Source organism: Pteropus medius, unplaced genomic scaffold, assembly GCF_902729225.1.
Source record: "Pteropus medius unplaced genomic scaffold, Ma_sr-lr_union100, whole genome shotgun sequence".
Taxonomy (NCBI): Eukaryota; Metazoa; Chordata; class Mammalia; order Chiroptera; family Pteropodidae; genus Pteropus; species Pteropus medius.
The window spans coordinates 1,669,845-1,734,531 of record NW_024340851.1 but is presented as its reverse complement, the minus strand read 5'-3'; the positions used below and the strand labels follow the sequence as shown (position 1 = coordinate 1,734,531).

At 35.9% G+C, this 64,687-nt stretch overlaps 1 protein-coding gene and 1 pseudogene across 2 annotated transcripts; both read left to right on the top strand.

Annotated features, from left to right (window-relative positions):
• The first annotated feature begins 17,374 nt into the window (after positions 1–17,374).
• On the top strand, positions 17,375–23,872 carry ITM2A (integral membrane protein 2A). 2 transcript variants are annotated; one of them, XM_039849589.1, is made up of 6 exons: positions 17,375–17,725; positions 21,141–21,272; positions 21,549–21,746; positions 21,977–22,087; positions 22,330–22,480; positions 22,633–23,863. In XM_039849589.1, exons 1-6 carry the CDS (start codon positions 17,615–17,617, stop codon positions 22,719–22,721), a joined length of 792 nt encoding a protein of 263 aa, XP_039705523.1. In that variant the 5' UTR covers positions 17,375–17,614; the 3' UTR covers positions 22,722–23,863. The 2 variants fall into 2 exon arrangements, with proteins under 2 accessions (XP_039705523.1, XP_039705517.1); XM_039849583.1 differs by having other exon boundaries at positions 17,447–17,728; positions 22,633–23,872.
• An 18,077-nt stretch (positions 23,873–41,949) lies between these two features.
• Positions 41,950–42,068, top strand: LOC120592071 (uncharacterized; annotated as a pseudogene).
• The last annotated feature ends 22,619 nt before the right edge of the window (positions 42,069–64,687 follow it).

The window sequence follows — 64,687 nt, the reverse complement described above, 5'->3', positions numbered from 1 at the left end:
CCTTCCGTCCTTCCTTCTTTCCTTTCTTTCTTCTTCCTTCTTTTCTCTTTTTCTTTTTCCTTTTTCTTTAAAACAATCTATTTTTTAAAAAAGATTGATATGGCAGAGATAAAGATGAGCAGTAACAGGCAGAAAGAACACTTAAGAGCCTTTCAAAGTAAACTAAGAGTGACATGGTAAGAAGCTGCAGTGAAGATGGCAGTGCTGCAAATGGAAATGAACAGATGTAAGAAATATTGTCTGAGAAGGCTTGGCAGAATACGATAAGTGATCTGAAACAGGGGTGAGGAAGAGGGAAAGCATTGTTAATTTCTTAACACGACTTCTCACAAATCCACACAAGTGCTGAATGTTGTTGGCTCCTACTTCCAGTCTAAATGATTTTGAGTAGATCTTGTTCTTTTTTAACCCTCCCAAGCATTTCACAATGCCTTCTGAGATAGAGACCCACTAGGGTGTGGCCAAACCAGTCACCATACTAATCAAAAGATTATTGCTTCCAGCCCCCTAGTTAATGTCTACCAACTTTAAGCTAAACTCCAGAGTCTGAAGCAGTTACAGACTTTTGCATCAAGTTATAAAAAATAAAATTATACCACAGAAATATAGATTTATAGGTTTATCTTATCTTTTTGCAGTGGATACAACTGAGGCCCCGAGAGGGCCTGGAGAGTTTGCTGCCTAAATTTGTCCTTAGTATACTTTGTTTGGCAAAACTCATTTTTCACAACAGTATTTTCCTCTAAAACTTCCAGGTAGTCCAGCTCTGATTAAGAGTGACAATCTGCATTGTGATTAGAGAGTGACAGTTTTCTTAACACACAGCATGGAACTTAGCCAATGAGTGCCTTTTATTATAAATGAGGTCCTAGTTTTTACTAGAAACATTACCACATAATATATCAGTTTTATGTCAAATGTTCTAAAGTTTTTATAGTTTTTCCATTCAATGTGATGGGGCTCCTTGTCACAAGGTCTTTTTAAAATATGACCACTTGGCATTTAAAGAGGTGACATAATGATTTCTAAAACCTCCTTCATGGATCAGATATAAAAACCAAAAACATGTAAACCAAAAACATTTACTTCTGTGAAAATTGTTGTTACAACTCAGTAATAAATAGGTGCACAGTCAGTGAATGAACACTCAAAGAACAGCTTTGAATTCATATGCTTAATTTATAAGATCAATCAGTGTCACAGTAATGAAGCTTTGGAACACACCCTCAGTCCAACGTTAACATGATCTGGGCTGCTTCATGCAGCCAGGATGTTCTAACTTAGACAGGGAGGCAGCAGGCTCTGTAGGGGTAAAGCAGAAGGGGTGTTGAAGGGTGAATGGAGGGAACCCAGCAGGAGGTGAGGGGAAAAACAGATGTTTTCTAATGAAAATTGTAGACGTATTAATATTAAATGTATATTGGATGATCACTGCAGCACCTGTGCTTATTGTGACCCAGAGTAAATCATCACAATGTGATATTGGATCTGCCTGAAGGCCAGCCTGCAGATTCCAATGACATTTCCTCACACCTGTTCATTTCTTGTCACCAGTCATCTTCTGGGCAACTCTGTATGTGTGCGATTGTGTGTGTGTTTGTCCAGCTATGTGTATCAGTTATGCTGAACCAAATGCTAATAAGAATAAAACAAAAATCATTTCACACAGATAGAATTCAGTGGTCCCAAATTCTGATGGAATAAATAAAATAAGTAACCAACGATAAAGTCTGTACCAAGAGAAATTTCCTGGAAAGAAAAACTGGTTACAGAAAGAAGAAATGACATAGCTTTGGCAAAGACATTAAGTTTTTTTCCTCTGAAAAGGGTTTTTATGGAGGAGAGATATAAGTTTAATCACCAGCAACAGCTGTATCAGAGGACACAATAAACCCAGGAGGTGGCAGACTATAGAAGAAAGAGTTGAGCAAATGTGGGCTTCCAGTCCACCTCTCTTGATAATTGACTGTGAACTTTGAGCAAGTCGCCTCTTTACTGGGCAGCCAGAGAGCAGAAGTTAAACCAAGCTTTCAAGGTCCCTTCCAGATCCAGTATTTTGTGATTCTATGAGGTCTCATTCTTTTTCTGCTTGTTTTCAAAAGAACAAATCTTTCAAACATAGCTATTTTGAAAGTGCCTTTCCTAAGGATCCCAATGAGAAGGCACAAGTATATTTGTAACAATAATCTTGCCATTATTGTTATTTCTCTGGTGTGGGTTCTTCTTTTGTGCAATTGAGAGCTGATAGAACTTGTAATTTACACTTTTAATCCAAATATTTTTCTTCCATACCCAACATACACCTTATTTTAAAAAGATTATATTGATGAATATCAGGCAGCTAGCAAGCAGCAGGAGGGTGGTGGAGAAGAAGAAGCATCTGCTCACAGATTTTTTAAAAGAAAGTACATACTAAAAAAACTGAAAATTCCTCATTGCTAAGCAAATACACTTTTTACAGGTTTAGGGCCATAAAACTGTGAGCAGATTTACTTGCTGACTCTCGCTATAATGGAAAGAGCAGCATATAAAGACTAGAGGGCTCAGGCCTGTCATTCAACATCACAGTCTATATTCAGAGAGAACAACCATCAGGCATAAGTCACACAAGCAAATACAGAGGCCTGTAGTTCTGAAGGAGAGCTCTTCATCACAACTGCCAAACCTGCTTAAAATGCAAATGGAGACTGGAAGGAGGCCTGGAATCCTGTTAGGGCCCTCAGTGATTTAAATGAGGCTTCTGTACACATAAAGAAAGACTACTCTATGTACTCACCAAGCAGGCAGTGTGGAGGGGGGAAAAGCCAAGGAGAAGCAAGCCTGGAAAGAAAAGGGGGCTCAGGATCTTTCATCCTTAAGATATGCCTAGAAAAAGAAGAAGGAAAAAAGAGAAACTGGGATTTCATTATGCCTTGAGGCCAACTATTTTCCCCCCAGAGACATGACTCTAATTGTCTAATGAATGTCAGTGAATAATCAGGATTTACTAGGTTGGGTGTAGGGGAAGCGTGGGAGGGTGTATCTAATGGGAAATATGTATAAAGGGGAAAAGATACCAATTTTCTGATAAAAGCATTATTTACTAAATGAGTTACAAAAAAGTAGATTCATTTTTGCATTTGGCATGGAGGCTTCAAAGTCAAAAGTAAAACAAGGGTGTTGTGGTTTAATGGGATAAAACTTAATGAATTAACAAGTTCCTTAGTTTCTCAGTTCCTCAATTAAAGAACCTGTAGTCTACCAGGAAGTTTTAGTTAGTTCTCTGAAGTTTTAAAGATCAATTTAGTAGCAAGAATCTAGTGAAACAGCATCAAGGCAGGCTTATTGTTAGCCTTGCTCTGATCTTGTTCTTCAGTTCTTATATCTCTTACATCCCAGAATTGGGTCCCTTTCTAATGATAATGATCCTCTTATCATTATAAATACTCTAGTTCTTCATATTTGGGGGTATTGACATGACAATGTAAAATGTAACATATAAAGATTAAGAGGCCAAGGCCTATTATTCAATATTCCAGTTGATGTACAGATTAAAATAAAAAAAAAACAAAACAAAAACAAAACAAAACGTAAGTTACACAAGTAGCTAGTCCTCATGAACTGCTCTCAGACTTCACTGATGCTGACCTCCAATTCCTATTGTTTTAGTTCTCTGACGTTTTACTTACATGTTCTCACTTCCATTGTCTACATTAGAATCTTCCTAAATCCACTGTCCTGTTCAAACAAATTTGTCCATTTAAGAGAAGATTCTGAAAATACTATAAGATACTTTCCCTCCAATTATAGGTAAGATATCACAGGAGTAATCTATCATTTATCCCATAATCTTATTACCAATCTTGAATATTGGCCTGTACAAAGTCATAAAAGCCATACTAAAAGGATAATATCTGCTTTCTGAAAAAACATCCTTCAATCTGGACTTTCGGTAATATCTGGGCTCCTATTAGCAGGTCTCAGCTATTTGCTTCCAAATTGAAGTCTATCAACTTGTAAAAAGATCTAATTTTAATACTAATGTAGTTAAATTTTTACTCAAAAAGACTGTCTCAGCCTTGACACCACATATTTTGGGTAGAAATGCTCTTGTGCCAAGCTGTATTATCTGTTTTAGAGAAAGCATTCTGAGTCTTTAAGCGCTTTGGTCCCCACCCTTACTCCTTGTCACTCAACCTGTTTTCCTACTTTACCCCCCTTAGAGTCAAGGGAGGAGGTCTCACATTAAGCTATATAATTTGAACTACTAACAAGTACAAACTTATCATTTCTGGTTAAAAAATTAAACACAAATAGAAGCTGTCACCAATGCTATCTGTAGATAGTTGAAATGTTGCCATTTTTAGAAATAAAATTGATACTTTTTGAATTAAAACCAAATTGAGCATTTTTGATTTTAAGTATAGTCGTAATAAAGCCTAGTTCTTCTTTCAAGAAAAAAAAAAACAAAGAAAATCTTGATAAAAATATCATGCTATTAAAAGTTTTTATAAAATAATTTAAGAAAATAATATATTTTAAAAAATGGAAACTCCAAAGTGCAGATTTCATTTAAGTAAAATTGTTGAAAATTTGTTTGGATATTTTTTTCTGAAGCCCAACACACCTGTATTTCCTCAATCCTCAACATAAACTTGTATTTTTTGTAGCTGTATTTATAGGCAAAAAAGTGCCAAAGACCTATAAATTGAAGAACCAAAGCATTTTAGGTCAGTCAAAATAAATGTTATTACAATGAGAGTAGTTTATGTACAAAAAGGAATGATCTAAAACTGATGTCTAAAAGAAATGTTTCTGAATAGTTTCTTTGCTTTGAAAAGTCCCAAAGTTGCAATAATTTACTGATAAGATTTCACTGATGATAATATTTATACTTTTTTTTTTCTGGAAAGAACAATGGAATTATTATTGGTTGCCTAGTTTATAATGATTCCCTCTTCTTCATAGTTACATAAAATCCATTTGTGTTTACCCTACAAAACCTGGTTTCCCCTTAGACCAGAGTAAGTATTGAATAGACTAAGCCTATCATGGGAATTCCATTCATTGTCTTTGCCAATAATTGATTTAGGAATGAGTATATCATGCAATCTGGGCAATGAGATATCATGGAAAGTCTGCTGAGAAACCTCTGGGAAAGATTCCACAATTTTTGCTTATAACCCTTACTCTAGACTGCCTCAAAGATTAGAATAGAGATGAGGAGCATTGAATGGGCCCTCATTCTAAGATATGACTGGTTTTACATTTGATAATCCAGTAAGGCCAAAGTCGTCTCCCTTTACTTAAACCAAGGAACATTGTCTTGGGTAATGATGGTATGCATATCTATGTTTTAAAGAAAAGTAGTGTTCTCATGAACATATGTGAATTTTCTCTTAGAAATCTTTCTCATGGTCTGCTTTAGAAATTTTCACGGTATTGATATTGGTTTACATAAAATCCCTTGGTGAGGTGGAGGCCTCAAATGGCAAACAGTAGAGGTCATATTTTCAAACTGCTACTGATGATACATGATACTGGTGGTGAAAGGCAGGGGACATCTGTTGCACCCAGAAGCAGCATGGTGTGGTGAATAGAAAACTAAACTTGGAGTTATGAGACCCATGTTCCAACCCAAGATCTGACACATTTTGATTTTGTGACTGTAAGCAATCCTTCAGAACCTCGGCTTTTTTCATTGTTCAGAAGGAGGTAAGAGAATGCCCAGTTTCACCACTTTTATTAAACATAGTATTGGAAGTCTTAGCCAGAGAAATTAAGCAAAATACATGAAAAAATAAAAGGCATCCAAATTGTAAATGAAGAAGTAAAACTGTCACTTTTTGCAGATGACTTGATATATAGAAGACACCCAAAACTCCACAAAAAACTGGAAGAACTAATAAATTCAGTAAATTCGCAAATAAAAAATCGATATACTGAAAGCTGTTATATTTCTGTATACTAATGATGAACTATCAGTAAGATAAATTAAGAAAACAATCCAATTTACAAGCGTATAAAAAAATATATATCTAGGAATAAATTTAACCAAGGAGGAAAAAAGCCTGCACACTGAGACTATAAGAAATTGATAAAATAAATTAAAGAAGATGCAAATATATAAAAAGAGACTTTGATTCTGTGCTCAAGAATTGGAAGAACAGTATTAAAATGACCTTACTATTCAAAGAAATCTACAGAGTCAATACAATCCATGTCAAAATTCCAGTGGTATGTTTTACAGAAATGTAACAAATAATGCTAAAATTTATAAGGAACCGCAAAAGACACTAAATGGCCAAAGCAATCTTGAGAAAGAAGAACAAAGACTTCAAACTATATTACAAAGCTATAGTAATCAAAATACTATGGTTCTGGAATTAAACGTTATCACACACACACACATACACACATGCACACACACACACACACACACACACAGATCAGTGGAACAGAATGAAGAGCCCAGAAATAAAACCGCGTTTATATGGTCAATTAATTTATGACAAATGACCTAAGAATAAATAATGAGGAAAGGACAGTCTTTTCAATAAACGGTGTTGGGAAAATTAGACTGCCACATGCAAAATAATGAAATTGGACAACTCTCTTACACCATACACAAAAATTAACTCAAAGTGGACTAAAGAGTTGAATGTAAGACTTGAAATCATAAAACACTTAGAAAAAGAAAACACGTAGGCAGTAAGTTTGTTGACATCAGTCTTGGTGACAGTTTTGGGGGGCTTGAAATAAAAAAGGCACCAAAAACAAAAATAAGCAAGTGGAACCAAATCAAATTAAAAAGCTCTGTACAGCAAAGGAAACCATCAATAAAATGAAAAAAAAACAACCTATTAAATGATAGAAAATATTTGTAAATCATATATCTGATAAGAGGTTAATATCAAAATATATAAAGAATTCATACAACTCAATGACAAATAAACAATCTGATTTTAAAAATGGAGAGAGAATTTGATTAAGACATTATTCCGAAGAATATATAAGATGGCCAACAGTTACATGAAAAGATGCTCGTCATCACTCAATACCAGAGAAATGAGAATTAAAACCACAATTATATATCACATTACACCTGTTAGAATGGCTATTATCAAAAAAACAAGAGATAACAAATGATGGAGAAAAGGGAATCTTTGTGCTTTCTCATTGGGAATGTAAATTGGTATAGCCACAACAAAAAACAGTATGGAGGTTCCTCAAAAATTTACAACTAGAATGATCATGTGATCCAGCAATTCTGCCTCTCAATATTTATCCTTAAGAAAATGAAAACACTAACTTGAAAAAATACATGCATCTCCATGTTCATTTCAGTATTATATACAATAGTAAAAATATGGAAACAACCTAAGTGCCTATTAACAGATGAGTGAATAAAGAAAATGTGATATACATACATACATATATATATATGAATATTACATTTATATAATGAAATGTTACTCTGCCATAAAAAAGAATGATATCTTGCCATTTGTGACAACATGGATGGACATCGATAAGTGAAATAAGTTAGAAAGACAAATACTGTATCATATTATCTTACATGTGGAATCTAAAACACATACACATACACAATCTCATAGATATAGAGAACATATTGGTGGTTTCTAGAGTTGTGGGGTAAGGGGTAGGAGACATGGATGAAGGAGATCAAAAGGTACAAAGTTCCAGTTTTAAAATAAATAAGTCATGGAGATGTAATGTACGGTCTGCCGACTATAATTAATATTGCATATTTGAAAGTTAGTGAGTAGGTCATAAAAATCCTTATCATGGGAAAAATATCTATAACTATGTGTGATGACAGATGTTAACTAGCCTTATTGCTGTGATCATTTCACAACATATACAAATATCGGTACACATGAAACTAATATTATGCTGTATGTAAAGTATAGCTCTATGAAAGAAAATTTAAAATAAACAATGAGATAGGTATTAGAGGTCAACAATTATTTCCCAGTGCTGCTTTCTCCATTTAGAGAGGCAGAATTGCCTGGAAAAGAATTCTCTGCCTTTCACCCTGCCCCACCCCTATTTCCTCCTTCCTATGGAAGCAGAAAGATTCACTTCTACTGGTGAATCTAGGAATAATGCATTTCTTCCTCCTTAAATCTCAGAGGCATAGCTAGAGTGCATTCTTTCTGGTCTGGAAGAGGTGTACCCTATGGAAGAGACCTGCCAGGGGCTCAATTCAATTTAGGAGGAGGAGTATAGAAACAAATCCATTTGGTCCACTAAAATCATTCATATTTTTGAACAGCTTATTGTTTGTTAAAAAAAAGTTGAAAATTGACAATTTCTGTCATGGTAAATATAAAAGTTTTGTAGGCTCAAATGAAGTAAAGAGTGTGAAACTGATGTCATTCTATACTAATAAAATCTATCACTTTTCTATTGCAGAAGACTTTAAACATCTTTATAGAAGATAGCATTCTTTATATTTCTATATTTTCTACATAGCATAGAGTTGGTCACATAAAAAGATCAGTGAAGATTTGTTAATCAGTAGATTGAAGGCATGAGACCATAAAAGCAGTATAATTCCTCCTTAATTTTCCACTTACTTGCACTCTTTTGTTTCCCAAAGAGAAGCAGTTTTCAACAACTTACACAATCTGTGAGTCTGGATGAACCCTGACTAGGTATTTGTTCAGACTCTTAATAGACATTGTGGAGATATAAAGCATCAGAGTCAGTCCTGTTCTTTAGGAATACATAGTCTATTTAGGAAGATGAAATACAGTCATATACAATGACATGAGACAGCAGAAGAAAGAGTTTATATGAAGTTAGTGTTGATGGAGGTCAAAGAATGGGAGAACTGTTCTCCAGGAAAAGACCATGTAGGAAATGAGAGTTAAGGGTAAATAGATTTTTGCTATGTATTTATCTCTAAGGAGATGGTTCTGTTTAAGATTTTCAAAAGGTGCTGCATAGTTCCAAGGCAAGGTACACTATATATCATGCACTGTCTCACCAAGTTTTAAAAATACAACATACAGATGAAAGCACATGCATATCAATACAAACTATCTCTGTAGGAGGAATGTCCATGTGGGAATCCTAAGGAGTATATGGACTGAGGCAGAGCTGGTCCCATCTACTTTGTTGAATGATGTTTACAATTTGGCTGCTTGTCTATGGACTTCAGGTTCAGTTCAACAATTTTATTGAGCCTCATTTTTGTAATAGGCAGAAGAATAAACACCGACAAACGATTCAAATGTGAGTTAGAGGCTGAAAGAAGTAAAAAGGCAGATATATGTATGGAATTAACAATAGAACAAGACAAAGACACTATTTATAATAGTATAACATACAAACCTACTTCATTCTTTCAGGTGACATTCTTGAAAGAGGACATGACTTTTGAGTCCAAAAGTGAGTCCCAGATTTACTATCCATCAGTGAAGAAGCATATGGACTTGATTTGTACCTTAGAATTAGTTCTGCCCTTCTTCTACCAGGCAGGCAAGTCAGAAGTACAATGTCAATATTGTTATAGTTTAAGGTGCAGTGTGTGATGGGAAGAACTTTACTATCATACGTTGTATACCATTAATATACAAAGCATAATAGATGTGTTTTGGAGAGTTCCAGTTAAAACTTCCTTGGATGCTTAAGGTGGTAGTGTGATTTAGAGAAACTAGTCTCAAGAGAATATGTTAATTAAAACACACACAAGCAAAAAACCACAAAAACAAATTATGTGTTTAGTTGATTTGTTGAAAGATTTGGGGGCTTTTTAAAATTTTCTATGTAAACGATTATAGTTATATTTAATCTGAATTGCTGAGAAGAGATTTCTGACTGTATTTGGGATGCAGATTTGAACTTCAAATATTTTTTCTTGCAGAATTGTCTTTGAAAGAAATTGCTGTGCAGATGGCAGAATCAAATTCTGCCCATAGTCTCAGCACATTCATCATAGTATTTGTTGGATATTATTGTTAATCAATCATCATGTCCTCTTCCCACACTTACCCAGGTTCATAATACCATACGATATACTCCTGATTGAACTGACTTCCTGTGTCACTTCTAAATATACATGCATTTTTCTTTTTTGGTCATGTTTCATTGCTGTTCAATAACAATTATTGTCATTGATTGAGAATTAATTTATTCTCAAGCTCCTTATAAATAAACTACCAAATAAGATATCAATGTCACTGTGCTAAAAGTTTCAACCCCAAAAGTGTGCTGAAAGTGTTCGATTGCTGAAACAAAAATATTACAATTCTTAGAAGATAATTTCTCTAACTTGAAAGTCAGGAATATAATCGATGTGTTGATGAAAAACAGTACAGAATCTGTAGCATACTACAGTGTTCCCTTATGCAAGAATTCTCTTTTGCACTAGCATAGAAACATGACAACCACACTAAAATATAAGCAGCACTTTCAATGGATCTTGAGTTTGGGTTAGGAGATTGTCAACCAGGATTTTCCAATCATGATAGACTTAATTTGTTGGGACTGATTATGTCATTGACCTGACAACAAACTAACTTAGAGCATTCCTTGTTGTGTAAGCTCTTTTGGCCTCAATATTTACAATATGCCATCATGTTTTGAAATAAACACTTTGAAATATGAATACATTAGAGTTAATCTAAAAGTAATGAAATAAAAATTAAAAACAATATTGCATTTCGAAACCAATCAAGTTGATTTATGTGTCACAAAACAACTTGAGATTGTGTGTTCTTTAAGACTAAACTAGGAACAGAATATGTTGAGGCACCAAAAAAGCTAAACATGTGAGTAAAAATAATATCTGATTTAACATTTATTAATGAAAATGCAAATCTTTCATTGAATGGGAACATAACTTTAAAGTCAAAAAGACACCTTAGTATCTACTTGGTAATATATTATGAAGCAAGTGAACCAACTGGACAGTCTCAAAAGCACTCCTGGAGCTAGACTTGAACTTTTACTTGTATTACTCAGGACTGGAACTTTCTGTAAAGTTTTATCAGAAAAGACATGTTCATATATTGATTCATAACTCTATTTTAAAAATCCCCCAGATTGCAACAAGATAAAATTTTTTACTTAGCTTAGAAAAGATGCCTTGAAAGTGCAAATAATTTCACTAGATTTTGAAGTTGCTCCAAATGACAAAAAAAAAGTGATTTTTATAAATTAGAGTGGGGCAAAACTTCCTCTTAACCTTGAAGATATGACTGCATCATTGTGAAGAGATGATGAAATCTATTCTTATATTTAATTAATTATTGCATCCTCCTACTATACCTTGCAGCCTAAAAGAAAACCTTAAATCGGATCGAGGCAAGAAACAAGAATCTATTCCAGAAAGTGAGGGTTCTCCATTACTTTGTATGAGGAGTCCTAGCTATGCTCCTGTGGCTGAGCTACATATGCAGGGAAATAGTGGACTTAAAAATGGCCTGGCTCTTTAAAGATTAAAATCAAACTCCTGGAATTATACCAGAAGCAGATGGCTGGCCAGCTCTCCCTGTCTGTTTCTCTACTGACAAAAGCAACTGTACAACTTTGGAGAAATAGACTTTAAGATTAGTAGCCTATAGCCATGTACCCATTGCCAGCAAAGTTTTAAAAGTGTGTCAAATGTTTTTAGTTCTGAACAAAATCCTAGGCTGGAATCTGCAATAAGGGCAGGGAATCATGCTTCATTTCCCTAGAGAATATGCTGATTATTTCTCCTGTGTTTAAGCTAGTCTCTTCTTGATTTTTGCATTTCTTTTAGTGGCAGCCAGACAATACAGTGATTAATAGTATGAACACTAGAATCAGATCACCTAGGTTAGCATTTGACCTTGGGCAAATCGTCTAACCTATTGGAACTTCAGTTTCTTCCTCAATGGAATTGGTAATATAATAATACCTCACAGGGTAGTAGTAAAGATTAAATGGCATAACCAATTTAATGGGCTCAGCACAGAAATCTAGCATATGACGTGTTTGACAAATGTTTAGTATTGTTATCTAGGACACCACCATTTTCCCAATTTTCATTCTCAGTCATTCAAAACAGCAATATTTTTTCTATTTTTTTTCCTTCATATGATTGATTTATTCTAGCACCAGACCTTGTAAAGTATGGCTCCTAAATATCTCTGGAAGGTGTGCCTTTATTTTAAATATTGCAATCATCAATGTATTCTACCACCTCCCACCTAGAATATGGGAGTTGTTCCTAACTGGTTTCCTAATCCAACTTGCTGTCAGACTAATCTTCCTAAACAGAATGCTGAGTGTGAAGCCGTTGTAGGTGAGCTAGAAATTTAAACATTTCTAGTATCACCAGCTGTGGGTGGAACTACTCAGCTGCTTCATAAAATTACTATATCCCATTCCATAGCACGAGACCAATGCAAAAACTGGAGAACTTGTGTCAAACATGTCATTGCCATGGATGTAGTACTGACATGCTGTATGTGTCTGCTTTGCTCACCACTGTATTCCCATGACAAATCATAGCACAAGGAAGTAGACTCTCAGTAATATTTGATGAATGAGTTAATGAAAAAAATGAGTTAATGAATGAATGGCCACTAGTAGCCTAATTTTTGTGTGATTGCATTTTTGCCACTAGTAGCCTAATTTTTGTGTGATTGCATTTTTGGTAATTTCAGATCATCAAAGAGAGTTTACATCATTGCTCAGCATCCAATCATATGCCATGTTCCATTCAGCCCAAGTTGTGATAATTTAGTCATTATCTGACGTGTGAGAACAGAGAAGTCATTTATGAACTTGAACGGTGAGCATTCAGACATGATGAACAATGTTAGCTAAAATCGATATGGCAGGCAGATCCCCACAGTTTCCAAATACAAGAAAGGGAGAGAAGTTGATTATAAGAAACAAGAAGCTGTTACTGGGAAGGGAAGAGTACACGAAAGAGCTTAGCCAATGAGAGCCTTTTTTTTTTGTTGTTGTTTTAGTAGATGGAAATATGTTCACTACTAGTTCCAGCCCAATGAGTAAGTGGTAGATTATATTTTGAAATTCAAAGAACATTCAGGAACTATTTGTCCTTCCTGAAATGGACACTAACAATGGGTGTTGTTGCTTCTCTGTGATTCTAATACAAGTATTACTTATATTGAGAAGGTAGCAGTATCTGCTACCTTACGTCCTGCATCGCATATATCCAACAGCAGCAAAGGTACTTAGGGAGATGTTGGTGACATTCCTGAAAGAGGACATGACATAAACTAACAGGAGATGGCCAAATTTTTCAAAATCCAACAAAAAAGTTAGATGTCGATTTATGTGACTATCTCAGAGGTCTGATCTTTTCCAAGACAACTTATATTCAGGTACTATCTTAAGCTGCTCTAGAAGCTAAAAAATAGTTGAAGGATAAAAAAAAAATAGATCATCTTTTTTTTTATTAGTTTCAAGTATACAGTACATTAAGTAAACATTTATATAGTTTATAAGACAATCTCCCTAATTATTCCTTTTCTCCTCTGGCTTTCCACCTAGCAAATATATTAATGTTAACTGCATTCTCTATGCTGTGCTCCCCATCCCCGTGATCATCTCTCAACTACTAATTTGTACTTCTGTAACCCTTTGCCTCTTTCTCCTAGCCCCCAAAACCCCCTTCTCTCTGGCTGTCACCAGGTTGTCCTCTATATTTGTGAGTTAGTTTTTGATTAGTTTGTTCTTTTTGTCCCTTAGATTCCACATATAAATGAAATCATATGGTATTTATCTTTCTTTGCCTGACTTATTTCACTCAGCATAATAACCTCTAGGTCCATCTATGTCATTCTAAGTGGTAGGATTTCATTTTTTTTAAAGGCTGAGTAATATTCCATTGTATATATGAACCATAACTTCTTTAGCCAATCATCTGTTGATGAGCATTTAGGTGGCTTCCATATCTTGGCTACTGTAAATTGTGCTGCAATGAATATTGGGGTGCATAGATCTTTACAAATTATTATTTTGGTTTTCTTTGGAGAAATACTTAGAAGTACAACTGCTAGGTCAAGATGTATGCCATTTTAAATTTTTCGAGAAGCCTCCATACTGTTTTCAATAGTGGCTGTACCAATTTGCAATCCCATCAACAATGTATGAGGGTTCCCTTTTCTCGGCATCCTTGCTAACACCTGTTCTTTGATTTATTGATGATAGCCATTCTGGCAGGTATCAGGTGATATCTCACTGTGGTTTTAATTTGCATTTCTCTGATGATTAGTGACCTTGAACATCTTTTCATATGTCTATTGGTCATCTGTATTTCCTCTTGGGAGAAATATGCTTATTTTTTTGATTGGATTGTTTGTGGTATTTTTTTGTTGTTGTTGTTGAATTGTATGAGTTCTTTATATATTTTGGATATTAACTTTTTATCAGATGTATGATAAGCGAATATCTTCTCCCAATCAGTAGATTGTCTTGTTTTTGTTTTAGTTTTTTCTGATGGCTTCCTTTGTCGTACAAAATCTTTTTAGTTTGATGTAGTCCCATTTGTTTATTGTTTCTTTTGTTTCCCTTGGCCAGGGGATTGTATCCGAAAAGAAACTGTTATTAGTAATATCAGAGATTTTACTGCCAATGTTTTCTTCTAGAAGTTTTATGGTTTTGGGTCTTACGTCTTTAATCCATTTTGAGTCTATTCTTGTATATGGTATAATAAGGTGGTCCATTTTTTTTGTTTTTGTTTTGTTTTATTTTGCATATATCTGTCCAATTTTCCCAGCATCATTTATTAAAGAGACTGTCTTTACCCCATTGTATATTCTTGTGTCCTTTGTCATATATTAAGTGAGTATATAGGCATGGATTTATTTCTGGGCTCTTTATTCTGTTCCATTGATCAATGTATCTGTGTTTATGCCAATATCATGCTGTTTCGATTACTGTAGCCTTGTAGTGTAGTTTGATACCAGGCAGTATGATATCTCAAACCTTGTTCTGCTTTCTCAAGATTGCTGTGGCTATTTGGGGTCTTTTATGGTTCCATATAAATTTTAGGATTATTTGTCCTAGCTCTCTGAAAAATGCCATTGTTATTTTGATAGGGATTGCAATGAATCTACAGATTGCTTTGGATTATACGGCCATTTTAATGATATTGATTCTTCTACCCATGAGCACAGTTTATGGTTCCATTTATTTGTATCTTCTTCAGTTTCTTTTTTCAATGACATAATTTTCTGAGAACAGGTCTTTTACCTCCTTGGCTAATATGATTCCTAGGTATTTTGTACTTTTTGATGTGATTGTAAATGGGATTGTTTTCTTAATTTCTCTTTCTGAAAGTTCATCATTGGTGTATAAGACTATCACTGACTTCTGAATATTTCATATTCTGCTACTTTACTGAATTCATTGATCAGTTCTAACAGTTTGTGTGTGTGTGTGTGTGTGTGTGTGTGTGTGTGATGACAGTAACATGAAATATTTAGGGTTATCTACATATAGTATCGTGTCATCAGCAAATAATGAGTGTTTTACTTCAAAAATAGATCATTTTATAATCTTGAAACATGTGTATATTACAGACTAAAATAAGAATCCTAGCATAACCAACCATTTCATTCTCTTATCCTTTTTTATAATTGAAAAGGTGCTTGCTCCTTCATTATCCTAAATGATCCTCACAGAAACAGAATGAAAATATTGCACCATTCTACCGAGGAAGAAACTGAGGTTCAGAATGATGAGATGACTTACTCAATGTCACATCCCCAGCAATTAATCATATACTCCTTTGGTTGTTACCAGAGTTTGAGTCTATTCATCTGAAAAATGGAACTAATCCCACCCTTCTGCCTAACCACATTTCAGGGAAGACACATCAAGACAATACTTTACCATCCCAATTAGCACCTTATGCTTGATAGGTAAATGTATAGGAGCAACAATTTGTTCAGCTATCTGTGTGTTGTGTATCACAGAGTCAGACTAGCACAGACTCTGAGCTGAATAGTCACAAAGGTGGTGGAAAATGGAAGGTAAATGTAATGAGAAACATCCTAGAAAGTTGAGATTTCCTCAGTCTACACTAAAGGTTGCCTGATAAATGTTAAATTATAATGCCAAGACTTGAGCAAAGACTAAATGAAAGAACATAAGATGCCAATATCTCCAAACGAACTCAAATATCTGGCCCTGTATAAGGCACAGGCTCCCCCACTGTATCCCTCCATTTACCTTCCCATCTGTGGCCTACCCAAGAAAATAATCTGTCTTCACAAAGCTCCCACAGTGGAGACAAGTGATGGGCTTCAGAGTCAAGGAAACCTCAATGGGAAAAACTCCAACCTGGAATTCCTTGAACAAATGGGTGGGTGACTCTTATATTCAAGTCCCTTTAATAAATATATGAGTAGATGAGGGATTCTCTAGCACAGACTGGATTTTTTTTTTATTAAATGTTACTGCTTTCACATAACAGACTACTCTACTGCCTTTGCAGCAGGACTATTTATAAACTCTTTGTCACTACCCTAGTCATCAACCTCCATAGCACAAATTTCACATGGAGAGGTTCTCTATCAGTGTCACCAATAAGGGAGAACTGATTGTAAAGAAATAGCATAACATTGGCTGCACATTTAAATGTTCCAATAATGATATCCAATTTAGCCCCTTTGAGTTAATTGTTTCCCACTACAGCTGGCTTAGCATCTAGCTAAATTTCGTATCCTCCACCCACAGTTCTACACCCCTAAAAACATAGGTGCACTCATACCCCTGCTTTTTACTTGAAGATTTTACAGCTGGTGGCTGAAGAGAAACAAGCTCTGGGGTGAGTCCTTACTCTGGTTTCCCTGACCTGGGAGAGTGAAAGGATCTGGATTATTTCATGAATTCGATATGAACTTTCCATCCTCCTCTGTGTCTCATCATTTCTTGCCTGCGAAATGGCGAGTGGAGGAGGCAGGAGTCTTGTATTTCTGATTTAGCATTGCTCTAGGTTGGGAAATTAAAATTACAAAACAAACTCCAAGAAAGAAAAACAATGTTGAGAGAATGAACTGAAGTAACTATAAACGGGCTTCTGAGTATTCTTTCAAGGGAAGGCATCATTCTAAAGAAACAGAACAGTCACGAAACTGTGCTTTGGGGACCTGGGAGGGTGCAAAGCTGAGGAAGCGTGGGTTTCTGCCAAATTACAGTTCCCGGCCCCTCAGGGTCCAGGCCCAAGTTTGGGAAAACAGAAGCAAAGATCAGGGGCTATTGTGGCATGGACAGAGACAGAAAGACAAAACAGACAGGCTTCCTTCTTGTCTTGCTCTTATCTGAGGGTGCAGAGACTGGGTGGGAACATGCCTAGAGTGCAGGTGAGGCTGTCCAGCCCCATCCAGCTCTTCTCTTCCTCACCCAGCCAGCCCCTCCCCATCCAGCGCTTGAGCTTCCTCCCACACTCTTCCCTCCGCCCCTCCCTCGGCCCGCCCACGGTCTCCCACCCCGTTTGGGACTGCGTCATAAGTATCCCTAGACCTGGGCTTGCAGCAGCATAAGGCAAACGAGAGAGAAAGTAAGTGCTGCTAGGGCTAGCGCGATCTTCTCTTCCAACCTGCAGCCCAGGACGCTGATTCGAGCGGCGCCTTACCGCGCAGCCCGAAGATTCACCATGGTGAAAATCGCCTTCAACACACCCACCGCGGTGCAAAAAGAGGAGGCACGGCAAGACGTGGAGGCTCTTGTAAGCCGCACGGTCCGAGCTCAGATTCTGACCGGCAAGGTAGTGGTCCCCACTCCACTCCTGACTTCCTGCTTGGGTCGGGAAGGTGGGGAATGTGTCTTTGGGGGTGGGGGCGGAGGAAGAAAGGGAGAAAGTGATAGAGGACAAAATGAAAGCTGCTACGCAACCCCTCTTTTCCTGGGCGGTCTCCTCTGCGCTGTCCGTCAGGTTTGCCCAGTCGCCCCTGATCTGTCTAGTCGCGCCACCTTCCGTTTGCTGTGCCCCACGCCCCTTAGCATCCCCTCAAGTTGCGCCACGTTCTGTTGGTTTCAACCCACGCTGTACATCTAGGAGGAATGTTAGAGTTTGAGGAGAACCTTTGGGACCCGATGTCACCTTCTCCTGGGAGACATGTGGGCGTCTGGGAATCAGTGAGAGGCATGCTGCCCACTCCCCAGCTCCACAGGGGCTGAGCTGACACTCAGAGTGATCAAGGGCAAGAGATTTAACTCTTTCTTTCTTTTTGACGTGTATGAAATTCTATTTATCTAAGTCTTTTAGGATAGCTCAGTGTTTGGGGGAGGGGCAAAAGGCAGCTTTGACTCAAAGCGATATGGGTTGGGGCCAAGTGCGTTTGTGCCCGCCAGTGTTTATTTTCAATTTCTCCCTGGTGGCGTTAAGCATTCAGTGAAGGATCTGTCAAACTTGAGGTTGGTCGTAATTAGAATTTGAGATGTTCATTGTGCCCTCTTATTGAAAGATCCTTGTGTGTTTTCAGAGCGGCACTGCCTAAAGAAAACACTCTTCCGTAAAACGAAAATTTGAGTTTTTTCTATTTTTTTTCAGTACTTCATTTTTCAGCGATATCCCATCTACATCTCCTCCACCATAGAGAGATCTGAAGCCAGTCTAGCCTTGTAATTTAAACTTTTAACATTGCCAGGAACTGAGGGAGTTTTTCTCCTCAAAATGTTAGCCGTTATTTATTTAGTACAATTTCTACTTCCTTTAAACGTCTAATATGTTTTCAGTGTTTGTAAACTATTCCTCATTTTCCTCAGTAAAATCTCAATGTTAAAAGGCACAATTGTATTTTCTTTTTGTTCTACAAAGTCTATGCAGTGTTGAAGTGTGCAGATCTGTGCTAACTTGTTCTTTCCTTAAAGTTTTTACTTTCGTGTTTAGAGTGGAGATTTGATAGTGTTTTAAGTGAGAATTAATGTGGTAAAACTGATTATGCACACAATTTGAAATGCTAATGCGCTTATGGAGAATTTTTATCATAGAAACTTTTAGTATTTAACCCAGCAATCAAACTAGCTTTTGTGTATTATACATTTCAGAACTTAAAAGTTACACCTCCTTGCATTGTTGAGGTTTTAATTAAGTGACAGAAAGTCAAATATGTAATTGTTCTACTTACTTTGTAAGTGAAACATGGTCAGATTTTTGGGAAGTCTAATTAGATGCCAGCAGTTAAATATGGCCACACATTAATCTTTTTTTTATTCTTCACCACCAAAAACTTCATGACTTGTAGTTAGATTTAGTTAGTATGCAAGTAATACTTTTGCCAGGCCTGTGGTGTGATGAAGACTAAATAAAAATTAGTATTTACACTATGATTATATTTCTTTGTTAGGTGTTGGTGAAGCTCCCACAAAATTCTGACCTGGCCACTATAGGACACTGATTTAATAATACTTGACACATTATGTTGTGATGTATTAGTCAGCTTGTCAGAGATTGAGCACAACAGAGTAGTATGTCAGAAGTTGTGTACAATGTCTTTAAAATACAGTTCAGAGAAAAATTAGCTATGGTGACAGCCCCTACCACGCTGAAGTCCATATATATATATATATATATATATATATATATATATATATATATATATATTCCTAGTATGGTGGTAAATTTTATGAAATTAAGACTTTAATACTTAGACCTTGCTTAAAAATAAATTCTATGAATTATTGGAAGGAGAAATGAAATTGAAGTGTAAATTGTTCTTATATCTCGACAACAAGAAAAAAAGGAATTTATTTCTTGAGAATTTCAAATTAAGACATTTTGTGGCATAAGTAAGTCATTTCGTCTTTCTGGACCTCTATTTATTCATCTAAAATATAATTTCTAAGCTTCTAGCTCTAGATTACAGTGTTTTACAATTATAATTTATAATTCTGTCTTTGTAATGTTAAGCATAGGTTAGGTTTTCTTAAATAAAAATAATTTAAATTTCTGAAAATTATTGGGACAAGGAAAAGCTTTTAAGTTTTATAGAGAATTAATGGAAAATTTAACTTTCAAATATATTTAGCTAAGAAAATCTGAATACCAAATTTCTTTGAATTTTAAAGAAAAATCATTTTTTTGGCAAACCCTTTACCAATTTATTGCCTCTCCTTAGAATCCATGCATTTTTTTTCCACCAAATTAAATGAAGGTTAAATAAGCCTCATAAACATTATAGTAGTTATTATGGTAAAGAGCTAATGGCCTGAAAAACCGAAACAATTCTGTTTATATATAAGTCTGAATGATTTACCAGAAACTAGATTTGCTGACTTTATTTATTCTACCCTTGAATAATAATGCTGCATAGGGCATATTGTGACATATAAGAATGAGGTTGGCTGGCCCCTTGGTCCACTGCCCTGGGAAAATTACAGAGATAATTGGTTACTTATTTGTTTTGGATCTTTCTTGTTCCAATTGCTAAACAAATTATCAATTTAACAGAATTTTACAGTCACTATTAAACACACAGCCCTTGTGCCGCACTATGGCAAATGCTATACTTTAAAATCTAGTGTTTTGTCCAGAACTTGGAAAACAGTATTTCATTCATACAACACACAGCTATAGAACATTGGATGACATTAAGAAGCCTATTTTCTTATTAAAATTAGATATATTATGAAATATGCCTTGCCTCCAGTGTTTTAATTTCTAAAATAGGGGAAAACATCATATACCTGCTTTGTAGAATTCTTCCTATAAAACTTAAATAAATAAACAGATTTCTGAAAATGAGTTAATAAATCAAAGGATATTAATTTACCTTTAAGTTGGACAACAAGTTGATTTATAAAAAATAATAACGAAACATAATTGTATGCCAGAAAGTTAGTGATTATATCATGGTTCAGGTCCAAAAAGTAATGGCTCCCATTTATTTAAAGAGAGTAACTTATTGCATAAATGAATGGTTATTTTCAGCTGATTCTACAAGTATGTGTTTTGGAATAATTTAATATTTATGTTTGCCAGGAAGAAGGTTAATGTAATTAGAGACTTTCATATCTATTAAACATCAGAAAATGTCTAGAAATGAATTTAGGCTAGGATGACTTAATAACACCTTTTAAAAATATATCTTGGGATTCAAGAGAGGTTAATTGTACACAAAAGCAACTATATGTCTAAAGTACAATCTGTTTTTTTGTTTTTCTTGTTTTTTAATTAACAGGAGCTCCGAGTTGCTACCCAGGAAAATGAGGACTCCTCTGGAAGATGCATGCTTACTCTCTTAGGCCTTTCATTCATCTTGGCAGGACTTATTGTTGGTGGAGCCTGCATTTACAAGTACTTCATGCCCAAGGTAATAACAGTTACAATTCTTATAATTTGGATTACTAATTGCTATACATTTTGTAGCAATTTAAATAATTCTGTGTTCCTCACCAGAGAAATGAAGATTTAGTGAAAGTTTCCAAATTACTTAGTTTATCGAATTGATTAGTCTTCATGATGATAACTGTAATCAACAGTCCCCAGTTTGACAAACAATAAAACAAATTGATATGAGCATAAGAAATATTCAAATGTCATTGTGATGCATATTAGAAGGTTTTAATTCTTACTTTTTGTCTTTTAGAGTACCATCTACCGTGGAGAAATGTGCTTCGTTGATTCTGAGGACCCCGCAAATTCCCTTCAAAGGGGAGAGCCCTACTTCCTGCCTGTGATGGAGGAGGCTGACATTCGTGAGAATGACAACGTTGCAATCATTGATGTGCCTGTCCCCAGTTTCTCTGATAGTGATCCTGCAGCAATTATTCATGACTTCGAAAAGGTGGGATTCTGAATTTTCTGAATTTTCTTTTTTATTCTTTTTATTCTTAGTTCATTGGAAATATTAAATCTGTTCATAAATTGACATTTTTTGCAACAGAGACTTTTTCCTTCTTTTGCTATTGAATATACATTAGTTGATTTAGAACTGCTTGTTCTTATGGTATTTGGGAAATCTAAAGTGTTGATACTCTCTAGATAATAACTATCTTTTTCCCTCCTCCCCAATAGGGCATGACTGCTTACTTGGACTTACTGCTGGGGAACTGCTATCTGATGCCTCTCAATACCTCTATTGTAATGCCTCCAAAGAATCTAGTGGAGCTCTTTGGCAAACTGGCTGTATGTATTTTGGATATCAAATTTTTATATAAGCATTTCCAAATAATTTTGCTTCCTCATTAAAAAAATAATGATTTCAGCCAAACATGTTCCATTTTATTGAAATAATTTTCAAATAATAGTATACTGTGAACCTAAAACTGCTCTAAAAATAGTTTATTTCAAGAAGTATATCTGCTATTGGTAAGGATTTAAATAATGTTTTTAAGAATTTCTCATTTCAATCTTTAAAAAAATTTTAGAGTGGAAAATACCTACCTCGCACTTATGTCGTTCGTGAAGACCTGGTTGCTGTGGAAGAGATTCGTGATGTTAGTAACCTTGGCATCTTTATTTACCAACTTTGTAACAACCGCAAGTCCTTCCGTCTTCGTAGAAGAGACCTCTTGCTGGGTAGGCAATTTATTCCTCCCTTCACCCTGTGTTATTGGGGCATTGAAGGAGAGTGAGAGTGGAGTGCAGGGAAAAGTCGGGGGGAAATCTAGATATGTTTTCATTTACACAAAAAATTAAACAGCTACTTTTTTGTGTGCATTTCCTCACAGGTTTCAACAAACGTGCCATTGATAAATGCTGGAAGATTAGACACTTCCCCAACGAATTTATTGTTGAGACCAAGATCTGTCAAGAGTGAGAACATAAAGAGTATTCTTAGCAAAAAGAAGTCAGAGATTTACAATATAACTTCAGCATTAAAGTGTGTGGTATACTCAAGATATTTACTCATGCATTTACTCTATTCCTTATACTGAAAAAGAGAGGGGGGACCCTACTAACTACTGCAAGCTCTTGTCAATTTAGTTTAATTGGCATTGCTTGTTGTTTGAAAATGAAATTAAATATTTTTTATGTTTTTCTTTTGAATTTATAGGGCTTAGATTTCTGAAAGCAGCATGAATATGTCAGTTAACATCCTGACAATAAATTCCAAACTTTGTGTTGTTTTTTAAAGTAAGCTCTTCACTCAGTCATATAGTAGAGCATGGTTTACATTTAAATGTTTAAAATTGTTTTTGATCTTTTTTGTGTAATGCATGTCAAATCTCTTAACATTGTTAAGTTTTGTTTGTTTTTCATTTCTGCTACTTTCCTGAATTTAAAAATTACATTTTTGCATTTCTGTTGGGTGCTCTCTAATATATATGACATATGTGAAAATTTTTCATAAAGAAGTCATTTTCACTAATGCAGTGATTCTTCTTCACTAATATCTGTATTGTGAAATCCACAAAACTGTACAAGTGCTGAATGCCATAAGGAATTTAGGTTGTATGAATTCTACAACCATATAATAAATTTTGCCATATTCAACTGCTGTTTATTACTTGAGGTATACTTAATACAAACAATTAACAATATTTATTTAGCTTTGGTGTACCTGCAATAATGCAATAAATCTAAAATATGAGCTTAGCTCTGCCCTTACACCACAAGTTTGTATTTTATAATACAATTTACATTTTTTGATATCATGCCAGTTACTCTTTTTTTTTTAAATATCTCGTAATTGGTTTACATGTAAATGCAACTATGTATAATATCCTTCAGGACCATAGCAATTTCAAACTTTTTAATGTGATTCTTCATATATATATATATATAAACAACCATATATGGCTATAATAGGTCACTAAGAACTTTGGATAAGATGTTAATGACTTTTAATAACTTCACATGCTGTGATCTTTACTCACTTATCTAAGAATATACACTCCATAGAAGCAGAACCAATATCTTTGACTATTTCTATGGAATCTAAAGAACAAAATAAACAAACAAAAAAAATGAAATGGACTCATAGATACAGAGAACAAACTGGGGATTGCCAGATGGGAGGGGTGTTAGAGGTCTGGGTAAAAAAGGTGAAGGGATTAAGAAGTACAAACTGGTAGTTACAAAATAGTCACAGGGATGTGAAGTACAGCATAGGGAATATAATCAATGATATTGTGATAACTATGTATAGTGCCAGGTGAGTACTAGACTAATTGAGGGGATCACTTCATAAATTATATACATGTCTTAACCACTCTGTTGTATGCCTGAAATTAATATAAAATAATATTGAATGTCAACTGTTATTGAAAAATAAAAATTAAAAAAGAATTATTCTTGATATCACTGACTACCTGCTGGTAGTGACTATTGATCAATTTCAGTAGACAAAACTGTACTCAGTCAAATCTGTAGCCCTAAATATTCTCTTGTTTTTTCTTTAGAAAAGGAAATATATTAACTAAATATTTAAGATTTTATAAATAAAACAACAATACAAACCTTAAAAATGAGAAAAAAAGATGTGATAATTAGAAAATAATCACAGTAGCTGAGGAAACTTAAAAGCAACAAACAAACAGGACAAACAAACAGAGATTCATGGACATAGACTATAGACTAGTGGTTACAGTTACCAGAGGGTAGAGGAGAAGAGAGGGGAGGGGCAAGATAGATGGGATGAAAGGGGTTAAATATGTGGTGACAGAAAACTATAGGTGGTGAACACACAATGAAATATATATATATGCCTTACAGTTGGATTGTACACCTGAAACTTACTGGATTTTGTTAACCAATGTCTCCACAACGAAAAATAAAAAGCAGTACAAAAGTAATAGTAAAGTGAGTATTAAAGTTATATATGTAACTGATTCTATAATAATTCCAGAGACAATGGAATCAACTTTTACTATCTACTTTTATTTTTTCTATCATCGTATAGACATAATCTATTTTTGCACTTGTAAAATTTATTACAAAAATCAAGAGAAATAAAACTCTGAAGATATGTCAAAAAAAAAAGGAACTGGTTCTTTATAAAGAGAATATTTAGAAGGGACATTTAGAAGGAATTTGATAAAATCAGATACCCATTCTTCATTTAAAAATATGTATAAAAATTAGGAAAAGAGAGACGCATTTCTTTTACAAATTTATCTTAAGTAATCAGCATCACGAATAATGGTGAAATGCAAGAAAAAATGCTGGTTATTGCAGCCATTCAATGTTGCTTTAGACATTTGATCAATGCAATAATATGTGGAACAACAAGTATCACTTTTTAAGGCAAGATGAAGTAATGTTTATTACCATATTGAATTTTAAAATATAAAACAGTAATAAATTGATTGAAAACTTTAAAAATAAACAGGAAGTTTCAGTATAATATAAACAAAAACCAATGGCTTTTCTTTATATCACAACCGATTAAAAAGTTAATGCAGGTAAAACAAATATTCTAGTCATAATAGCAGCAGAGACATAAGGGAGCACTGAACAAGAGATGTACAGAATTATTATGGAGAAAACAAAACTTAAGAGATATAAAAGAATAGTTGAGTAAATGGGAGGGAAGAAAGAATGTTACAAATAGACAAATCGTTCCTTAAATTTATCGGTTTAACCCCATCTCAATCAAAATCCCAAAAGAATTGTCTCTGGAACTTGACAAAATTATTTGAAGGTTCATCCTGAAGCATAAATAAGTGAGAATAGGTAGAGAGAAAAATGAAACAAATAAAAAGCATAATTAAAGGCAAGGTTTTCTTACACGAACAGCTATTAAACCATAGCCAAATTTATAATAATTTTAAAGGTGACATTCACACAAGATAAAGAATATAATACCAAGAAAGAGACTTAGTAGTAAAAGAACAAGACCCTAAAGGAAGTTCTATGTAGTGAGATACCTTGTTTATCAAATTGTGTTCCTAAATGTGGCTAAATTAAAAAATAAAACAAAAGTCTTAGTTGCTACAGTATGAAACAACACAAGGCTAGCACCACCTCCCAAGTGCAATCTTTTATAAATTTTCACTATCAATAAATATTTTAAAAAAATAGAAAATCTTAGAAACACTTAAAATATAAGCTGATGTTGGAATCTGTGAGGAATTGATCTGTGACAGAGACTAGCTTTCCTATCGTTTGTCCACTCATTCAGAACCCGAGATTGGTATCAACCAGAAAAACGGACAGTCATCTATCTAAAATATGTTGTGCGAAGCATAATTTGGGGTTTCATACCTTGTGCTACTTTTCCCTTCTATCCCTTCATCTACTACCACATGTTTATTGATTGCATAGATTCATTTGTTCATTCATTTACTCATTTGCCAGGCATTATTCTAGGCTTTTGGAATGTGTACAGTTGTGAGCAAAAGAGACAGGCACCACCCATTGAGCATCTAGTCTCCTGGGACATGAAATACTTTTTTCCCAAATAATTACACTATTTTGTTATAAAGAAAAAAATATAGAATGCTAATGAGAGTTTATAACGAGGTGTGGGGGTAATCCTGGACTATTAATGAAATCTTAACTGAGAATATAAATTTTAGCTGAGAACTGAACCCTCAGTAGTATAAATGAAGCAAATGAAAAGAGAATATTTTAGTTAAAAGAAAGTGGAAGCTAAATACCTGAGGCAGGAATGAGTGTGGTGTTTGAACAAAGTAAAAGAAAAAGGCTGGAGCTCATCAAATAAAGAGAATTGTATGATAAGAAGTTGAAAAAAAAAGAGTCTAGATCATGTAGAACCCTTTAAGCTAGGTCATAAAAATTGATATTTTTAAAGTATTAGGAAACCGTTGAAAGGTTTTTATCAGAAACATGGAAGGAAATGGATTAGCGTTTTTAAAGGATCACTTTGGTTGCAGCGAAGAAAATACATTAAAGCAGGACAAAAGGGAAGAAAGTAACAGGAGGCTATTTCAATAATTCATGCAAAAGATAATAGTAGATTGGACTAAGAAAGTAATAATGATAAAAAATAAATAGAGGAAATTGAGATATATGTTTGATATAAAATTGATAGGAAACAGTTATGAATTGGATATGAAGAGTAGGGAGTGTCACAGGGTTGTGTCATTGATGATTCCCAGATTTTTGGTTTATACATTTGGATGAAAGGTAATATGACTTGGCTCTGCAGATCCCAGAACTTACTCAGGTTATGTAGGGGGAAATCGATACTTGATGTGTCACTCAGAGTCTTGACAGAAAACAGATGGCACTTTCAAATAGGATAATTAAAATAAATTAATAAAGGGATAATTTATTAAGATGTAGGAAAGGTTATTAGAAATCAACAAATCTCAGTTTAGCTCATTAGGACTAGCAATACGAAGAACACTTATGACTCCTTGCTTCGAAGATTCAAGGAAAAGAATGATTCCCATAACCTGGAAAGACTACCTATAGGTGAAGACTTTCTCTGACAAGAACTGAGGCCTTTCGTAAAATGACACAGCAAATTTGCCCTTTAATTTCCTGCTGGTGTCCCCCATGAATCAAATTCAACTACAAATCAGAGGGAGAGGAATGCATTGATGAAGTCCACAAAGGTTAACCTCCTGTACATATGCAGAATGGCTGAGAGTGAAGAGTGGCTCTGGAGAATAAGGCAGGTAATATCCAGTATAGCTCATTTATTTTTGCTCCTCAGCATCCACTCATTGTTCAGATAAAATACTTGTGTCTCCAATGCAGAGAACACACAAATTCCCATAGGCTACCATCTAATTGCAGGATAATGTCAATTAAATGATATTTCCACCGGAAAATAAAATGTTAGTTACTACCATTATTCTTTATTTAAATAGGGGTGAGAAGAAAGAAAAAAAAGTAAAGCATAACTTCTTTGGCCCCTGATTTTCTAGATTCTTATGAGTCCTAAGTTTGATAATCATAGTTTTTTTTTTCTTTTCCCACAACCAATTCTTTGTTCTTCTTTGCCCTCTGCAGCACCTTGGTTGGGTGTGTCTTGTTTTGCTCAGTGGAATAACTCAAACTTTTATCACTGCAGGATCTGAGCGTTTTGATAGTCCTATGTTTCAGTTTTTCATTGATTATTGCTGTTTGGCAAGCAAAAGAGGAACCTCAGTGAATCCATTGGGTTCCAGTAATAATCCTCCTTGGCTTTATTGTGTAGCAGCAACCCAATTTTCCCTTGATAATTAGAATCAATTAATCAGCCAGTACAGTGATTTTTTCCTGTGTCTGTTAGTTCATGAAAAGCCACAAATGGCTAAGAATTAGTATTGACTTTCAAATTTATTGAAAGCATGACTCTGTTCCCTAAGGAAAGCATTCTACCCTTGAATAATAGGACTTCCAAATCTACCAAATCCAATATTGTAACAGAAGCAAGCATTCCTTCAATGCATTGTTAGATATAATAGTGAAAGGTGTAACTTCCATCTCCATCCATTGGTTTCTGGCTGTAAGAGAGAGTGCATCATTTATTAACTGCTGCTAAGGTTGCTGCCTCTCAACACAATCACTGCAAATTCAGAATACCACTTTTCATAGTCGATTTTAAGGATTCAATGCATCAGATAACACTATTTTTTATGATGAAGAGTTTGAGTTTCATAGTCACTTGGTATTTCATAGTAAGACATTCAGTTTCTACTATGCCTGTTAAAAAGACAGGAATAATATTTCAAATTGAGAATAGTTGTCAGAAGAGGGAATAGCCTTGCTCCAGAATCTTAGGAGTTGACTCTGTGATTGCCCTAGAATATTTTGTCTGCCACATAAACTTCCAATACCATCATTTCTGCTGGGTCATAGGCCCACATGGTAAAAAGCAACTTAAACTGGAGCCTAGATATGCTTTAGAATGTTTTGCTAGAGATCATACTCAGGACTGACAACTGTATCTATTATGTGTTGAATGAGTTGGAGCAGCAGGCCCAAGTATGGTATATGTTGCCTCCAAAATCGTAAAAGATCTGATAATACAGATTGTCAAGTTCTACTCTTCTTTTGACCTCAAATAGCAAGTATTTATTTTTTCTAATTGAAACATAGAGTCTATATACTACACTGAAAGAGCTATATCTCAATATAACCCAGATGGCAGGGTATAAGAAAAAGCTTAAATATGTTTAAATACTGATAGGAAGAGACCATTAGAGTGGCACAGGTTAAAGATACAAGAAAGTTAGGAACATTATTGGAGCTAGGTCCTTGAGAAAGTTATAAAGAAGGAAATAAAAAAAAAGTAAAAAGATTATCCTTAGATTGGAAAAGAGAGTTGGGTCTCTTTAATTGAGCTAGAGAAAAGCATGGGAGATTGTTGACAAACTTTGACTTTCATATTTCAAAGTTCAAGATAATAAATTTGATATTTTAAAATTCAGAATAATGATAAGGTTGAGATTGTGATCATGGGATTGAGTGACTGAAATAGAATGCAAATAAAAGTTTCTGGTGATGAGGAAGTTAAGAACCAAGAGGCAAGTATATCGGATGTGTATTCCACATGCTTGTTGATGTAGCTGAGAATAATGACAGAACCTAAGGTGGAAAGATAGTGAGGCAGGTGCCAAAATTTTCAATAAATAATGAGCAGGGAGGCGGGACACTGACTAGGACATATGCAGATTTGGGCAACAAGCAGTGGATGATAAAGTTAAATGTAATGAGCCCCGATGTAGAAGGAATTTTGTATGAGAGAGCATTGATGATCAGAATGTATATCTGATGAGCTTTTAAGAACATAGCCATTAAAATCAGAAACAAGAGAAGGATTATTTTTAATAATGCTACTCATCAATGCAGTATTGCCATATTTGAAAATGTTGTTTTTATTATATAAGTTTCAAGTGTACATTATATTTTGACATTCATATAGACCACAAAGTGATAACCCTCAAAAGTCTAGCCACTATCCATCACTGTACAATTGACCCCTTCAACCCTGCCCTTCCAAACTCTTTCCCTCTGGTAACCGTCAATCTGTTCTTTGTATCTATGAGTATGTTTTTTGCTTTTTTTCTTCATAGTTTATTTATTTTGTTTCCTTTTGTTTGTTTCTTTGTTTCATATTCCACATCCTTACAGTACTTGGCTTTTTTCCTGACTTATTTCACTTAAAATTATACCCTCAAAGTTCATCCATGTTGTCACAAATGGCAAGATTTCATTATTTTTTATAGCTGAGTGGTATTCTTTTGTATGGATAGATGGATGTATACACACACACACACACACACACACACCTGCACACACACACACACACACACACACATACACATACATACCACATCTTCTGTATTCATTCATCCATAGATGGACCGTTAGGTTGTTTCCATATCTTGGCTATTGTAAATAATACTACACTGAGCATAGGGTTGTATATATCTCTTCAAATAGATGTTTTTTTGTTGTTTCAGGGTTTTTGTTTGTTTGTTTGTTTGCTTGCTTTTTTATTCTTTAGATAAATAGCCAGAAGAGGAATAGTTGGGTTACATGGCAGTCCTATTTTTAATTTTTTGAGGAATCTCCATATGGTTTTCTATAGTGACTGCACCAATTTAAAATGATACCAACAGTGTATGAGGGCTCCTTTTTCACTACAATCTCTCCAAAATTTATTTCTTGTATTTTTAAAAATTTATTTATTCACATTAGTTTCAAGTATAGAGTACATTGTTTAGACATCTAGTTAGTTCATAAATGATCTCCCCAGTTGCTCCCTCCCTCCCTAGGCCCTTCACCTAGCCATCATATTAATGCTAACTGCATTCCCTATGCCGTACTCCCTATGCCCATGGTCAGTTATCAGCTACTAATTAACACTTCTTTAACCCTTTACCTATTCTCTCAGTACCCCAATCCCTCTCCCCTCTATCTGTCATGAAATTGTCCACTATGTTTGTAAGTCTGTTTTTATTAATTTGTTCTTTTTATTCCTTAGATTCTACGTATAAATGAAATTATATGGTATTTATCTTTCTCTGTCTGACTTATTTCACTCAAGCATAATAACCTCTAGGTCCATTCATGTCATTGAAAATGGTAGGATTTCATTTTTTTTAAATGGCTGAGTAATATTCTATTGTATATATGAACCATAATTTCTTTATCCAATCACCTGTTGATGGGCATTTAGTTTGCTTCCATATCTTGGCTATTGTGAATAGTGCTACTGTAAACATAGGGGTGCATGGATCTTTATGAATTATTGTTTTGGTTTTCTTTGGTTAAATATCCAGAAGTGCAATTGCTGGGTCAAAAGGTATATCCATTTTTAATTTTTTGAGAAACTTCCAGACTGTTTTCCATAGCGGCTGTATCAACTTGCAATCCCATTCCACCAACAACGTATGAGGGTTCCCTTTTCTCCACATCCTCACCATTTGTTATTTTTTTTATTTATTGATGATAGCCATTCTGATAGGCGTGAGGTGATATGTCATTATAGTTTTAATTTGCATTTCTCTGATGATTAGCAACCTTGAGCATCTTTTCATATGTATATTAGGCATCTGTATTTCCTCCTTGGAGAAGTATCTGTTCAGGGCTTCTGCCCATTTTTTTAAATTGGATTGTTTGTTTTTTTGATGTTGAGTTGTATAAGGTCTTTGTATATTTTGATATTAACCCCTTATCAGATGTGTCATTAGCAAATATCTTCTCTCAATCAATCGGTTGTCTTTTCGTTTTGTTGATTGTTTCCTTTCCTGTACACAAACTTTTTATGTACAGGATGTAGTCCCATTTGTTAATTTTTCTTTTGTTTCCCTTGCCCGAGGGGATATATCCGAAAAGAATTTACTGTTAGCAATATCAGAGAGTTTACTATTTATGTTTTCTTCTAGAAGTTTTGTGGTTTCGGGTCTTACATTTAAGTCTTTAAACAATTTTGAGTCTATTTTTGTATACGTCATAAGAAAGTGCTCCAGCTTCTTTTTTGTTTTTGCGTGTATCTGTTCAATTTTCCCAACACTATTTATTGAAGAGTTTATCTTTATCTACTTTATATTCTTGCATCCTTTGTCATAGATTAAATGGCATGTAGGTATGTATTTATTTCTGAGCTTATTCTGTTCCATTGATCTATATGTTTGTTTTTATGTCAGTACCATATTGTTTTGATGACTGTAGCCTTGTAGTGTAGTTTGATATCAGGTAGTGTGATACTTCCAACTTTGTTCTTCTTTCTCAAGATTGCTGTAGCTATTCAGGTTTGTTTTTTTTTTATAGCTCCATATAAATTTTAGGGTTATTTGTTCTAGCTCTCTGAAAAATGCTATTGATATTTTGATAGGGATTGCATAGAATCTACAGATTGCTTTGGGTAGTATGGCTATTTTAACAATGTTAATTCTTCCTACCCATGAACATAGTATATGCTTCATTTATTTGCATCTTCTTCCATTTCTTCTTTCAATGACTTCTAATTTTCTGAAAATAGGTCTTTTATCTTTTTGGTTAATTTGATTCCCAGGTATTTCATAGTTTTCAATGCAGTGTCAGTTTACATGCCAGTGTTATCTCAGTGGCTCCTTGTACATGTTTCCTATAGTAGCAAGGTCAGCTGCTGCCCACCTTGAGCCTGAATGTGCCACCCCAGGGCAGGGGCAACTGCCTCTCAATGTGCACTGGGCACTTTGTGCATTGGATGGGGCAGGAGCTCAGGAAGTCAAGGGCTGTCAGGCCCATAGCCTCCGTTTTCTGCAATTACTGTGTCTGCACATTCCCGCAGTAGTCACAGATCACATGGAGACAAGCTGCTGTCTGGGCTGTCCCCCAGACACCTGCTCCCCCTTCAAGAGATGTTGCAGCTTGTACCGGCAGCAGTGGTCCATCCACAACTGTTTTCCTCGAAATGTGCTCACTGCACTAGTCATGGTCTGTTGACTGTCCTGACTGCACAACCCCAGAGCCAAGCAGGGCACAAGAGGCTGCTTGTCAATGGGCTGCAGGTACTTTGCGGCTTGGGTGAAGCAGAATCTCAGGGAGATAAGGTCTGTCAGGCCAATACATCCTCAGTTTTGCTGCAACTTCTGTGCCTGGGTGTTCCAGCAGTAGTCACAGATCACATCGAGACCAGCTGCAGTCTGAGACAGTCTGACAGACCCCTGCACTCCCCCGACACAATATTGCAAGTCTGCCTGCCACTGATTTCCGTGCAGTGCCCGCCCTACGCTAGCCAAAGTTTGTTGCCTGTACGAATTAGGAGTTCAGGGTAGGGGAAGAACAGGGCTGTGGCAGTTCACCGACAATGGGCCATCTGGGGCAAATTGTGAGTAAGGTAGGGTGGGGTCTCAGAGGGACAATGCCAGTCAGATCAAAACAGCCTCAGTCTTGCTGAAAATTTGGTAACTGTTCGCCAGTTCCCGCAGAAGTCTCAGATCACAGCAAGACCAGCTGCTGTCTGTGACTGGCCCACAGGTCCCCGATATCTACCCAAGTTGTTTTATCAGTAATGTTAAATCTCTACATTTTTGTGACTTTTTTTTCAGTTTTCTTTTTTTTTTATATGTGCATTATAAATATTTTATTAGGGACTTAAAATTTTACATAATAGACATTAATGCTATGTACAAAGTATTATTCTGAAACTTACTTCTCATATACATTTGGATTTATTTCTACCACCATTTTTTTGGTGTTATTTTCATGTTCCATTTGCTTTACTTCTCTGTTTTCCTTCATTAGCAGTCTTTATTGGATTTACCTAATCTTTTTTTATTCTTTTTCATCTTATACTTGTTTGTAAGCTATGCATTTTATTTCTATTCTTTTAGTGGTTCTTCTCAAATTTTCAATATATATTTTCCATTACTAATTTTCTAACAAAATGTAGGAGGAAAGAATTTAGTATACCTCATATCCGTTAAATCTTTTCATTCACAGTGTTCATGCTCCTGCTGTCTAGTTTTAATTTTAACATCTTTTAAACACAAAAGAAATCTATTTAAAAATATTTATAATAAATATTTATGTATTATATCCACCACTATAGTCAGTTTCTTTGCTCAACAACTTTCTTGAATCCCATTCTTAACTTTTGAATTTATTTTTCTTTTAGATTAATTATATCCTTTAATAGGTCTTGCAGTGAGTATCTGAGAGTAATAAGCATATTCTATAAATATATAATGATAATTTCATATTACATTTACTCTTTTAAAATTTTTTTATTAGTTTCAGATATACAGTACAATGGCTAGACATTTGTATAATTTATGAAATGATCCCCCTAGTTACTCTAGCACCCATCTGGCACTACTCACAGCCATTACAATAATATTGACTATATTCCCTATGCTGTATTCTACATCTCTGTGACTGTTTTGTAACTACTAATTTGTACTTACTCATCCCTTCACCTTTTTCACCCAGCCCCCCATAACCCCCTCCCCTCTGGAAATCTCCAATTTGTTCTCCTTAATTGTGAGTCTGTTTTCATTTAGTTTGTTCCTTTCTTTTGTTCCTTAGATTCCACATGTAAATGAAGTAATAGAGTGGTTATCTTTCTCTGTCAGGTTTATTTCACTCAGCATAATAATCTCTAGGTCCATTCACATTGTTATAAATGGTAAGATTTCATTTTTTTTATGGCCGAGTATTATTCCATTGTATATATGTACCACCTCTTCTTTATCCAATTGTCTATTGATGAACGCTTAGGTTGCGTCCATATCTTGGTTACTGTGAATAGCGCTGCCGTGAACATAGGGGTGGATAGATCTTTATGAACTACTTTTGGTTTTCTTTGGATTAATATCAAAAAGTGCAGTTGCTGGATCAAAAGGTAGTTCTATTTTTAAGTGTTTGAGGAACCTCCAAACTCTTTTCCATAGTGATAGTTCCAATTTGCAATCCCACCAACAGTGTATGAGGGTTCCCTTTTCTCCACATTTTCACCAACACTTGTTTTTTGATTTATTGATGATAGTCAATCTGACAGGTGTAAAGTGATATCTCATTGTGGTTTTGGTTTGCATTTCTCTGATGATTAGTGATCTTGAGCATCTTTTCATATGTCTATTGGCCATCCGTATGTCCTCTTTGGAGAAATACCTAGTCAGGTTTTCTGCTCATTTTTTAATTGGACTTTTAAAAAAATTTTTGTATGAGTTCTTTATAAATTTTGAATACTAACCCTTTTTTCAGATGTATCATAGGGAAATATCTTTTCCCATTCAGTAGTTTATCTTTCCGTTTTGCTGATAGTTTCCTTTGCTGTGCAAAAACTTATTATTTTGATGTAGTCCTATTTGTTTATGTTTTCTTTTATTTTCCTCATCAAAGAAGATAGATCAAAAAATTAAAATATCAGAGAATTTACTGCCTATGTTTTCTGGTAGAAGTTGTATGGTTTTGGGTCTTACATTTAAGTTTTTAATCCATTATGAGTTTATTCTTGTATGTGATATAAGAAGGTGGTCCGGTTCTTTATTTATTTATTTTTTTGACATGTATCTGTCCAGTTTTCCCAACACCATTTGTTGAAGAGATTGTCTTTACTGCATTACATATTCTTTTCTCCTTTGTCAAATATTACGTGAGCATATAGGTGTGGATTTATTTCTGGGCTCTCTATTCTGTTCCATTGATCTATGTGTCTGTTTTTATGCCAGTATCATGCTACATTTACTTTTAAAGGCATAATATTCTACATTTGCAATTATTTTTCTATAGCACGCTGAACTAGTTCTTTTATAAAAAAAAAATGAACTGTCAACCAGACTGCTGTTATTTTTAGGTGATTTGTTTCATCTGTTTGTGTTTTACTCTTCTCTCCATTGCAATGTCTACTTGTGGATATATTTTTATTTCTCCTGCTGTGTACAGAGTGTGTTTCCCTAATTTAAAGATTTCTGTCTAATTCTAGAAAATTTTCAACCATTATCAAACAACTTTGGACACTCTCACTTATTCTTTATATATTTTTTCTTCTGAAATTCTTAATATTTAAGCTGATAATCTCTGAACTACCAATTTGTACTTCTTAATCTCTTCAACTTTTTCACTCAGCCTCCAAATCCCCTCCTATCTGGCACTCATCAGTTTGTTCTCTGTATCTATGATTTTTTTTTCCATTTTATTTATTCATTTATTTTGTTCCCTAGATTCTACATATAAGTGAGATCATATAGTATTTATTTCTCTGTCTGACTTACTTCACTAAACATAATACATGTTGTCACAAATGGTAAGATTTCGTTTATATAGCCAAGTAATATTCCATATATATATATATATATATATATATATACTCTATATATATATATATACTTCTTTATCCAATCGTCTATTGACGTGCACTTAGGATACTTCTTCATCTTGGCTATTGTAAATAGTACTGCAGTGAACATAAGGGTACATATATTCTTTCAAATTAGTGTTTCAGATTTCTTCGGATAAATACCCAGAAGTAGAATTGCTAGGTCATAATGTAGTTCTATTTTTAATTTTTTGAGAAACCTAAATATTCTTTCTATAATGGCTGTACCAATTTCATATCCCATCAATAGCGCAGGAAGGCTCCCTTTTCTCCATCTCCTCACCCACACTTGTCATTTTTTTTTTTTTATCTAATGATGATAGCCATTCTTATAGGTTTGAGGTAATATCTTATTGTGGTTCAATTTGCATTCCTCTGATGATTACTGATGTTGAGCACCTTTTTATATGCCTATTGGCCATCTGTATTTCCTTTAGAGAAATGTCCGTTTGGATCCTCTGCTCATTCGTTAATTGAATTGTTTTTTTTTTGTTTGTTTGTTTTGTTTGTTTGTTTTAATGTTGAGTTATATGAGTATTTTATAAATTTGAATATTGAGGAGGAAAAAAGTGGTGTAGATGATAGAAGCTCTGTTCATCCCTCTGGCGACCAAATCAACATCGTGATGGAAACAATTAGCAAGCAGCAAGAAAACATGACCTGGCATCTAGATGAACAAGTCATACAACTAGGGAGAGAGCTGAGAAATCACCATGAAATAGCAGAAGATAGAATGGGGCAAGGATGCAGGGTTGCCCAGTCTTGAGCAGCTGAGTGAGATGGAGGCTGCGGCAGCGGCAGGGGCAGAAGCCTCTTAAAGGGGCAGCATCTACCAGTGGATTTTCGCGGTGACAGACCTGCTCACTCTGAGCACCAGTGCCAAATCAGCTGCATGCACTGGGCACCAGGGACTTACAGGGAGACATTGTCAGAGTGAGGGCCGAGACGAGACTCGCTCTGTACAGAAGTGCCAGCAGTATCTATTGTTCCCTGTTGAGCCCTCCCACGTACCAGTGCGCTGGACACAGCACCACCATAGTTGTGACGTCATCAAACTGGATAACAGAGGTCGCTCTGCCCAGAGGATTCCCTGAATCACTGCCTCCCCCAACTCGTGACCCCTTTTGGTATATCCTCAGTGAGTCAGGTGCTCCTTGCTGAACAGCGTCTAGACTCACACTGGAGGCAACTGACTTTGGTTTCTAGTGTGGCTTTTTGAGGCAACTCTAAGCACAGCATCTGTGGATCTTAAACAGGTGGCCCCAGAGGGATGGAGGCTTGGGTTAAATTTGGCCTGCAGCTGAACCCCTCTCTGGACTATGCCACTGGACACCTACTTCACAAATCCACACTAATAAGATCGGGAGACTTAGGAGCTTTGCTTAGTACATAGAATCAGACATGGAAAGGCAGCTGAAATGAGAAGACAAAGAAGCAGAAGCCATGTGAGAAAACAGAATGGAGGTCCAGATATAATGTAGTCAAGTAATCTAACAGATGCAGAATTCAAAACATTGGTTATAAAGATGCTCAATGAACTTATTGGAAGTGTAGATGAATTCAGTGGGAACTTCAACAAAGAGATAAAAAAAAACATAAAAATGGAAATGTAAATTATAACAGGGAACCAGTCTGAAATGAAAGACACATTATCTGAGATGAAAAGTGTGTTAAATGGAATAAACAAGGGAATAAACAAAGTGTATAAAGAAAAGGATCGAATGCCCTATCTAGAGGATGGGAAAGCCAAAGGACACGCAAGCAGAACGGCAAGAGATAAGATGCTAAGACTATAAAAATAATTTAAGGAGCATCTAGGACACTATTAAGGGTTCAAATATCTGTCTGATTGGTGTAACTGAAGAAAATCAAGATCTTGAACAGCCATTTGAAGAAATAATGATGGAAAACTCCCCTAACCTGGTGAAGGAAATGGACGTAAAACACCAGGAAGTTCATAGAATTCCAAAAATCAGGGATCCAAAGAGACCCACGTCAAGATACATCATAATTAAAATACCAAAGGTTAAATACAAAAAAAAGAATATTAAAAGCAGCAAGAGAAAAATAGATATTTACTTATAAGGGAACACCCATAAGACTTGCAGCTGATTTCTCAAATGAAACTATGCAGGACAGAAGGGCTTGGCAAAAAATATTTGACAGGACGAAGACTCAGGATGTACATTCAAGAATACTTTATCCAGCAAAAGTATTATTTATAGTTGAAGGACAGGCAAAGAGCTTTCCAGACAAAAATAAGCTAAAGAAATTTATCACCACCAAGCCATAATTACAAGAAATTTTGGAGTTAAATTTCTTTAAGAAGAAAAAATATCTATCAAAAACAGGAATAAAGAATGATAACAACTACATTCCTATCAATAAGTACCTTAAATGGAAAAAAAATTAAGTGTTCCAACCAAAAGATAGAGTGGCTGAAAGGATAAGAAAACAAGACCCCTATATAGGCTGCCTACAAAAGACCCGCTTCAGATTAAAAGACACACACAGACTAAAAGGAAGGGGATGGAAAAAGATATTTCTTTGGTGGACCTAAAAAGTATATAAGTCAGACAAAGAAAGATAAACACTATATGATTTCACTAATATGTGGAATATAAGAAACAAAAAGAACAAACTAATCAAAAACAGGCTCACAAATATAGTGAACAATTTGGTGACAGAAAGAAGGGAGGGGGTTTAGGGGGCTGGGAGAATGGGGTGAAGGATTAAAGAAGAACAAATTAGTAGCTGATGGATGGCCTCGGGGATGGGGAGCACGGCATAGGGAATGCAGTTGCCATTAATACGTTGGCTAGGTAGAGGGTCAGAGGAGGGAGGGAGCAATTGGAGGATTGTTTTATGAACTATATAGATGTCTAACCAATGTACGGTATACTTGAAACTAATTAAAATAAATATATTTTTTTAAAATAAAATAAATAAAAAAATAAAAATATATTCCAACGTAATTTTTTTTTAATATTAACCTCTTATCAAGTGTATAATTGGTGACTATCTTGTCCCATTCAGTCGGTTTTCTTTTCGTTTTGTTGATGGTTTCCTTTGTTTTGAATACACTTTTTAGTTTGAGGTCATCCATTTGCATATTTTTTTTTTGTTCCCCTAGCCCAGAGATATACCAGGAAAAAAAATTACTAGAAACATGTCAGAGTTTACCTATGTTTTTTTTTTTTTTCTAGGAATTTTATTATTCTGAATCTTACATTTAGTCTTTAATCTATTTTGAGTTTATTTATTTATATATTATAAGAAGGTGGTCCAGTTTTATTTTTATTTTTTGCATATATCTGTCCAGTTTTCCCAATACCATTCAGCGAATAGACCGTCCATACCTTATTGTATACTCTTGCCTCCTTTGTCACAGTTTAAATGACCATACTGGCATGGAATTATTTCTGGGCTCACTATTCTGTTCCATTGACCTAAGTGTCTGTTTTTATGCCAGTACCATGCTGTTTTGATTACTGTAGCCTTGTAGTATAGTTTGATATACAGGTAGCGTGATACCTCCAAATTTATTCTTTCTCAAGACTACTGTGACTATTCGGGGTCTTTGGTAGTTTCATAAAAATTTTAGATTTATTTCTTCTATTTCTGTGAAAAATACCATTGATATTTTGATAGGGTTTGCATTGAATCTATAGATTACTTTGGGTAGTATGGACATTTTTAATGATGTTAATTCTTCCTATCCATGAACATGGTATATATCTCCATTTGTTTATATCTTCTTCAATTTCTTCAATGTCTTATAATTTTCTGAGTACAGGTCTTTTAGCTCCTTGGTTAAATTTATTCCTAAGTATTTTATTTTTTGATATGATTATAAATGGAATTGTTTTCTTAATTTTTCTTTCTGACAGTTTATTTGCTGATGTGTAAAAACATAACTGATTTCAGAATATTAATTTTGTATCCTGCTATTTTACTGAATTCATTTATCAGTTATAACAGTTTTTTTAGTGGAATTTTTATAGTTCTTTATATATACTATTATGTCATCTGCAAATGATATTAATTTTACTTCTTTTCAAATTTGGATGTCTTTCATTTTTTTTTTGTCTGATTTCTATAACTAGAATACTCTGTTGAATAAAAGTGGTGAAAGTAGACTTCCTTGTCTTGTTTCTGATCCTAAGAAAAATATTTTAGATTTTCCTGGTTGAGTATGATGTTAGCTGTGGGTTTTTCATATATGGCCTTTATTATGTTTATGTACGTTCCCTCTATTCCCACTCTGTTGAAAGTTTTTTTTTTTAGTAGTAATAAATGGATTCTGGATTGTTTTACATGCTTTTTGGGGGGCATCTATTGATATAACCGTATCATTTTATTTTTTAATTTTATTAATTGATTTGTGAATATTGAATTAACTTTGCATTCCAGGAATAAATTCAACTTGATCATGGTGTATGATTTTTTAAATATATTGCTGAATTTGGTTTGCTAATATTTTGTTGAGGATTATTGCATCTATGTCATCAGAGATATCGGCCTATAATCATTTTTTGTAATGTCTTTGGTATCAGTATAACTGTGGTCTTGGAAAATGAGATTGCAAGCTTCCTCTCTTCTTGAAATTTCTTGGAATAGCTTGAGAATTAAGGTGTTAATTCTTCTTTCAGTGTTTGGTAAAATTAATCTGTGAAGCCTTCTCATTCAGGACTTTCGTTTGTTGGGAGTGTTTTGATTACAATTTGATTTTGTTAGTAGTAATCAGTCAGTTTAGATTTACTGTTTCTTTTTCATTCAATCTTGCAGGATTTTATGTTTCTAGGAATTTATCCATTTCTTCCAGACTGTTCAATTTGTTGGTATATAATTACTTGTAGTATTTTTTTAAATCCTTTGTATATCTGCAGTGTCAGTTGTCACTTCTTTTTTATTTCTTTTTTTATTTATTTGTGTCTACTCTCCTCTCTTTCTCTTTCTCTCTCTCTGATGAATTTGGTTAATGATTTATCAATGTTGTTTATCTTTGGTTTCACTGTTCTTTTTTTTAGACTGTATTTTTTTTTTTCCATTTTAATCTTTATTATTTTTTCCCTTATACTCACTTTGGCCTTCATTGTTTTCTTTTTATTCTTTTTTTTTTGTCTACTTCCTTTAAATGTAAGGGTAAATTATTTATTTGAGATTTTTCTTGTTTTTTGAGGTAGACCTGTATTGCTATAAATTTCCCTATTAGGACTGCTTTCGCTGTTTCTCATGGATTTGGGGGCATTGTGCTTTTATTTTCATTTATCTCAAGGTATCTTTTGAATTCTTTGATCTCGTCGTTAACCCATACATTGTTTAGTAGAATGTTATTTAGCTTTAATGTGTGTTTTTGAGTTTTTTTTTTAATTGTAATTGATTTTTAGTTTTAAACAATTGTGGTTGAAGATGATACTTAAATTTTCTAAGACTTGTTCTGTGGCCTAACATGTGACCTATCTTGGACAACATACCATATGCACTTGAAAAGAATATATTTTTGAATTGCTTTTGTTTGAAATGCTCTAAAAATATCAATTAAATCCATGTTGTGTAGTGTGTCAATTAATGCCACTACTTCCTTGTTGATTTTCTCCCTGGAATATTTCTTCATTGTTGTCAATGGTTTGTTAAAGTCCTCTACTATGACTGTATTCCTGTTGATCTCTCCCTTTATATCAGTCAATATTTACTTTATGTATTTAGGTGCTCCCGTGTTGGGTGCATACATGTTTACTAGAGTTATATCCCTTTGGTGGACTGATCCCTTTATCATTATGTAATGCCCTTCTTTGTCTCCATTACTATAGCCTATGTTTTAAAGTCTATTTTGGTCTACAGCCATGCCACCCTGAACAAGCCTGATCCCGTTTGATCTCGAAAGCTAAGCAGGGTTGGGCCTGGTTAGTACATGGATGAGAGACCATCTAGGAAGATCAGGTGCTGTAGGCATAAAAAATAATAAAAAAAATAATAATAAAAATTTTTTAAAAAGGGATTGTAAGATGACAAGGTCCTTGCAATCTTTGAGGTCAATCAAGGGTTGCCTCACCAAAAAAATAGACAAACAAATAAATAAATAATGAAGTCTATTTTGTCTGGTATATGTATTGCTACCCCAGCTTTTCTTTTCATATCCATTTGCATAAAGTATCTTTTTCAATCCCTTTGCTTTCAATGTGTGTGCCTTTCGATCTGAAATGACTCTTGTGGACAGCATATGTATGGGTTTTCTTTTCTTATCTATTCAGCTACCCTATGTCTTGATTGGAGCATTTAATCCATTTGTATTTAAAATGATTATTGATGCTTACATAGTTATTGCCATTTTATTATTCATATTTATGTTTTTCCCCTTTTTATACTTAAAGGAGGCCATTTAACATTTCTTGTAATACTGGCTTGGTGGTGACGAATCCTTTTGGCTTTTTCTTGTCTGAGAATTTCATTATCTCAACCTCAATTTTAAATGATAGCCTTGTTGGGTAGAGTAGTCTTGGTTAGAGGTACTTGCTTTTCATCACTTGGAATATTTTGTGTGAATCTCTTCTGGCCTGAAATGTTTCTGTTGAGAAATCAGGAAACAGCTTTCAGGAGTTCCCTTGTAAGTGATTAGTTGTCTTTCTTTTGCTGCTTTTAAGATTCTCTCTTTATCTTTAATCTTTGCCATTTTCATTATAATGTGTCTTTGTGTGGATCTCTTTGCGTTCATCTTGTTTGGAACTCTCTGTGCTTCTTGGGCTTGTATATCTTTCCTTCTCCAAGTTAGCAAGTTTTCTGTCATTATTTCTTCAAACAAGTTCTCAATCCTTTGCTCTTTTTTTCTTTTTTCTATAATACAAATATTGTTATGCTTAATTTTGTCCCAGAGGTCTCTTAAACTATCTTCTTTTTTATTCTTGTTTTCTTTTTTCTGTTTTGATTGGGTGATTTCTGCTACATTGTTTCTTAAATTGAAGGTTTGATCCTCTGCTTCATCTGCTATTGATTTATTCTAGTGTATTCTTCATTTCAGTTATTGTATTTTTTATTTCAGACTGGTCTTTTTATGGTCTTTATGGTTTTGTTTATATATACTTACTCTTTGTTGATGTTCTTGCTAATTACTTGAGCATTCTTATAACCATTGTTTTGAACTCTGTATCTGTTGGGTTGTTTGCTTCCATTTTATTTAGTTCGTTTTCTGGAGTTTTCTTCTGTTCTTTCATTTTGGATATATTTCTTTGTTTTCTCATTTTGGCTGTCTCTCAGTGTTTGTTTCTATGTATTAGGTAAATCTGCTACTTCTCCCAGTCTTGTCAGGGTGGCCTTATGTAGTAGATGCTCTGTGTGGCCTAGTGGTGCAGTCTTTTTAATCACATAAGCTAGATGCTTCAGAAGTGTTCCTTGTGAGAATTGTGTGGTTCCTGCTATTGTAGTTAAACGTTGATTGTTCTTGGCATGTTAGGGTCTGGGATTGACTTTCAAGCTAACTGGCTCTGAGGATTGGTCATGACCACAGTGTATGAGTTGTTGTGTGGGAGCTGATACCATGGTATGAGTTTGCCCCATAGTCTTGTGTGCCTGTTAAAATCACCCTTTGTGTGTGCTGCTTGTGGGGCTACTCAGGTAGTGCTCTGTTCTGGTGTGTTTCCGCCCTCCAGGTGTGTTGGTTCTGGGATCCCTTGGGAGGGTCTCTGTGCAGGTGAAGTTCACCTGCTGCCTGTAACTGGCCAAGGGCTACCTGTTAGGAGCTACAAAGTTATCCATGGTTTGGAATCTGCCTGTGCTAGATCATAAGGCACACAGGAGAGGCCACACTGTGAATTGAGGCCAGCTGCCCACCAGTACTGGGCCTACAGTACAGCTCAGCAAAAGGCTCAGGGCACACTTATGTTTGGTACTTTTTATGTTTTTTTTTTAATCGCTTTGTTGACATTCTTGCTATGTTCATCTATTCTTCACTCAAGTTCAGTGAGCATATTTATGATCATTATTTTGAACTATGTATAAGGTAAGTTGCTTATCTTTGTCTTATTAAGGTCTTTTCTGGGGGTTTGTTTTGTTTTTCTATTTGGAACATATTCTTTTGTCTTATCACGTGGTCTGACTCAGTGTGTTTGTCTATATGTATTAGGCAAAAAGCTACTTCTCCCAGCCCTGAAAGAGTAATCCTGCATAGGAAATGATCTTTATGGCCCAGAGGTGCAATCTACTCTAGTCATTAGAGCCAAATGCTCGAGGAGGATTCCTCATGTGGGCTGCATGCACCTGTTGGCTGTGGTGAAGCTAAGGCTACACCAAGGGATGAAAAAGGCATGATACACTCATCCATTCCAGTTGTGGCTTGGATACTGTGTGGGGTGTGGGGTTCTTGCCTGGCCTGGTTTCAACATGGTTGCTGCATGGATACGGTAGGAACTTGGGTTGCTTACCCAGCCAGTTGTAGCATGGCTGCTGCATGGGTTCAGATGGGTGCATGGTGCTTGCCCAACTCTGTTGTGGTGTGGCTGCTACATGGAGAATGTGGGGCATGGGGCACTAGTCCACCCCAGTTGTGGTATATGGTGGATAGAGCATAGCCGCTATGGCTAGCATATTAGAAGTAGGGCACCAAAAATGGTGCCTGCCAACTCAGATACCAGCAAATTTGAGTGAGATTGAAAAAATGGTTCTCTCTATCACTTCCATCCCAGGATAATGTCCGAGCAGGTTCCTGCCTCTCTAGTAGTTACTTTACATTTAGTAAGTGGGGTTTCCTCATTTATCATTTAGGCACTTTTCGAACTGTTGCTTACATTGGACCTTGTGGTGACTAGGTCTTGTGGTGAGTAGGTCTGTGCACAAGCCCTTTAAAAATAGGTTCTTTATTCCCTATGTTTCTTTTGTTCTATAGTTCTCCTGGACTTAATTCCTATTAATTTTAAAAGACGGACATTTTATCCTTTTGGTGCCAGATCCCAGGGTTGGAATGCTGATGTGGGGCACAGTCCCTTCACTCTTCGAGGGAGAGTTACACATTTTTTTGGATTCCTCCCAGTTGTGGGTCGCTGCACCTAAGGTGGTGTCCCAGGTGAGATTGTGTCTCTGTCTCTCCTATCTGTCTTGATGCATTTCTTTTTTTTATATATATTTTTTTGTTGTAAAGGCATTCTTCATCTAGCTCTAAGGTCCTCTACAGAGAAAAAAATATTCCATATGTAGCTGTAAATTTGTTTTTTTCATTGGGGTTTCCGAGTACAGAGTCTTTCCATACTGCCATCTTGAACCCAGATTAAGTGTTTTTCTATGTAGAAATCCAGGAGAATTGGCTGATAAACTATTCAAACTAATAATATAACATAACTGAGCAGGATGTTTTTGAAATATGTCAAGTTTTTCCTAAAATTCAAAAGAAAGAGTAAATATCAAAAAATAGCTAAGGTAATTTTCAAAGCGGATAACAAATTGGTTAGTCTTCCCCTATCTTTTATAAAAAAATAACTTGAGGTTCAAGTAATTAAAATAATAAGGTATTATTAAAAAACATTAGAGAGTTCAGTTAATACATACAATTGTGTGTGTTACATAATGTGATAATATATTAGTAATGTGATATTAGTAAGAAAAATGCAACATGCATGTTAAATCAGGAGAAAGAATGAGCTATTCAATAAATGCATTTTTAAAATTAATTATTCTATGACAGAATTATGTTAGATTTTAAGCTTATACCATTAACAAAACATTTGTTTTTAGGTTCATCAACATAAATGTTTTAAAAGTGAATATAAAAATAAAAAAAAGAAATATAGAAGAATATGATATGACCTTGGAATAGTGAAGAACTGCATAAACAAAGAAAGCATAACATACCAAGGAAAACAATTAATGTTTTACTATATCAAAATTTTAAATGTTTGTTTTTTAAAAAACATGTGACAGATTAAAGGAAGATATGTATAATGTATATAATTAATAAAAATATCCAGAAAATATTTTAAAAGTTCTACAAAGTCAATAAGAAAAAAAAAAGATATGGAGAGAAAAATAACAAAAAATGTAATAGAAAATAACAATAAATTTATGACATTCTTAGCCTCTCTAGTTAACATGGATATAAAAATTGAAACAAAATAAGATATAGGTATGCTTTTTTAACTCAGCAACTTCTCCACTTGGTATGTACTGCAAAAAAAAAAAAGAAAAGAAAAGAAAAAACCTGTTCATACACATACTCAAAAAAGCATATACTGAATGTATTCAATCATTAAAGATCAATCTAGTCAGATTGTAAATCATTTTTTGTAGTATTTAAAAACTAGAAATAAAGTGAATATTCATGAATAGTAAGTAATAGTTGATGTTTAATGCATGATTCTCATGTGGCAGGCACTATCTTAAGGGTTTTACAAGTATTACTGCATTTAATCTCCACAAAAACCATATGAGGAAAGTATTATTATCTTCATTTTGATGAGAGAAAAAAATTGAGTCACAGAGAAATTAAGTAACTTGCCCTAAGGTCCCCAAATCTGAGACCAGCCATTTGACTTGAAGGTTATTGTTCTTAGTCAATGTGAGACTATTTAGTGAATTGGCTGCATAGACTGCAGTTTATTTGATTTTATTTTACCATGAATGCTAAAAAAATGAGATTCAACTAAGCTTAGATATCCAACATGGAGATCTTTAACAAGATAGAACTTAGTTTAAAAATCTCCAACATACATTCTAGAAAGAAAAAAGTTAGTTACAGGAATATGTCTAATAAGATAAAATATATATATTTCAAATTCCATATGCATACTATACATTTTCTACATGTTCATAGAAATTCATAAAAAAAAACAGAAAGAAAACATTTTTTTGAAGGGAGAGAGGGGAGGGAACAAAAACTAGGAGTGGGAGCATCAAAAGAGATTTTAGTATTACTTGTGAAGCATTAATTTTTATAAATCAATATTTTGAAAAGTGAATTAAAAAAATTCTTCACTCCATTTTATATTTTCAATATTTTTTTTTATTTTTTAATTACAGTTGACATACAAAATTATCAAAGTTTTGGGTGTACAATATACTGATTAGACATCTATAACCTATTAAGTGATCATCTTAATAAATCTGGTATCCCTCTGACACCAAACATAGTTATTACAATATTATTGACTATATTCTTTATGCTATGTACTATAGCCCCATGACTATTTTTTAACTACATTTTTTTAATTTTTTAATCCCTTTAACTTTTTTACCCATACCACCTGGGAACCTTCAAAAAGTTCTTTTTATGTATGAATTTGTTTCTGTTTGTTTCATCGTTAATTTTGTTCTTTTGATTCCTTACATAAGTAAAATCATACAGCATGTGTCTTAATCTAACTGACTTACCCTACTAAGAACAATACTCTCTAGGTCCATCCATGTTCTTGAAGGTGGCAAGATTTTATTCTTTTTTATGAGTAATAGTCCATTCTATATATATGTACCACCACCTCTTTATCCATTCTTCCACTGACAGACACCAGGTTGCCTCCATACCTTAACTAGTGTAAATAATACTGAAATGAACATATGGATGCACATGTCCTTTCAAAGTAGTGTTTTGGGTTTTTTTGAATAAGTACCAAGAAGTGGTATCACTGGGTCTGTCTCTGTTTCTTGTTATAAAGTCTATTTTGTTTCATATGTGTTGCTACCCCAGCTTTGTTTTATTTTGTTTTCCATTTTCATGAAATCTCTTTTCCATTCCTTTACTTTTGGTCTGTGTGTGTCTTTTGATTTGAAGTGATTCTCTTGTAGACAGCATGTTTTCTTATACATTCAGTCATTCTATGTCATTTGATTAGAGCATTTAATCCATTTTTATTTAAAGTAAGTATTGATTTTAATGTACTTATTGCCATTTTATTGCTCATATTAATGTTTTCTTTTTAATTTCTTCTTAAAGAATTCTCTTATCATTTCTTGTAATATTGTTTGGTAGTGATGAACTCCTTTAGCTTTTTTTTTTTTTGGTCTGGGAAGCTCTTTATCTGTCCAATGATCATAAATAATACCTTTGCTGAGTAGCATAATCTTGGTTATAGGTCTTTGCTTTACATCATTTGAAAATTTCTTGCCAATCCTTTCTGGATTGCAAAATTTCTGTTGAGAAATCAGCTGACAGTCCCATGGGAGTTCCCTTGTAGGTAACTGCTTTTCTCTTGTTGCTTTTATAATTCTCTCTTTGTCTTTAACCTTTGGCATTTTAATTATGATGTGTCTTGGTGTGGGCCTCTTTGGATTCATCTTGTTTGGGACTCTCTGCACTTCCTGGGCTTGTGTGTCTATTTCTTTCACCAGGTTAGGGAAGTTTTTGTCATTATTTCTTCAAATAGGTTTTTTTAATTCCTTGCTCTCTCAGTTCTTCTTCTGGTACCCCTATGATGCAGATGTTGATATGTTTGATGTCTCATAAACCCCTTAAACTATCATTTTTTTTTTTGGATTCATGTTTCTCGTTCCTGTTCTGATTGGGTATTTTCTGCTTCCTTATCTACCAAATAGCTGGTTTGAGCTTGTGCTTCATCTTATCTACTATTGATTCCCTCTAATGTATTCTTCATTTCAGTTATTGTATTCTTCATTTTCAACTTTTTAAAAATGTTTTCTATCTCCAGGTTTATGTTTTCTATCTCTTTCTTGAAGTTCTAATTAAGATTGTTGTATATCCTTAAAACCGATATTTTGAAATCTGCGTCTGGTAGATTGCTTGCCTTCATTTTGTTTATTTATTGTTTGTGTGTAGCTTTGTTCTGGTCTTTCATTTGGGTCATGCTTCTTTGTCATCCCAATTTGGCTGCCTTCCTGTGCTTATTTCTAAGTATTAGGTAGAGTTGCTATGTGTCTTGGTCTTAGTAGAGTATCCTAATATAGTAGGTGTCCTGTGTGGCCCATTGGTACAGTATCGCTGATCACCTGAGCGGGATGTTCTGGATATGTCCCTTGTGTGGTTATGTGTGCACTCTTGTTGTAGTTGACTTTTGATTGCTGTTGGCACATTAGTGGGTGAGATTGACCCTCAGACTGATTGGCGTGAGCACTGTCTATGACTATAGTGGGGGAGCTATTATTCAGCAGCTGACCCTACAGAACAAGATTTACTTTAACAGGGCTCTGTTACCTTCCCAGTCTTCTCTTTGGGTGTGTTATTCTAGGTGGTGGTCCTGTGTGGTATTTAGGCTTAGTCCAAAGCCAGCCATCGGGGGTGCAGCCTGAGGCCTCTTGGGAGTGGCCCCACTGCAGGTCAAGTCTAGCAGCAGCCTGTGCCTTGCCCGGGGCCACCTGGTATGAACCACCAAGCAATACACCGATGCACGCTGGGCTTGGATATGCCTTAGAGGCCAACTCACAAACTGAGGCTGGCTGCTGCTAGTGCTGAACTTAAGGCTACTCAGCAAGAGGTATGGGGCATGTAGAGGCCAGATGCTGCTTGTTTGGGTTTTGTGAACCTTAGAGAGATTTTAGGAAAGTATGCTGCATGAACTAAGACAGGCTGTTTATATGGAAAATCCACTGGAAGTAACTTGGGTAGGCCTACAATTTGGGTCAGGTGGGGTCTCAGGGAATTGTCAGTGTGAGGCAACCAGTGTTAGCCAGGTTGATGAAGACTCATATGGCAGATACCTGGGTCTGCAAGCTGGGTGAGGGAAGGCTCAGCAAAGGAACACTGCTCTCTGCCAGCACTTCTGTCTGGGAGAAAGCTTCCCTTACAGCCCTCACCCTGAACCTAGACAATTCAGTTCCTCTTTGTATGTTGTTAGCAACTTTCGAGCTGCTGCTGTAGCACTGGAGCTCAGAGAGAGCGAGTCCATCAGCGAGTAAGTTCACACACGGGCCCCATAATAGGAATACCTGAGACTCCAGCGGCCCTTCCTCTCACTGGTTTTCATATCTGGCTCTTGTGGGGATTTCTCTTCCCAGCACTGAGGTGGGGAGCCTTGTGTGGGGCTGGGACCCCCTGCTCCTTTAGGAGTAACTCCACAGATGAGATAACCTTCCTAATCTCAACTGCCAAATGCAGGTGGAACCAGCTCATTCAGGATCTCTGCCCCTCCTACCAGTTTTGAGGTGGCCTCTTATGTGTGTCCCCAGTTGTCAGTGCCGAGGTGATAGAGAAGGGAAGGTTTCGGTGATGAGACACCCAGTTGGAAGAACGCATGAGGGGCCAACATGAGAATGAAATGGCAAGTACCAAATTTATTGCAGGGAGTGTGCTTTTGTGCTAGGGGACTGCATGGGCTCCATGTATGTCAGAGTACAATAGTGGCATTCTGCCACACATGTGTGATACAATAAGCTCAATCATGTTACATGAGTTAGGTGCAGGCACCCTACTACACTAATGTAACATTCTAAATCCGGGGTCCTAGTCCTAGCTGTGAGCCTGGATCACAGCCAGACCTGAGACAAGCCAGACCTGGGGCTCACACTCCACCCCTACAGGGTCATTTTGCAGGATCTGGCACAGAGGGTGCTACCTTGGACCAGCAATCTACAACAACAATATAAAGAACAACGAAACACTACAGGCTACAAGGGCTAGGGTGGCTACTGCCCACTGCCAGGAGGACCCCAAGGAACTCCACCAAGTTGTCAAGGGGTCTTCTCCCAGGGCATGGATGGCTTGGACTTGGGCATCCATTTCCTGGAGGCCTGCTTGTGCCTGGTCTGCATGGTCAGGAATGTAGACATAGCATTCTACGTGGAGTAGGGCACAAGTGCCACCCTGAGCAGCAGTTAGGAGGTAAAGGACCATACGGTTTTGCAGAACTACTGTCCGCATTTGTGTGGTTTCATCTATTAAAAGAGTTATAGCCTGACGCGTATCATTCAATGCCTGTGCGGTGTGCTGGGCTAAAGCTTCTACCTGGAAGTCTATATCTATGGATTCCACCATTGGAATTAATAACGTCAGAGGGTAGAACCACCATGCTGCCCATTTCTGCTGGTGCCAGCGGTGATATAAGGGATCCCAATTATGAAGCAATCGGGGCAAAATGGATAACATGTGTCCAGCTAAATATGGACGTCCCCAGGTACAATGGCCAAGTCAGTCAGTGGGCAAGTAGGGCCAGCCATAATGCCTGCAGACCCAGAGATGCTCTGTAGGTAGCCAGTCGGAAGGCTCTGTACCAATATAACATTCCCCATTCCACTAGACCTTGTTAACATTATCAAGGGTGGTGTTAGCACACATCTCGGGAAGTATCCACCCCACAATACAGTTGTGTAGAGATCTCACTTGCCCTATGCAGTGGAGGCCTGCTCCCACAGTTCCACATGTTCTCACACTAGCTATATTCACTCACTGGAAATGGCATAGACTATGAGGGATGGGAAGCTGTGATGGTCATGGCAGAGTAGCGCTTCTGCGGCCCATCGTCACTGGTCTCATTCAGATGTGGTGTTCCAGGTACGCAGCCACATCCAATTCTCAGCTGTGGCTGGAGTAATGTGCCAAAGCTGTCTATCAGCCGCTTCCACTGGCAGTTCAGTACACACACAACAGTGGGAAACATTGTGGATAGCAGCAAACACATGAGCCCAGGACACGACACTGTTCCCTGTTGTCAACCTGGGCGATAGACTAGAGCAGACAAAGAGACCATTAGGAGCAAGTCTTGTCCTTCTGGGAGGACACAGACCACTTGCCCATCTTGAGACAAAGGGGTGGCCAGGAGAGGAGCTGCCCCTAGCCTGTGATACTAAGTTTCTCCAAGCGAGCAGGCCAGGGAGTTTCCACCATCGTTACAGTATAGAGAGGAATGGGCCGGAAACCAAGGACAAATCTCCCCACTAACAATGAATGTTCTGCAGTCATTGGGAGTGACACTTGCAAGGGCATGGGCCAAATACAAATCCAGGGTTCTACCCACAATCTATTGTGTAAGCCCTGTCCCCCGGGCTCCACCAGGGCTATCCACGGCTCCTGTGTTACCTGTATAGTTTAAGGCTACAACCAGGTGGCCTGTTTACCAAAATTTCTGGGGCCAGCAATAGCAAAGCTCCCCATTAGGCCCGGGGTAAGAGCTGTTTAGCGGTGGTGCCTGGGCACACTTTGATAGCCCTCAGCAAGCCTGCTACAACCCTGATAAAGGGAAACAGCCCTGTTTGCTGAGGCTGCTGATTCAGAAGGTGTATAGCCTAGGCCCAAGGCTTGCAGTTTGTCCTTCAATAAGCCGTTGATTCGTTCTACCATTTTAGCTGCCTGTGGGTGATAAGAAACATGTAACTACCACAGCATATCATTGGTGCGGGCCCAGGTCTGCACCTCTTGCCCTGTAAAGTGAGTGTCTCTGTCACTGGTGACTAATAAGGGCCGACTATAGGTGGCCGGGAGGTGCTCCAATGGGATCACAGTATGGCGTTGATCAGCAGCTGCCACTGGCCATGCAAACACTAGGCTCGTGGCTATGTCCACACCTGTAAACACGTAGTGGTGTCCTCAGTCTGTGGGCAAAGACCCTATATAGTCCACTTGCCATTCCTGAAGTGGCTTAGCCCCACAGAGCACCACCTCCAGGGTACTCTTTACCCGCTGTCTCTCTGGGTGCTGCTCAGCACACCAGGGGCATTGTGACACAGCAACTTGTGCTTGTGCCCAGGTCAACAATAGCCCCCATTACTTCGCTATCTGTTCCTTGGTATGGGCCCTTACATGCCCCAGTTTTCAGTGGAGCCAGGGGCCAATGTCTGCTGGAACCTGCAGTACATGAGTGAAGCGAACTTGTGCAGTGCATCGGCTGCATCATTGCCTGGGTCCTGTAATGGCCAATGGCTGGGGACATGGTATATGGTGACCCCCTGCTGAAGACCCTGCTTCCAGAGGTATTCCCAAAATCTACGGCCCCACAGGGGCAGTGACCTAACATCCACTCCTGGACAGCCCACCAGCACAGCCACAGAGTTAGACTTTAATACACAGCCCAACTGTCGGTGCAGATGTGCACTGGGCCAGTTTCATTCATGAGTACCAACTACAAAACGTGAGGCTCTTGTGCATTGGCTGTACTTCCCAGCACCAGTTTCATACCAAAAGGTTTCTGTGGACATCTGCAATGACATGGCAGCCCACATCAGGAGCTGCCCATGGGAAGAGCCGTCTGTGTACCAGGTATCCTCAGGGACGAGAGCCCCATCCTCTACATAGGAACTCGGTAAGTCTCCCGTGTCAGCAGGTTGTCAGGGGCTCTTCTTGAAACTGCACTCGTCCCAATAGAGAGTGCAGTTGACCTGACAAGGGGCTCACAGAGACCTGGGCCAGCTGCTCCAGGTATGCTCCCCACTTGGTCAGTGTAGGGGTCTCCGCAATTCCTGTATTGGGTGTCTTCACCCAGAGCCATAGCCACCCCTCCACAGGGTACATGGACTGCACGATTATGGGATTAGGGCCAGTGATGGACTCACTGGCCTGAAGGGCTGCATATATGGCAGCCAGTTGCTTCTCTATCAAAGAATACCATGCTTCTGCGCCTTTCCAAAGTTGGGAGTAGAAGCCTATCAGCACTATCTGGGAACCATGCTTCTGCCACAGGCCTCATCCGAACCCTGCATCATCCACCTGCACTGTAAGCAGGAATGGGATGGCTGGATCTACTACACGTAATGTTTAGGATTGTGCTATAGCTTGCTTTGTAGCTTTAAAAACCTCTTCTATCTGGGAGTCCAATCCCACTTGGTCCCTCGTCACACTAGATAGTGCAAGGGTCTCATCAAGGGGGCCAGATGGGGAATGAACACTCTCCAACACCCTAGCAGTCCCAAATAGGTTTGGAGCTGCTTCATAGTCTCAGATTGGGGATATGCCTGTATCTTATCAATCATTGCTCCGGCATTACTTTTGTCTTACCCAACCAAACAACTCTCAAGAATTTGACAGAGTACCCAGGTCCCTGGACCTTGTCCTCATTGACTGTCCAACTCTAGTCTGCGAGAGCTTCTCATAGGCTGGTTGCTGCTGTTTCTAGTTCTGTAATACAATCAGAGGTTAGCATTATGTCATCAATGTAATGATACAAGTGCACTGAGGGCAGTCGTTTCCACGTGGCTAAATCTTGAGCCATGACATCATGACACCATGACACAGAGTCTGGGGAAGGATGAGGAATGTCCACTGTCACCCTTCCCAGGTGAAGGCAAACTGTTCTTGACTTTCTGGGGCTATGGCAATAGAGAAAAAGATATTTGCCAAGTTCACCACATAATGGTATCGTCCAAGTTCATGTGACAATCAGTTCATATTGTCCATGACAATAGGCACGACAACTTGCAGGAGTGGCACAACTTTTTTCAGCTCCTGATAGTCACCCGTCATGCATCGGAAGCTGTCAGGCTTCGTCACTGGCCACACAGGGGAGCTGTACGGGCTATGAGCAGAATTAATAACATTGGCTTCTTCCAGCTCCATAATGGTGAGTCCTATTTCCTCATGGCCACCAGGTAGTCAATACTATTTTGTGCTCACTACCCGGGTAGCCTGGGGCAACACCAACGAAGAATGGTGTGGACATCTCCAGATAATAGTTATCACCGCCTGGATGTGAAGGCAAAATTCACCAGCAGTGGTATTCACAGTTAAGCCTCGCAAAACATCAATACCCAAAATGTCCTCCTGTATGGGGAATATGTACATTTGGTACCTATGAGGAGGCAATCTGCCAATACCCAGTTTCACAGGGACCTGCCACACATGAATGATTCAACCCCCATAGCCTTCTATGGTTGCAGTGGGTACGAGAAACTTATCCAGATTCCCATAAAGCAGGATACTGTCAGCACCCATATTCACAAAGTCTAATACTCTCTGTACATTACGGGGGAACCAATGTATAGTCAGTTCCACATGTGGCCTCAGGTCAACCGGCTTCCCCACCAACCGGGTGTCCTGGCCATATTCCTAATTTGGGAGATAATTGGCCAGCCACACCTCACAGGTTATGGCTTTCCCAGGAATAAGAGTGAATTGCTGGTCAGGGTGCAGCTGATTCCACAGCACCAGCGAAACTTCATTATGTTGCTGCTCAATCTTTTCTACAGCGACACCTGCTGTAAGGAGATCAAACCACATCTATGTATGGCTCTCTTTCATAGCCTAACAAGCTGGAGGCTGCTCCACTCCCCCTTTTTAGCCACTCCTCCGTCCATGCACTGACTGATTTGGAAGTGCATGGAGCAGTATGGTGTGCACTTGGGTGGAATGCTCCTTGCTTTTCACTTCCACGTCTCCTACCCTAACTATGGTGGATGTCACCTTGTGGATCCACCCATTCACATAAGGGGCAGCAGTGCCACCGTGGTGCCAAAAGTACTGGCAGGGCCAGAAGTCAAAACCAAGTCTTTCATATCGGTTGTAAATACTTCTTCATTGGGGCTAGTATACTGGGCATGGAACATCATCTGTTGCATTCCCATTTCCAGAATTATCTAGACCAGATCTAAGTACGTGGTCCATCTACTCACTGTCTCTGGCAGCTTCCCCAAGTTGGCTCACACTCTTTGTGAAGTGGACATGAGCCAGTTAATCAGGGAGTATCCCTGCACCACGCACCGTATACATCACATTCTGGAGGCGCTGCCGGAGGGGTGGTATCACCGTTTTGGAGGCCACCTGAGCCATCTCTTCTGGAGATAATTCATTCCCTTTGGCTCCGTCATACCACAGCCACAACAGCCACCCCGGAACCATCTCCTTGGCTCTCTGCCATATCTGTGTACTGGATCAAGGTGGCATGCCTTTTAGCCTGGGTGGGGGTGTGCCGCCAGCTTGTATCCCCGGGGCCAACGGCTGTTCCACTTCAATCTGCTGCCATATCACCGGCCACACCTGCTGCGGTGTTGCTGGCGGGATCCCAGACCAGGACGATGGCAGCAACTCCTCAGGGCCCTGAAGCATGCATTTTGCTGCTGCAAGCTGCCTTTCAGGCGCTTCTTCCTGACATTGTACATTGTAGCTGCTGCATCTGCTGAGCCTGAACCCCCAGGCTAGCCTGCCGCAACACCGCCAAGAACATCCAGGCCATGCGACCTGCTGCCTCCCAGTGAGTGGTCAGGATTTCAGCTCCAACATCTCCAGGGCTTTCTGGACGTCCTCCGAACATGACTTCACTCCTTCCCAGTCCTCCGGTGGCGACCAGGTAGCCAGATACGGGGCATGGGATACCACTGAGAGGCAAGATGCCACATGTCCTCCACCCAGGTATCCTCCACCCGAGAATCATCTAGAGCATTGGTATGCCATATTCACCTCCTCCTGTTGGCTACACCATGTGTCAGCACCGAGCTGATTGAGAAGGGAAGGTTTCGGTGGTGAGACGCCCAGTTGGAAGAATGCATGAGGGGCAACATGAGAATAAAAGACAGGCACCAACTTTATTGTGGGGAGCGTGCTTCTGCTCTAGGGGACTGCATGGGCTCCACATATGTCAGAGTACAATAGTGGCATTCTAACACACATGTGTGATACAATACGCTGAATCATGCTCACATGAGCTAGACGCAGGTGCCCTACTACACTAATGTAACATTCTAAATCTGGGGTCCTATTCCTAGCCGTGAGCCTGAATCCTAGCCAGACCTGGAATCCACACCAGTTGTAAGACTTCTGTTCAGCTAGACTTCAGGGGACTTTCCAATGATGGCTGTTCTGTAGTTTAGTTGTAATTTAGATGTGTTTGTGAGAAGAGGCAAACACAACATTTACCTTCTCTGTCATCTTGACCTGATCCTCCTAGTATTCTTTCATACTGTCAAATATTCAGTGTTCACAATTCCCTGATTGCCTCAAAATTGTAGTAAAATATACTTAATATATAATTTACTATTTTAACTGTTTTTATGTGTCCAATTCAATATTCAGTATATTTATCCTATTTTGAAACCATTGTAACTATCCATATCTAGAATGTTTTCACCATACCAAACAAAAACTCTGTAACTCCTCATTCCTGTCTTTGCTCTAGCCTCTGATACCTTTTCAATACATTCTGTATCTATGAATCTGTCTATTCTAGGTACTCACATAGATTCATACAATATTTTTTTCTTTTGCGTCTGAATTATTTTAATTAATATAATGTTTTCAAGGTTCATCCATGTTGTAGCATATATCAGAATTTTATTTTTTCAAGGCTAAATAATATTACATTGTATGTATATAACCATTGGCCATGCATATCATTGTATGTATGTATACATATAGGGATATATATATATATGTGTGTGTGTGTGTGTGTGTGTGTGTATTATGTGTGTATACACATACATACATACATGCATACATACATATATACCATGTGTGTTTATCTGTTTATCTATTGATGGACATATAAGTTGTTTCCACCTTTTAGCTATTGTGAATAATATTATTGCTATAGACATTGGTATAGGTGTATCTATTTAAGTTCCTGCTTTTGAATATTTTGAGTATCTACCTTGGAATAGAGTTGATGGATCACATGGTAATTCTGTTTAACTTTTTGAGGGATCACCAAACTAATTTCCACTGTGTCTGCACAAATTACATTCCCACTAATAATGCACAAGTGTTCTAAATTCTCCACCTTCTCACCAACACTAGTTAGTTTCCACTATCCTAATAATGTGAAATTGTATCTTATTGTGGTTTTGATTTGTATTTCTTTAGTGGCTGGTGAGGTTGAGCAGCTTTTTATGTGCTTATTGGTCATTCATATATCTTCCTTAAAGAAATACCATTTCAAGTTATTTGTCAATTTTTTAATGATGTTGTGTTGTGTTGTTTAGTTGTAGTAGTTATTTACATGTTCTGGATAATGCCTTATCAAATTTATATAATTTTTAAATGTTTTCTTCCATTCCATAAATTGCCTTTTCACTCTCCTGATAGTATACTTTAGTGCAAAATTTTTAATTTTGATAAAATTGAATTTACTTATTGTTTCTTTGGTTGCTAATACATTTGGTAGCATATCCAAATCTAATGTAAAGAATATTTCCCCTATGTTTTCTTTTAAGAGTTTTATAGTTTTATAGTTTGGACTCTTACATTTAGGCCTTTGATCTATTTTGATTTTATTTTTGCAAATAATGTAAGCTACAGGTTCAACTTTATTCTATGTATGTGGATATCATGTTTTCATACATTTGTTAAAAAGATTATCCTTTACTTATTGAATGGTCTTGGAACCCTTGTTGAAAATCAAGTGATTATATATGTGAGGTTTTATTTCTTATACTAGTAAAGATTATTCATTACTATACTTTTATAGTAAGTTTTGAAATCAGGAAGTGTGACTCTCAATTTTTATTGTTCTTTTTCAAGATTGTTTTATTTGGTGTCCCTTTAAATTCCATAAGTATTTTAGAATGGATATGTTAATTTCTACAAAAACGCAATTGGAATTTTGAGAGATTTTATTGAATCTATAGGTCACTTTAATACTATTATCATCTTAATAGCTAGAAAGTCTTCTAATCCACAAACATTGATTATCTTTTTACTTATTTATTTACTATAAATAATTATTTATAATTAAAGAATTGTACTTTTAAATTTCTTTGAACAGTTTTTTGTATGTTTTTCACATCCTTGGTTTAATTTATTTCTAAGTATTTTATTCTTTGTGATGTTATTATAAATAGAATAGTTTGCTCTACTTAATCTTTAAATTATTTATCTACTGTATAAAAATACTACTGATTTTCATGTGTTTATTTGTATCTTGCAACTGAGTTCTATTTATTTGTTCTAATGATCATTTTTTTTGTAAAATCTTTAGGATTTTTTACATATAAAATTGTGTCACCTGAAAACAAACATCATTTTATGATTTCTTTTGCAATTTAACATTTACATATTTATTTAGCATAAGTGCTCTTTCCAGAACTTGCAATGTTATTATTGTAGAATGTTGTAGCACCAGGAAGAAAATTGAACAGGAGTAAATAAAAAAAAATACCATAAAACTTTACTACTCTTTGGAAGATTGCTTTTTCTTAATTGGACATTCACTTTGTTACTACAAAGCTTTGTTTTCTAGAGCTTCAACAATCTTTGCTCAGACTGTTACTGCTAGTTTTTTTTCTCCCTATGGGGAAATAAGAGCTTGGATTTTCTGAATTTGCTATTTTGTTGTTTGCTAAAGAATTAAGTTTGTTTGTTTGAATTGGAATCCAAAACCAAGTAAGTTTCACACATTGAAATTGGTTGAGATGACTTTAAACTTAGAGATGTTCCTCCATATCTAACCCTTTCCTTTGCAAATTTGTTGAAGAAACCAAGTTGTTTGTTCTGTAGTGTTTTTCAAAGACTGGATTTTTTAAGAATTACACATAGAATTTTTAACATGGTGCTCTATACACTGTATTTCTTGTAATCCAGTAAATAATTAAAATATTTTGAGCAGATTATGGTTCTTTATAGTATGTGTTATGAACTTTATTAGAAGATATGTAATGTCTACTTCCTTCTTATTTTGTGATATTAGCAGACATTAATAGTTATTACCTAGACCCATTGATTCATTAATGGTTATAAATGATGATAATCTAATTTTACTATTTCTTCATTAATTAACTAGAATACCTCAATATAGATAAATTTACCCTCACCAACTATTTTCTCACACTAAAGTACAATTTGAGTTGGAAATGCTGCATACATGCTTAATTATTTCCTGCTATTTACCGGTTTTCAAAACAATGAGTCAGTTCTTTGGCATAGGAGACCAAAGAAATTTTTAAATTAATAGGAACTCATGAATTTAATTATACTTTTTGCTCCAATTCATTTCATTTATTGCACTTATTGGCATACATTTTTCCCAACTTTGTCTGGGAAGTGACTTTTCAAGATGACTCCTGAGTCATTGTGAAGGGACACACTGGACCATAGAGTGTGTTCATGATTGGTTAGTGATAAGATTTTTAAAAACTCCAATTGCAAATACTGCTTCCAAATACTGCAGGGGATAATGACAGGGTTATGATAATAATCTCATGTATTTTTGTGGAGTATAAATTGGTGCAGACTTCTTGAAGAAAATTTGGTAATATGTATCTAGAACCATAAATATGTTGACATACTTCGAACTATAGCACTGCTCCTAGGATTCTAGCTTGATAAAATAAAGAAGATTTTAATTATCATTTTGTAGAAAAGGATGTTTATTGATGTGCTATTTATAAAAATTAAAAATTAGAAACTAAGTATTTGACTGCAAGTCCAATAAAGTAAGGTACAGTTATCCAATGGAACATAAGGCCACAGTTATGATCATATTCTTAAAAAATATTTGCTACCAGGGACTATTCCATATAAAAAATGTTGAGTGGAAAAAAAGAGTATTCAATTTATGCATAATAATAGTAGTCTTAAGCAATGTATTTCTTGTAATTGTATGATGAATTGATCAGATAATTTAATTATTTCAATTTTGCAGATGATGCTAGATATTTGTGACTCCCAAAACTTGTGTTTTAAACCACAACTCTTTATTGTCTTCTGTATTTCAGAGTATTTAGTAAAAGGAATTCTCTACTTATATAAAATGTCTACGCAATAAGACCAAGAAATCCTTCCAAACCATGCACACAGCTACAAAAACAAATTTGAAAACTCTTGATAGATTAGATTAGGAGTTTTGTGAAATTACAAACTTAAAATTTGAGGAGAGAATTTTAACAATAACTGGGTGGACAGTGGATCAAGAAAGATTCAATTCATTGCCATTTACTAACAAATATCAGGATAGGATGGACCTTTCTACTGTCAAAGGTGACCATACAGGGAATAAAGAAAGGTTCTGTAATATACCAACTAATATAAAATACAAAATGTAATAAAAAATACACAATGAAATATAAAAATAAAAACAAAAATAAAGTTTAAAAAAGCATATTAATTATTGACCACGGGAAAATTTTAAACTATAGTTTTTAAGATAAATAATTTCAAGAACTGAGGTTTGTTTTTGATTAGTTTTCAGTAACTCTTAAATTTTTGACAAAATCCCCAAATGAAAAAAGTATATGAAGAGTAGTTTTTCTTATAAAATTAACAAATTATTTTAGTTTAAAATTTGTAATGTTCAACAATGCAAAACAATTTGTTGAGGTGGGCATTTTTATGCTCACTATTTAGAGTCTTTAAATGACTGGAAAAAATATATTAAATATTTTTCTGGTGAAATTACACATAATTTCCTTATAACATTTTACATTTTCTGTGCATTCCTTCTTTTGTACATTGAATATATGATTAGTTTTCTGATTAGAACAATGAGAAAAAGATCCACCAAATATCTGTATCTATATCTATATCTATATCTATCTATCTATCTATCTATCTATCTATCTATCTATCTATACACACACATATATATGTATATATATATATATGTTGTTCTATATGTATATTTGATGTATAATTGACATGTAATATACTCATTACATGTACACAACATATGGTTTGATATGTTTATATTACAAAATAATCGCCACAATAAATCAATATCTATCACCACACAGTTACAATTTTTTCTTGTAATACAAACTTTTAAAATCAACTCTCTTAGTTACTTTTAAATATGCAATACAGTATTATTTACTATAGTCACCATGCTGTACCTTATATCCCCATGACTTATTTCTTTTAATACTGAAAGTTTGTACCTTATGGTCACCTTCATCCATTTGCCCACCATCCCCTGGCCCTGGCAAACACCAGTCTGTTCTCTGTATCTATAAGTTCAAGCATTTATTTATTTATTTATTTATTTATTTATTTATTTATTTATTATTTAGATTCCACAATAAGTAAGATCATATGGTGTTTTTGTCTGACTTATTTCTGTCTGATCTATTTCACATAGCTCAATGCCCTCAAAATTCATCCAGGTTTCAGCAAATGACAAGATTTCATTCTTTTTTAATGAAAAAATAATCTCCCATATATGCATGTGTATATGAGTATATCCATTACATTTTCTTTATACATTTATACTTCGATGAACACAGAAGTTGTTTCTATGTCTTGGCTATGGTAGATAATGCTGCAATGAAAATCAGTTACATATACCTTTTCAAGTTAGTGTTTTAGTTTTCTTTGTGTAAATACCCAGAAGTGAAATTGCTGAATCATACGATAGTTCTATTTTTAACTGAGAAATCTCTATACTGTTTTTCATAGTGGCTGCACTAAATTCTCACCAACCGTATACAAGTGTTCCCTTTTGTCCACATTCTTAACACTTATTTCTTGTCTTTTTGATGATAGCCATTCTAACATGTGTGAAGTGATATCTTATTGTGATTTTTATTTGCATTTATCTGATGTTGAGCAAATTTTAGGTAACTATTGGCCATATGTATGTTTTCTTTGGAAAAATGTTTATTTAGTTCCTCTACCCATGATTTAATCAGATTTCTTTTTAGCTATTGAGTTGTGTGAGGGTTTTTTTTTAATATATTTTGGATGTTAACTCCTTACCACACATATGATTTACAAATATTTCCTCCCGTTTAGTAGATTGCCTTTTTCTCATGTTGATGGTTTCCTTTGCTGTAAAGAAGCTCTTTAGTTTGATATAGTTCCAGTAATATATTTTTACTTTTGTTGCCTTTGCTTTTGGTGTCAAGTCCAAAAATTCATCACCAAACTATAGGAGCTTACCACCTATGCTTTCTTGTAGGACTTTTATGCTTTTAGGTCTTATGTTCAAGTATTTATTTATTCTGAGTTAATCTTTTAGTATAATGTAAAATAATGGTCCTGTTTTATTCTTTTAAATGTTGCTGTCCAGATTTTTCAACACCATTTATTGAAGAGAATGTTCTTTCTCCATTGTATATTCTTAGCTTGTCATAAATTATTTCACCTTATATTTGTCTAAAGGTTGGTTTCTTTTTAATTTCTCTCTTTTTTGAAAAAACTATTTGAATTTTATTTTATCATCTGTTTCAAGTATACAGTACATTGTTTAGACATTTAGGTATTTCATGGAATGATCTCCCTGATTACTCTTTCTCTCTTTTGGCTCTAAGCCTATTCATTACATTACTGCTCACTGCATTCCCTATGCCGTTCTCCCCATCCCCGTGACCATTTTTCACTACTAATTTGTACTCTTTAACCCTTCACCACTTTCTCCCAGCCCCCAACCTCCCTCCCATCTGGCAGTCACCAGATTGTCTTCTATATTTGTGAGTCTATTTTTATTAGTTTGTTCCTTAGATTCTGCATATAAGTGAAATCATATCGTATTTATCTTTCTCTAACTTACTTCTCTCAACATAATAACCTCTAGGTCCATCCAAATCATTGTAAATGGTAGGATGTCATTTTTTATGGCTGAGTAATATACCATTATATAAATTCTTTATTCAATTGGCTGTTGATAAACATTTAGGCTGCTTCCATATCTTGGCTATTGTGATTAGCACTGCTGTGAACATAGGGGTGAATAGATCTTTACAAATTAGTCTTCTGGTTTTCTTTGTATAAATACAAAGAAATGCAATCGCTGGGTCAAAAACTAGTTCTATTTTTAATTTTTTGAGGAAACTCCAAATAGTTTTTCATAGTGGTTGTACCATTTTGCAATCCCACCAACAGTGTACAAGGGTACTCTTTTCTCCTCATCCTTGCCACCACTTGTTGTTCTTTGATTTACTGATGATGGCCATTCTGACAGGTGTGAGATGATATCTCATCATGAATTTAATTTGCATTTTTCTGATGATTAATGACCTTGAGCATCTTTTCATATATCTATTGGCCATCTGTATTTCTTCTTTGAAGAAATATCTGTTCAGGTCTTCTGCTCATTTTTTAAATAGGATTTCTTGTTGTTGTTGTTGAATTGTATGAGTTCTTTACATATTTTGGATATTAACTTTTTATCAGATGTGTCATAAGTGAATATCTTCTCCCATTCGGTCAGTTGTGTTTTTGTTTTGTTGATTTCTTTGCTATACACAAACTTTTTGGTTTGATGTAGTCCCATTTGTTCATTTTTTCTTTCTTTTCCCTTACCCAGGGAGATATATCCAAAAATAAATTACTGTTAGTAATATCAGAGAGTTTACTGCATATGTTTTCTTCTAGAAGTTTTATGGTTTTGGGTCTTTCAAGTAAGTCTTTAATAATCCATTTTCAGTGTGTTTTTGTATACGTTGTAAGAAGATGTTCCAGCTTCTTTTTTGCATGTATCTGTCCAATTTTCCCAATGCCATTTATTGAAGAGACTATCTTTTCCTCACTGCATATTCTTGCCTCTTTTGCCATAGATTAAATGATACGTAGGTGTGTATTTATTTCTGAGCTCTCTATTCTGTTCCATTGATCTATGTGTCTGTTTTTATGTCAGTACTGTGCTGTTTTGATTACTATAGCCTTGTAGTATAGTTTGATATCAGGTAGTATGATACCTCCAACTTTTTTTTCCTCAAGATTGCCATGGCTAATCGGGGTCTTCTATGGTTCCATATAAATTTTAGGATTATTTGTTCTAGCTCTCTGAAAAATGCCATTGATATTTTGATAGGGATTTCATTTAATCTATAGATTTCTGTGGGTAGTATGGCCATTTTAA

Excerpts from the sequence above, each read along its gene's own strand:
- ITM2A (XM_039849583.1), top strand. The coding sequence starts at position 17,615 with ATGGTGAAAATCGCCTTCAACACACCCACCGCGGTGCAAAAAGAGGAG. Across the intron at positions 21,747-21,976 it reads TTATTCATGACTTCGAAAAG|GGCATGACTGCTTACTTGGA; the intron begins GTGGGATTCTGA and ends CCTCCCCAATAG. Across the intron at positions 22,481-22,632 it reads TAGAAGAGACCTCTTGCTGG|GTTTCAACAAACGTGCCATT; the intron begins GTAGGCAATTTA and ends ATTTCCTCACAG.